At 47.9% G+C, this 60,948-nt stretch overlaps 2 protein-coding genes across 4 annotated transcripts; both read left to right on the forward strand.

Annotated features, from left to right (window-relative positions):
• Window positions 1-2,411: 2,411 nt before the first annotated feature.
• POU4F3 (POU class 4 homeobox 3) lies at window positions 2,412-3,954 on the forward strand (the record flags this gene model as incomplete). The annotated part of the gene is made up of 2 exons (XM_082006196.1): window positions 2,412-2,531; window positions 2,821-3,954. The coding sequence occupies 2 exons, from the start codon at window positions 2,412-2,414 to the stop codon at window positions 3,679-3,681; spliced, it is 981 nt and encodes a 326-aa protein (XP_081862322.1). The 3' UTR covers window positions 3,682-3,954.
• Window positions 3,955-21,929: 17,975 nt separating this feature from the next.
• TCERG1 (transcription elongation regulator 1) lies at window positions 21,930-54,524 on the forward strand. Of its 3 annotated transcripts, none has more exons than XM_082006264.1 (20): window positions 21,930-22,155; window positions 25,696-25,848; window positions 26,055-26,316; window positions 29,022-29,264; window positions 33,128-33,190; window positions 34,517-34,717; window positions 36,027-36,142; window positions 37,297-37,385; window positions 38,359-38,519; window positions 39,359-39,443; window positions 40,512-40,647; window positions 41,632-41,721; window positions 42,465-42,583; window positions 44,648-44,798; window positions 49,166-49,330; window positions 50,171-50,353; window positions 51,451-51,630; window positions 52,566-52,649; window positions 52,899-52,999; window positions 54,256-54,524. In XM_082006264.1, the coding sequence occupies exons 1-20, from the start codon at window positions 21,931-21,933 to the stop codon at window positions 54,455-54,457; spliced, it is 3,009 nt and encodes a 1,002-aa protein (XP_081862390.1). In that variant the 5' UTR covers window position 21,930; the 3' UTR covers window positions 54,458-54,524. The 3 variants fall into 3 exon arrangements, with proteins under 3 accessions (XP_081862390.1, XP_081862389.1, XP_081862391.1); XM_082006263.1 differs by having other exon boundaries at window positions 39,377-39,443; window positions 40,485-40,647; XM_082006265.1 differs by having other exon boundaries at window positions 39,377-39,443.
• The last annotated feature ends 6,424 nt before the right edge of the window (window positions 54,525-60,948 follow it).

The raw sequence follows: 60,948 nt of genomic DNA on the forward strand, positions 1-60,948 counted from the left end.
AGGAAGCTGCTTTGCCGGCTCGGTCCTCCGCGCCTCTGCCAGCGCGGCCCCCGCGCCCCTTCCCTTCCCCGGCTGCGCCCCGCGGGCGGGGAGCGCCGCTGCGGAGCAGCCGCGAGTGCGGGGCAGCCGCGCCCCCGCCCCGCGCGCCCCCGTGGCGGGCGCTGTCCGCGGTGCTGACGGCCGGCGCTGCCCGCCCCCGCTGCCCCCTGCCCGCTACCCCCTGCCCACTGCCCGTCCCGCGCTGCCCGCCCCCGCTGCCCCCTGCCCGCTACCCCCTGCCCACTGCCCGTCCCGCGCTGCCCGCCCCCGCTGCCCTCTGCCCGCTACCCCCTGCCCATTGCCCGTCCCGCGCTGCCCGCCCCCGCTGCCCTCTGCCCGCTACCCCCTGCCCACTGCCCGCCCCGAGCTTCCCGCCCCCCGCTGACCCCTACCCCCTGTCCGCTGCCCGCCCCCCGCCGCGCCCTGCCCGCTGCCCCCTGCCCGCCGCCCCCGGCGCAGCCCCCCGAGCGTTGTCCCGCCCACGCCGCGCCTCGTCCCAACTGCCCGCAGCCGCGCTCCGTTTCGGGCCAAGCCCACCCGCGGGCAGGCTGCTGGCGGGGAGCGCTCGCTCGGTGCGGGCCCGGCGGGTAAGTCCTCCCCTAAACCCCGCCACGGGCTTAGCTGGGCTGGCAGAGCCCGGGCGGAGACCCTGCTCAGTGCACAAGTGGGCACGGCGGCTCCCGTGGAGAAGCACCCCCCCGGCAGCGCTCCTCAGCGCCTCGTCCCGCCCGCTCAGCCGGCGCCCCCGCTTCGGCGGCGAGAGCATCTCTAAAGATGCGTGGCAGACGGTGAATCTTCCTTTTTGGAGCGAACTATAAAATGGGTTACTTCTAGTCACGCAGCCTGCGTTTTCACCCGCCTTGAGGTACAGAGGCAAGATATTGCACGCACCTTCGGTGTGTGCGCGTTTCCCAAGCGAAAGGCATTTCTCTACCGGAGTAGTACCTCCTCTTTCCTCTGGCCACCACAACAAAGTCAATACATTTGTCAGAGAAACAAGACAGCGACTCCCTTGGCTCTCGGTCTGTTCTTATTAAGGCTCTTAAAACGGTCGGAAACTTTAAGAGATTTTAATCTTGCTTAAGAACTTCGAACTTCACATTTGCAAAATGCTTAGGTCCCCAGACCACCAAAGTCTAGTAGTGTCTGAACGTGTGTGAAGATTGGAAGAGCCAAAATAAAACGACCACTCAGCAGTAGAATTATGCCAACTTCAGGACTCTTTTTCTCGGGGGGATCGTTGTCTCTTTTCTCGAGGAGTCAAGGATCAGCCCGTAACGCGGCTGTGAGCGTGGCACAGCTCGGATTCACCAGCCGGCTCACGGGGCTGAACTCACCCAGCCGCTCCGTGTGCTCGACTCTCCTGCGCTTGAGAACGTATTTTACAGGATTTACTGGGAGGGCGGGGGGAGCGTGTCTGTGTGTCTGTCTGCGTCTCTGCGCGCGTCCGCGGCGCGACTCCAGCCGCCGGGGGAAGGGCAGCCCTGCTGTTGCCCTCGCCCACCCCGCGGCCGAAGCTCGCCCGGGGACCCCGGCGCCTCTCTGAACTTGGAGCTGCACCGGAGGCATTCCAGGACCCCGCACTCCGCCAAACCGATTTCCCGCAACTTCCTATGAGAACAAGCTCCTCGGGGGAAGCATCTCGCCCTTCCCGCCGCGACGGCGGGCGCGGCCACCGACGGGACCCCCACGCCGGTGCCGCAGGGCCGGGCCCCGCCGCCCCCCTCTCGGCGGGAGGTTCGCCTCCGTGAGCCGCGCGGGACGGGTCCCGAGTGGCGGGGGAGACTCCTGGTGACGAGCAGCGGCTGGGCGTAGCCACGCCAGGCGCCCCGGCAGCGGATGGCGGCGGGTCCCCGCGCAGGGACGATGCCGCTGGTCCAAAGCCCAGCCCGGGGCTTCACCCACGGAGAACCGCCCCCCTCCCGGCCCGCGGGACCCGCCGCCTTGCGCCCCCGGACGCTTCTCCCGGCCCAAGGTCGCGCTCGCCGGGCACGGGAGGCTCAGCGGGACCCGAGCGGGGGGCACAGCCGAGGCTCCCCGAGCCGGCAAGCGCGTCCCCGACGGCGCGTCCCGCCGCCCCGAGCGGGGAGTTGGAAGGCGGCGCGGGGGCCGGGGGGCGCGGGGGGCCGGTGCGTCCTGCTGCCCGCGTGCTGCCCGCGCTGCCCTCGGCTCCCCGCGGCGCATCACGCGTGCGCAGGGCGCGGGGCCCGCTCCTGGCAGGCGGCGTGTAAGATGAGTGAAGAAGGGGGGCGGGGGGGAGCGGGCGCGCAGGGGCAGCTCTGCCATCGAAAATCGCTCACTTGGGCAGTGGCGAGCCAGAGAGACAACCCCGAGCCGATGTCAGGGGCTGCCTACCTGCGAGGCGCGCGGAGATGATGGCCATGAACGCCAAGCAGCCGTTCGCCATGCACGCCGCCCTCCAGGAGCCCAAGTTCGCCAGCCTGCACTCCAGCGCGGAGGCAATGCGCAGGGCTTGCCTCCCGGCCCCGCAGGTACGTAGATGAAGCATAATTACCGCTCTAAGGCATATTTTCTGACAGGCACCGGCTTAATGTTTTTTTCATGTCGCCAGAACGACCGCGCGCCTCGGAACCTCTCTTCCCCCCCCCTCCCGCTCCCGCTCCCGTCTCTGATCCACACGTCTGCGCGAGCAGGGCCACTGCCTTCGTATTAATTTTTATGACCCGAGCGCTGAGGAGGAATGGCGGTGCCGGGGCAGGCTGTTCATCCGGAGATGACGGTATTCCCCACTGACTCCGCCGCGCGCGTTCTTGCTCGCAGCTGCAGGGCAATATATTCGGGAGCTTCGACGAGAGCCTGCTGGCCCGCGCCGAGGCTCTGGCGGCCGCCGACATCGCCCCCCACGCCAAGGGCCACCCGCCCCCCTTCAAGCCGGACGGCTCCTACCACGCCATGAGCGGCCTCCCCTGCGCCGCCGCCGCCCTCCCGCACCCCGCCGCGCTCGCCGCCCACCCGCTGCCGCTCCCGCACCCGGCGCTGGACGGCGGCGACCTGCTGGAGCACCTCTCTCCCGCGCTGGCCGGCGGCGGGCTGCCCGAGCCCCCCGCGCCGCTGCCGCCGCTGCCGCTGGCCGCCGCGGGCCCCCTGGCCGTGGGCGTGGGCCCCCCGGGGGGCCCGGCGCCGCCGCCCGCCGCGCCCGAGGCGGAGTCGGACCCGCGGGAGCTGGAGGCCTTCGCCGAGCGCTTCAAGCAGCGGCGGGTGCGGCTGGGGGTGACCCAGGCCGACGTGGGGGCGGCGCTGGCGGCGCTGAAGCTGCCGGGCGTGGGCTCGCTCAGCCAGAGCACGATCTGCCGCTTCGAGTCGCTGACGCTGTCGCACAACAACATGGCGGCGCTGCGGCCGGTGCTGCAGGCCTGGCTGGAGGGCGCCGAGGCCGCGCACCGCGACCGCGCCGCCGGCCCCGCGCTGCTGGCTGGCGCCGAGCGCAAGCGCAAGCGGACCTCGATCGCCGCGCCCGAGAAGCGCTCGCTGGAGGCCTACTTCGCGCTGCAGCCGCGGCCCTCCTCCGAGAAGATCGCCGCCATCGCCGAGAAGCTGGACCTCAAGAAGAACGTGGTGCGCGTCTGGTTCTGCAACCAGCGCCAGAAGCAGAAGCGCATGAAGTACTCGGCGGTGCACTGACGCGCCCGCCCCGACGGGCCCCCGCACCGCCGGGGCGGGACGGGACGGGACGGCTCCGCCGCCCGCGGCAGCAGTCCGCCAGCACCGGAGCCGAGCGGCGCGGCGGGGCTTCCGCGGTTCGCCGGACTCCGTCTGGACGGGAGGAGCCGCTGCGGGAGCGCGGCGCGGGCAGGGCCGCCGGCCCCGCTCCCCTCTGCCGGCCCGCCGGCCCGTCGCGCCCCGCGCCGAGCGAGCGCCGCTCCCCACCCCGCTCCGGAATAAAGGTTTATTTTTCAACCCACGGGACGCGTCTTTCCTCGCCGTCCCGCGTCTGCAGCAACGAAGAAAACGCGGGCGAGCGCAAAACCAAGGAAAAGCCTCCGGCGGGGCGTCCCTCTCGGGAGCGGGACGAGGCTTCGCCCCATCGGGCTCCCGCCCGGCCCCGGCGCCGCTCCGCGCCCGCGGCCCGCCGCGGACGGTGACCCCGCGGCCGCCCCCGCCTCCCGCCCGTCGGATGGAAGCAAAAAATCCCCTCGGCAAAACCTATCGCGGGCTCATTTCTAGTGCCGTCTAAGAGGGGAAAAGGCTTTTATTTACGACTCCCAGAAGCACCTTAACGATTAAAAATTAATGATCGAAGCGCGAGCCTCCTCTGAATATTTCACTTTAGCGTTTCGATGAGTGACAGCCGTCAGACCTTCCCCCGTTAGGGAAGGACCCGGCAAATTCGGCCTTTCAGCTGCCGGTCTCCGGGAAGCCAGAGCGCTCCCCCGCTCCGCGTTTTCCCCGCCAGCCCCAACGATCTTCCCCCAGTCAGATGTCCTTTAATAGTAAATGCCCTCACGCCGTTACCTTGCGTTGTGGGTTCTGCAAATTTAAAGTAAGGGCGATGCAACATTAGTCGTCTACCGCAGCACGGAAGAGGCGGACGGCGGCTCGGGCGGCATCCCTCCCGCGCGGCCCGCGGCGGCGGCTTCCGCCGCACGGCTCCCGGCGCCGCCGTGCGCGGGTGCCTTCACGCAACCGAGCCAGGTAGGGGCCGCGTCCACCCGTTCCCTCGTCCCGTGCATGGCAGGGAGCCTCCCCCGCCGCCTCCCCCGGGGGCCGCGGAGCGCCGGGCGGGCGGGCAGGCGCAGGCTGGACGAGGCGGGAGCGGCGGCGGGAGCCGGGCTCGGGCCCGGCGGGGCGGCCGTGCCCGGCGCCGTGCCGCGCGCTCGGCCTCCCGGGAGCGCGCAGCCGCCGGGACCCGCCGCCCCGCGGGTGGCCGCCGCGGAGGGCCCGCCCGAGGGCCCCAGCGCGAGGAAGCGGCCTCGCGTGGGGAGGGGAGGTGCCGCCCGGAGCGCGGGCAGTGCACCGCAAACGCGGGCCGTGGCAGAGGCATTTTGCCTTCCAGCATGGAACAGAAATAGCTGTTACAATAGATAATAGACGGCCTAAAGATGCCCTCAGGCGGGATTATTACCCTCCCCGGTTCGCGGGAAACCCAGCTTGAGCCTCCCTTAACCCCGCCTGAGCCGCACCCAGCCCGTGGCTGTGCTCACCAGTGCTTACTAAGACAACCCCCCAGCTGTGGCGGCCTCACCTTCTTGCCTTCGCTTCTGAAGAGGGGATCGGGTCGTGCTTGTTCTTGGGATGGCAGAGCTGTCACTGCGGTGGTACGTGTTCTGGCGGTTCTGGTTTTGCCTAGATCTGCTGTGGTTTTTTGTGACAATTTTGCATTTGTCCCTTTTGGCTAGGTACAGAAAATGTCTTAAAGATGTAAAACAAGTCCTAAATGAAGTTTCCCAAACCTTCTGTTGCTGTCCCAGAAACAAGCTCCGGTGTGCTCCTTCGCTCCCTCGACTAATGCTGACCGGTGAGATCTGAAGTGCCCGGTCCTTCTTGCTCGTCCTCCTTTAGTCCTGATTCCTCTCTGCACACAGACAGTGCTGCTCAGGCTCTCTTTGCCCAGATTTCACTCTTTGCAAATTCCAGGTTTCTTTTCACTCTGCATGTGCAGGTTTGTGCCTTGCTCTGCCCTGATGTCATATACAGGACCCGATTACTTCGTTTGGGATTTTACCGCGGAGGTCAGGTACGTGCTGCTTTAATCACTGTTGGCACCTTCGTCTTTGCCTGTGTTGGCTCCCGAAGCTCTGGTGCCAAATAAATAGGCTGTGGTACAGGAAGCTGCTCTGATCTTGCTGGAGCTCGGGATTCCTTCGACTTCAGCAGGAATAGTTCAGAACCAGTATTTTTTGCTGAGGAGGCACAAAGCAGCAGCCTACATTTTCTTCTTGGTAAAACAAGTAGTGCCCTAAAGCCAGAAGGCAACGCCAAGGGGTGGAGGAAGGAAGGCAGGAGGATTCGGTGCTCAGCGGGATCCCTGCTTGGCAGCAGAGTCAGGAAGGGATTGGAAGGTGAGACTGAAGGAAGGTGTGCGGCACCTTCCTTCAGTCTCACCTTCTTCTCTCCGCTGCCACAAGTGTGATCACCTCCGGCTTCTCTGCCCTCCCTTCACCCCCCCGGCCCCACAAAGCCAAAGCACAGGCTGTTTTGGCCACCACTGGAAACTCCAAAGAGAGTTTTACTGGCTGCTGCTCCTAAACAGTAAGATCTGTGTCATGACCCTGGCACGCTGTGCCCTGGGATACACAGATGAATGCATCACGTGCACTTTTTGGTACCCGTTATACTGTTAGAAGGCTTCATGGGAAACTACGTCCTGCCAAGCTGCCCAGCAAATGCAGTGAGCCGCACCACCGGGAGGAGCCCGGCAGTGGGGCGCAGCCCCTTGCCCGCAGCCTGCCTGGCCTCCATCCACCCCCCACACCTGGGCCAGGGACTGCCTTTCCGCTCAGCCCTGGGTCCTGGCTCCCTGCTCTGCCCGGCGCCCGGGACGGAGACCAGAGACCAGCCCTGGCTCTGCTGGCTGCAGTCAGGCTTGGCAGGGGCTGTGCGGAGTCACCCTCACCCTCTCAGGGTACCAGATTTGTGGGGAGCTGCCACCAAAATACAAACCCCTCCCTTGCACCCTGCTGATCTCTCCAGGTGCCTGAGGATCAGGACTCTCAGTTTTCTTCGGGCTCCTTGTCCTGGTCTGTGGGACCTACCCTGGGACACTTAATTCCTTAACACCCCCCCTCCCACAAACCCACCTCCCACAGGTAAAAGAAGAAACGCAGGCCAAACTTGCTGAGAAACGGAATTCCCTCCAGTGACAGCCAGGGTAAAGGGGAAAGTGAAACTGGGAGATGGGCAGGGAAATGCCCGTTAAAGCCCATGTGTATGAGACAAAGGTTCAGCAGGCAAACCCCTGTCTATAGTTTCTGAACCACTAACCATTGATTTATCATTTTTTTCTCCGTTCCGTGCTTGTTCTGTAATACCCTGCGCTCTGTCTCCCGGGGACTGTGCACAAGAGATGAAAGCACAGAAAACCAAACAAGCCATTGGCGGTGCTCACTCAATTGATTTTTACACAAAATTTGCCTTCATGCACGAAGGATGGAAAAATGATCCCATTAATAATGAATAACAAAAACAAATGCAGGGAGGAAATCAATAGAAGCACATCTGATATCACGGGAGCTGCGGGGGGGGAACCCCAGACGTATAAAAGCACGTGTGGGAGGGGAGGGGGCAGAGAGGGCCTCGGGACAGGGCACGCGGGGACACCCGGCACTGGTGGGTTTGGGACTGTGGGGCGTGGGGGGGTGTGCGGGGCTGTATGGTGCGCGGGGGTGAGGCAGCAGATGTGAACAGTTCACGGCCCGGCAGGAGCGTGCGTGTGTGTGTGCGTGTCTGCCCGTCGGGCAGGGTTCCGCCGCCCACCTCCTGTGGGAGCTGCAGGGCCCCGCTGGGGGTCCCGGCGGCTCTGCAAACCGGGGTGCAGGGCAGGTGCACTCGGGGTGGCACCAGGGGCTGGTCAAAGGAGGCGGCCGCTGGCAGCGGAGCACAAGCTGGAGCTGGGGCCGTGTTTCTTTCCCAGAGAAAATGTGATTTTCAGCTGCAAAAATCCCAACTTCCAGTCCTTTTTTCCTCCACGCTCTCCTCCCACTCCAAGGTTTCACTTCTCCCGAGCTTGCAAGGAGGAGGTTCTCCCTCCCTGGGAGACACGTCCAGCTTGGGATAAAGATCGTTTCTTAGGGGCGCGGTTTCTGCTGGAACTGATCTGTGCTGAGAGCCCAGCCTTTGCTCCCGGCTGCCGTGCATGGGGCTGTGGTCCACATGGCTGGAGCAAGGATCGTCACCTGCACCCGAGAGATGTGGGACTTCGGGGCGAGGTACCACCACGGCGCTGGGGCCAGAGGACCCCGGGCTGCCCAGCCCAGCCCAGCCCGGCTCAGCCCAGCCCAGCGCAGCTCAGCGAGGGAGGAGCGGTCGGGGCAGCTCCAGGACAGTCACCCACCTTCGAGCAGGGCTTCCAGGGTGAGCAGGGGACCCTGAGAAGGGAGCTCGGTCTGTCGCCAGCAGCCCGTACCACTGCCGGCCCGTCGCCACCCGAAGGAGCCCGGCGCTCAGCACAGGACGGGACTGTCCCCTCCATCACCCGCCGGTCCAGCTGGAGCAGCCGCGGGATGCCAAGTGCACGTGGCCGTAGGCTTTAGGTGGGCATTGACAGCACAGAGACAGGAGCCCTGTGGAGACTCACAGACTCGAAAGAAAATGCCGCTTTACACCAGTGCAAAGCAGAAGGAATTAATTTCAGTCATACAGCTTCACTAGCTATTTTCAGAACAGAGAGTTTTAAAGCAATTAAGCGAATTTGTCTTTAATGACAGAAGTTGTGCTTTGCAGTTTGTCTGGAAATGTGAGATACAAATGTATTCCATCATCAAGACATGGTTTAGACTTTGTTTCTTTAAGAAAATTTGAGCTATGTGTGGAGATACATGTCACAACATTTTCAACAGAATTTTATATGGCGGAATAAAATGATACACAACAGAAAATAAAATGCTTTGACTGCTCTTAAATCCAAAGAGAATTAAAAATGCACAATAATGTTATATAAATCCAGATCAGATATTGTAAAACAGTACTGACGTATGCTAAACATCCTCAACCTGCCGGGTGAAAACGAAGCCCCTAAATGCAGACTTTAAAGGAGAGGTGGTCCCAAAACTGCTGAACTCCCGTGCTCCCCGCTCAGGCAGCAGGGTTTGTGGGGGCTGGGAGGGTGCTCGGTCCCTGACACCCGTTTTCATCGTACATGGATCGGGAAGGCCAGTGCTGGGGCCAGAGCAGGCGCTCTTGGTGTTGTGGTGTAACCCGACAGGTAGCCGAAACAACCGCCCAGCCGTTCACTCACCCTCCCCGGCCCCCGCAGTGGGATGGGGGGAGAATTGGGAAAGAAAAAGCGTGGAACTTGTGGGTTGAGATAAAGGCAGTTTAATAGGCATGGGGAAAAAAAGAACAATAATCATGAAAATGATAAAAGAAGATACAAAACAAGTGATGCGCAGCACAAGAGCTCACCACCCGCTGACCGATGCCCAGTTAGTTCCTGAGCCACGGCCCCTCCCCGGCCAACTCCCCCAGTTTATGTACTAAGCATGACGTCGTATGGTCTGGAATATCCCTTTGGCCAGTTTGCGTCCGCTGTGTCCCCCCCAGACGCCCGTGCCCCCCAGCCTCCCCGCTGGCAGGCCAGGGCGTGGGAAGCTGAACAGTCCTTGACTGCTTAGCAACAGCTAAAAACATCAGTGTGCTATCAACGTTTTTCATCCCAAATCCAAAACACAGCACTATACCAGCTACCTGGAAGAAAATTACGCCAGCCGAAAGCAGGACACGCGGCCATAGCGTGCTCTCACAATGGAACCGGCTGCACGGAAAACGACCTTTTGTCTCACCTGCAGATCTGCTGCCTTTTCTGCCCGGGGCTTGCTGAGGATTAAGGAAGTGTTTCTGGGACATAGAGGTAATGTAGTAATAAATTCAGGAAGAAGTAACTGCTACCTAGTGCCCTGTTGTGTCAGCAGGATGAGCGAGGGTCCCCACAACCCTTACGTACAGAAGGCAAATCCCCAGCCGCTGGATGCCGAGGGCTGAAGACCGGACCTGCGCTGGGGCTGCGGCTGGGACCCCTGGGCTCTGACCCCCCCGGGGCTCTTTCCTCAGTGCCTTTACTCCACGCCTGTGAGGTTTAAAGCATTCGTGTCTTCGTTCCCTCCCGGCGCGCCAGGGGAACTGGGAACTGGCCGCCTGCACAGGCCGTGCCCCCCAGCCCTTGCCGGTGGCTGCGTGGGGAGCCCACGGGGCGAGGAGGGCAGCCCTGCCAGCGCCTGGGCAGCATCCGGCGCGGCGCTGCTCCCGCGATCAGACACGCCCGGCGCTGCCTCCCACCCTGCCTGGTCCATAGTGGCAGAGCCCGATCCTAAGGTGGGTTATTATTTATACATGTTTGAGGAGTGCGATACCTCTCCATTTACTCACTGTCATAACAGAAAAGCTGGGAGGGAAACCAAGCCGTCATCCACCAAAGGAGCAAAGCATTTGGGTAGTGCGAGGGCACTAAATAATTCAGTGCCTATTTATAAGTGTAGTGTTTTGCAATTTCGGTGGAACCATCTTGGTTTGACTCCCCACATCTTTGCACTCGAAGGAGATGCTCCCACCAGGCAGGTGAGCCAAGCTTCTCCTTCCAGGAGAGAAAGCAGCAGGGAGCAGGTGGGGAGGTTAATCATGCTGTCAGCATTTACTTGCTTTTTAAACTTGCATGAGTTTGGAGATCAAAACGGTGCGGAGATGTAGGGCAGATGGATTTGCAGGGAAACCTTTGATTTTTCTCCTCCCGAGGCTGATGTGTCTAACGCGTGCCTTCTGCGAGTTTACCGGGGCCGTCGTTTACACGGGGCGAGTGCTGCTGCTGGATCTCAAAAGCACGGGGGACGTTGCTGGAGGGAGGACTGCGGCACAGGCGACAAAGCCCCCCCTCGGGTGTCCCTCTGGCAGGGGCTGCGGGGCAGCGCCCCGGGCTGCCTGGGGAGAAGCACCCTCCGGGGCTGCAGCCGCTTGGCTCAGTTAAGAGCCGCCCCGGCAGCGCCCCGGCAGCCCCAAAACGGGTAGATACAACAGCAGCGGCGGGTGTGACAGCAGGGGCGACCTCGGGGAGACCCCCGTCACCATCGCCCTCGGACCTGCCTTCGCCTGTGCAGCTGAGACTTAGCATCCCCCTAACAGACTGCTGCCGACAGCGGGCACAAAAAATAAGGTGCTTCCCAGAGCGGGCGGGGAGCACAAGCACCACAAGCAGAGCCGGTGCCCAGCCCCGCTGCGCTGATCCCTCCTGGACCGTGTGGGAAGCTGCCGCGTGAGGCTCTGCACCCGCGGGAGGGCTCGGGGGCAGCTGCGTCTGGTGCCACTGGAGGTGATGCTCCTTGGCCACCCATGGCACAGACCCCTTGGCCCCAGCACCAAAGGGGTCCCACCACCTTTGCATCTTGAAGTCGCTTCCGAGCAGCAGCCGGAGCCATTCATTTTTTGGGCTGAGGAGAAGCGGGAGAGGGCCGGCACGGCGAGCGCGGGGCCAGGGCCCGGGCCCAGCCTTCCAGCGAACACCCGCTGCCCAGGACTCCCCCGCAGCACACGGCCAGAGGCAGATGGAAACTGCGGCGGCCCTGACGCATCCGGGCTTGCCTGTGTCCCTGGTTGCAGGAAGAAGAGGCAAGCAAGGGCTGTAGCTGATCGTGCTCTTCAGACGCGCCGCGAGCAGGGCGCGCGTGGGAGCTGCAGTATTTATGGCACACGGAGAACATCCCTTTCATCACCCGTGTTTGAAACCCTCCTCCAGAGCTACCTGTGGGGCAGTGCTGCACAGAGCACACCCAAATACACTGTAGGATTCACACAACAAAAAACACATAAAAGGATGCTAAGCCTAGAAGGCAAACCCACTGAAAAATCAGGAAACGATCTAAGGAGCAGGATTAAATTTTCAAGACCTGCAGGATGCATAGCTAAGGAAGCTTCAGCCGAGCACCCCGTGGTCACCCGGCGTTTGCCAGAGCCTGAAGTACATGTGCAAGTCAGCTGGCAGGTCTCTCCTCCATGTGCAGCGTACCCACAGCTCCTCGCCGGCCAGCCGTGGCCAGCCGGGCTCTGCGGAGCAGCCCGGAGCTTGCACCAGCACACCCCCGGGCCGGCGCCCGAGCCCCGCGCCTGCCGTGGTCAGCGCTGGCTGCTCCAAGACGCGCCGGTGCCTGCCAGGAGCACGCTGCACGCCGCAGCCCAGGACGAAGGCAGCCAGCTCGTTTCCCACACGAGCCCCGTGCCGGTGGGGTGCCGCCCGTGCTGCCCCGAGCCCGGGGGCCCCCGGGCTGCCTGTCCCCTCAGCTCGCCAGCCCGCCGTGCCGCGCCGCGCCGCTCCCATGGAGCCCGGCACTTAGGTATTCCTGCAGCAGCTCTGTGAGTGGGAACAAAACATGTCAAGGATCTGAGTCAGAGATGATAGTTACAGTTTGGTATCTCGGTTGTTTCAGAATAGGTCTGTTTTTCCCCAAATGCCAAAACAAATTAGTCTACAACCGTCACCACATCATGGCCTGAGTGCAGTTTTCTGCCCATAACAAAAATAGCAGGACTCGGAGATCCTCTTTTAAGTAATACAGTGAGAACATATAAAAGCATCTGAAAAATCATCTGAACTTCTGTTTATTGCTTGCTTTTTTTTATGCTCTGCGGTCCCCCAGCTGGCTGATGGCGGTGGCTTGGGGACTGGCAAAGGGACAGGCAGCACGCGGGCGCTTTTTGTGCAGCACGTACCCAGTCTGCTCCAGCCGCGGCTGAAACGTGCCTCGCTGCCTGCAGGGACGACCTCCTCCCGTCGCCCGCACGGCAACTGCTTCTGGGCTGCTCCCGTCCCTCCAGCCTTCTTCGCGCCACGTGCTGCCCCCTCCTCCTCGGCGGCCTCCCTCCCGCAGCGCCGCGTTCCCGCGGAGCGGAGGAACGAGCGTGTGGCTTTCCTTGGGGTAGCAATGGGGCGGGAGCTTTAGGGATGGCGATTTTGGTTAGGCAACAAGGGCGGGCTCTCTTGGATGCCTTTGCTGGAGGAGGAATCTCGGAGGCAGTTGCACGGGGGACGGAGGTGGAGGGGGGAGCTGGGGCCCGGCTCTAAGGGGAGCACCAGGGAGATGCTTTGGCCGAGCACTAATGCTGCCAACAGTGTTGAAATGCCTCACAACTGACAATAGCTCTAGTCTAAAGACAGAAGGAAATATTTAGGGAAAAAAATTGATATTTCTTTAAATGCTTGACTTTTCAGAGAGAGTTTGTGCTTTATTTCCGTAGCTTTTTATTGGGATGGGGTGGGGGAGGCAGTGAAGGAACCTGAAATATTTTGGATAGAGCAAGTCTTCCCTTGTCAGAGACACTGGGGCAGGAGGAGTCATTTTCTTCCTCCTTTAATGAGGAAACGTGAAATATTGTATATTTGGGGTCAGGCCAGGCCAGAGCTGTTTGGAGGAGCAGAGCGGGGCCGATGCGCGCAGCCCTCGTCCCCCTGCAAACGGGGCACGTGAGCCAGTTGTGCAGCATTAGCGGCTCCACGTTGCAGATGGGTTGGATGCCACGTGCAGGCACGTTAACATGGAAAAGACATTAGCCCCCACCGAGGAAACCTGAGCAAATTGGCCATGAGACTCAGTGTCCTGGGATTTAACATCGATGCCATTCCCCGGGACGCCACGGCAGAGCTGAGGTGGAGCCCGAGGAGTGCGTTTGCTCCAATTCACCGCCGTCGCGGGCAGCCAAACGAGCAGTGGGTCGGGAGCACCCCTCTTGGACTGAACGGATCCCCTCGCCCGCAGCCCGGCCACAGCCCCTCCCCTGTCCCTGCGCTTCGCTCCTCGAGCAGGGGCTGCTGTGGGTGGCTGCGGGTGCCACCGCCCTGGGCCACGGCAGCTCCCACCCCGCGGCCACCGCCGGCCGCGTCCCCCCGGGAGCACCCCACGGACGCTCACGCTGCGAGCCTCCCGTACCGCCGCGTGAGCGGGAGAGCGCGACTGCCCCATCCCTCGGCAGACAGCTTCTATCCTAAACCTGCCTCATTAAATATTAACCCCAGCATAACCAGACGGAACATTTCTGGTCTCTCAGGGAAAGAGGCACATTTTCAGTGCTCCATGGAAGTTCTCCTTTCCCCGATACCCTGTCACGCGAACTCGCACAAGGCTGGCCCGTGGCCACCCCAGCCCGCACCCCCCGCCAGGAAGGGACGCAGAGCCGCTGCCGGGCCGTCCCCTTCACCGACTCGGCGGCGATTGCTGACGGCTGCCCCGAGCCGGCTCTGCTGGGGCGACGCTGGTGCGCGGCTTCTGGAGTCGGGCAGCCCCCGGTCAGTGCTCTCCGCCAAATCGTGCCTGCGCCCTGCGCCCTGCGCCCTGTGCTCTGAGGGAGGGAGCTGGGACGGCCCGGAGGAGAAGCCCCTGAGAGCGTGGGCTGGAGAAGGGACCCGGGACAAGCAGAAGTCTTGGTCAGGAGCTGGAGAAGAGCCTCACACAAGCGGCGAAGCACGCAGGGCTTCTCAGCACCTGCGTAAAGCCCCGACCCATGCCAGCCGGGAGCCCGGGTCTGCGCCCCAGCGTGAGGACAGAGCTGCTCGGTGGAAGGGGGCCATGCTCAGGCCCGCCGTGGGGACGCACTGGGGACTGAGCCCCTCCTGCCACCCCCCGGGCCATCGCCTGACGGCAGCCCATCCCCGGAACGCTGTGGGTCCGGCGCAGCCGCGGCAGCGGGAGCAGCGTCAGAGGAAACGGGAGAGCGGCAGCACCTAGGCACATCAATAATGCATAGAATGCCCGCAGCAACAAAGGGAGAGAGGGACCAGGAGCAGGAGAACAGAATATCACAGAGCTTTTTAACGGTCTTTTTCTATTAGTGTCAGCTCTGTGGCTGGGTTTCAGGCAGGGGAACTTTCCCTGGACGCCCCCGGAATTTCGGGACGTGCAGCGTCGGCTGCAGGCCCCGCAGCGGCGGCTGATGCGGTCACCGCCTCTGACGCTTCCAGAAGGCCCCGCAGGGCGGGGGCGGCACGACCCGGGCACAGTCCCTCCTGGCAAAGGAGCTGCAAGAGGTGGTCATGCTGCCAACAGCAAGCAGGAAGGCTGGGCTTGGCTTTGTTTTCCTCCCGTGTCAGGGAGGAATCTACAGAGTCTCCATGTGGAGGCAAACCTGGATTTTTTCACGTAAATTTATGTAAAGCTTTAGGCCAGCATGGCGAGCTCCGCGCGCGGGGCCTGTGTGTGCCGTGCTGGGCGGCCACTGTTGTGACGGAGGGGGACGCGCCTCGTTAAAGACGTTTAACGACACACAGACTTGTCTGCCCCCGCCATGGCACCCGGCGGGTGCCTCGCGGCGGCTGTCGGCACAGGCCGGCTCCAGCCCCGCTGCCGAGCGGGAGGACAGCACACGCACGGTGCTCATGGCCGATGGAGGGGCGCGACGAGCACGTGCTGCACATGGGGCAGGGGGTGGCCAGCCCCATGATTTCACCCCCAAAATCCACCTCCTGAACCCCATCACAGGGTTACTGAAGGGTTTAAACAGCGTTGTCCCCATTCAGGGCTGCAGAAGGAGAGGGGTGGGTGGCGAGCAGTGCGGCACGACGCAGTGCGGCACGACGCAGTGCGGCGCGTACCACCGCTGCAGCGTGCACGCCGAGGGGCTGGACTCCCCATTGCCGGCTCCCCGGGCTTCCGTCAGACTGCTCCTCCTTCTGCATTTCCAAGGTATAGTTTCCAAAACCAGTAAATATTTAAACCTCACTGAAAACAACAGCCATAAATTCTTTTTGCTGCCCTTAGCTTAATAGCCCAGCAGTAAGAAAATATGAGAGGATTGTTCTACAAATAGGTTCACTGTGAAATGCAATTAGCCAGAGTGAAGCCGATTACCATTTTAATCATTGCTACGCTGCATAAAAAAATACACCAGGAGAAAAAAAAGGGTATATCACCAAAACAGTGAGGAACTGGATCCCAATCAGAACCAGAGTCCTAGACCCTCCTGTTTATCTCACCATCCACAGCAAGTGTCTGCTGCGTGCGGCCGAGCCCCCGGGAGCCGCCGTCACCGCCCGCAGGGCTGCAGGACGGAGCCCCAGGGAACGGGCTCGCCTCCCCGCAGGCGGTGCCTAGAGGAGGAGGACTGCCGATGGCTGCTCCCTTCTCCCTGCCCCGGAGCGTGCACACCTCCCAGCCCCGCTAGTTTAGCTGATGCTGAACACAAAAAGGACGTCTCGTTTGCCAACGGTGCTGGCCAAGGGCTGCGCTGCAGCTGCCTTGCCCACGGCTTTGCAAGAGCTGCCTTTTTGGGGATAAGCATCTTCAAGGGATGCCCAGACCCAGCACACGGCATTCCCCTTTGCCAAAGCTGTGCCATGCTTTTGCTAACTGACTGCTGGCAGTCGGGTCGGGCTGGAGCCAGGCTGACCCCTGGGCCAGGTCCCCATAGGTTCCCCTTCCCTCACCAGGGACCTGCCCCGGGCCCCGCGCACCTCTGAGGGCAGCGGTGAAACGCGAGGCCAAGCAGGGAGCCGGGAAAGCGCAGGCTGCCTTCACCGGCGCCGGCGGGAGCCTCCCCCGCTCTGGCTCCCCGTGCCAGCTTGGGGCTGCCGCCCTCTGACACGGGACCTGGGGGTCCCTCTGGCAGATGCTGGCACTGCAGCAGCCGAGAGGCCCTGCAGGAAGCCCAGGGCAAAATTTTTAATTCAGCATCACACTTCAACCTGAAATCTGAAAAAAATTTAAAAAAAAATGACAAGATGTCAGCGTCTCTGAGCCTGCACAACCCAATGGCTAATCGCGGCTCCACAGACTGAGGGCAGCGCTCGGCGCCTGCCCTCGCGGGAGCCCACCGCAGCTCCAGGGCTGTGACACTCACTGCCGGAGGAAACCAAAGTGCTGAAACTCAGTTCATGTCACACAGATGCAATGAGGAAGAAAAAAGGCCCCCTGCTTTGGACCCAGGAAACTTGGGAACCTGGGCAGATTTGAGTGGGAGTATCCAAAACGTGAAATTTCAAGTGTCCTTCCTGTATGCCGGGCAGAGTAGTTGGACCATGTAAGAAACAGTGCTTTAAAAATTACAGAGATCTAAACGTTTGAAAAGGTTTACCATTTAAAAATCTCCATGGAAAACTCTTTTTCTGGAGCAGCAGCGGCGGCAGCAGCTCTGCACTGTTACGGGGCAGAGTGGAGCCAGCAGCTTCCGAGCCACCCCGCAGCAACGAGCCTCGGGCCAGGTCGGCGAGAGGGAGAGGGGAAACCAGGCTGCTGCGGGTGCCCCGCCTGGAGTCTTCTCTGAAAAACTGTCTGGATACCCAGCTGGCCTAAAAGACACTACATTTGCACTACCACATCAGCAGATCCCGGACCCCTGCAGCTGGTTGAGGTTTGGGTTTCCCCTGGAGGGATCTATGCCCAGACCCAGTGCCCACCGCAGCCCCGTTCCCCAAGGAGCACGGCCAGCGGTGCCTTCCCAGCCTGGAGAGCAGCACTGAGGCTTTCTGAGGGGACGAATGACCCAGGACTGGCGAGGTTGTGGTCTGCAGCAGCCTTGGTGTCGACCTGAGTGTGTCCAGGGGCTGTGGCTCATCGGTCCCCTCTCGTATCTGCACTCCTGGAGCCTACTCTGCTGGTTAATTAGCGAAGGTGTTCCTGCAAACAGCAAATTGCGTTACTAGAATTCAGATTTTGAACGAAATCTAGGGAAAGTACATATTAAGTGGAATAATTTGGTCAGGCATTGGAACAGGCTGCCCAGGGAGGTGGTGGAGTCGCCATCTCTGGAAGTGTTCAAAAAATGTGTGGATGTGGCGCTTCAGGACATGGTTTAGGGGACATGGTGGCGCTGGATTAATGGTTGGACTTGATGATCTTGAAGGTCCTTTCCAACCTAGTGATTCTGTGATTCTGTGAAATTGTACTATTTCCAAAAGCACATCCTGCTGAAGAAGTAGCTGCCATCAAATTTGTCAAAATTACTCCCATTTTGCCGCTCACAATTAGTTGCTCTTGAAAGAGCTGCAGTCTGAGAATTACCGGCTGAAATGTTTTGAGAAATTAAAGCTAAGCAGTAAGGGGGGCTGTGGCACAGCAGCACGGGGCTCTCCGTGGAACAGAGCCAGCTCTCCCCGAACATGGGAAAGGGCTTTGCAGATGCTCCTATCTGCCAGCCTGTAATTAATAAATTATTGAGACAATCCTGAAACAAGCAGATGAAAAGGGGGATGAAAGATGCTAGTGGAAGACAGACAGCCCCACTGTTTGGAGAGGATCTAAGCTATCATGTCCAAAACCCATTTTAATCTCCTGCCATCAGAAAGCGTTGATCACTCGCGGCGCTGGCGAGGAGGGACGCAGGGTGAGGACTCCTGGCTCCATCTCCTCTCCCCTCACAGAGCAGAGACAGGCACTTTGCATCTCGCTGTTCGGGCAGAGCCAGTGGCGGTTATACCCAGCTCCTCCCCGTGGCTGCTCAGAGGCGTGGGGGCAACGGGGAGGACCCCCGGCCCCCCAAGCTGATGCCACCTGTGTTCAGGGCCAGGACAGGCTGGGGACATGCTGGGATGGAGCGGGGCACACACGCATGCACCTGGGGAGCCCCAGCCACCCGCCAAACTGTCACAAATCCTCACAGCAGCAGCAACTTTAAGCAAAACACATGAATAAAGAAATTGAGCAGCAAAATCAAAGTACGTAACAGTCTCTTTAGCACAGCACCATCAAAAGGTCCTTTAGTAATTCTGATTATTTTTATTATTTAAGAAAAGATGTCTCTCTTTTTGACAGAAAGAGAGGAATGGGAAAAGCGGGATCACAAAATCAAAGCAGTTAGAGGTGAAAAGAGCTGATGGCTCAGCAAGGCTCCTGGCATCCTCCCTGCAGCGGAAGGGGTGGCGATGTCCCCTGGCACACAAAACACGGCCTTGCAGGGAGGAAAGATCTGCTTCCCTGTTCTCCTTTTTTTTCATTTGAAACATGTAATTCAGCTGCAGGAAGCTTTTCAACAGAATATTTTATATCTCATTACGTCTCAAAGGTAATGTCAGTGCCACAGCTGAGCTCCCCGTTTCTGCACTAGGTTACTACAGACTTTACCCATAAATTTAGAGTTTTCTCAGTCCTCACCTGACGAGTCAGGGCTGGCAAGTGTTTCACAGGAATAACTGTTCTCCCACGTGTGTTGAGTGTTTCAGTCACATGGGCCACAAAATATACAGGACTGGGTGTCTGAACTGAAAGTGGGTTTCCTTTGCTGACTGCACAATTTCTCACATACATTACTCAGACGTAACGAGTCCTTAGCTCATTACCTGCCTGCTGGGCTCCCCAGGAAGTCCTGAGGGCCACATCTCAGGGGAACCCACCGAGGGCTGTGGACCTGGCCCCACTACAGCCGCCTCCCCAGGGGTCTTCTGCCTCCACAGTGGGGCTCCCCATTTCCACAGGGCAGTGGGAACCCGCTGGCGTCTCCACAAGTCCCGTAGTAAACACAGTGCAGCATGAACTCCTTCGTTCCCAAGTCCATGGGGTGCTCTGCTACTGTGTGGCAGCAGGGACTAACCATGCACTTCATGCGTCTCCTGCTCCATCCCAGCCTGGTTGCGGGCACTGCACCGCACCGCACCATGTTCCCCCCATTTCCTCACAGTTCACTTTGCCACAAACTTCATCTCAGGCCCCTTGGCCAGCTGCTGGCAGGAGATGGCCCAGGCCAGCAGTCCCCACACAGGGGACTTGTCCCCCAGCCCCTGCAGCACACCACAGAGGTGTAGGTTTCCCGAGCAGCTCTGGGGCCAGGGCAGGGCCTGGGCATGGTCTAGCAGCCTCCTGCAGACCCCGCTGCCTGCCCCAGCCAGGGAGCCCTAGCAGCAGCTCCGCACACACTGCTAGGTGTTTTACCGCGAATGCAGCCGTAAATCAAACTCCAGCAGGAGAAAGCAGCTACCCCAGTCAAAACAATGCTTTACTGGTATAAAGGCATCTTCAAGGAGCTTCTGCCAGTGCAGCCGTGAATACATTAGGACTTTTGCCAGCAGTTATGTCAACTGGGGACTCGGGGATTGCGGAGCGGGGTGCAGCTGCAGCACCTGGTGACCCAGCTGGTGCTAATGGGAGCAGAGGGACCCAGCGACCATCCCTCACACTCTGCTTCCCGCCGCATTCCCTGTACCGGCTGGCGCTGCTGGGGTCAGCCCCGAAGAGTCCAGCAGTGCCGCAAACGCATCCATGTTGCGGGGAACGAGCTGGGCAGAGCCGGGCACCGAGAGGCCCTGACCGTGCCGGGGGCCTGCGAGGAGACCGACGCTTGGTGAACAGCGGCCACACCGCCACCGTCCCGCGCTGCTGCCTGCCGGTAAGGCCGGCACGGCGCGGGAAGCGCCCCGCCGGCCCCAGGGCCGGCGCTAGAAGCGACCCCCGGAACCCCCCGAAACCCGATTCCCCGCCCTATGCCAGGTCCGCCCAGCAGATAGCGCCCCCCAGGCGGCCGCGGGGCGCTTGGCCAGGGCCCGCGCCAGCTTCCGATTGGCTCGCGACTCCTCTCTCTGTGCCCGCTCATTGGCTGCCGCCCGGTAACTTTGTTTCCTGGGCGGTTGCCCCACCCTTGTGCCCCTCCATTGGCTACTGCTCGAACCGCGCCTCCAGGAACGTAGAGGGGCAGAACGCTTCTGATTTGGCTTTTCTGGTTGGGCACGCGCGAGATGTGATTGGTGCACGGGGTTCCGCTCGCTGATTGGATGTAGTTCTCGTCCCTTTTTTTCCCTACGGCCTGTTCCGTCTTACGTGAGGTTAGTTCCGGTCCTCTCCCCAGGTCACGCCTCACGTGACCCGCGCCGCAAGCGGCGCGGGACGCCCGCGCGCAGCCAATCCCGACGCGCCTGGCTGCCCCCATTCAAAGTCGGCGGGCGCGCTGGCCAATCGCAGAGCGCGCCCGCCCCCGCGTGCGCTGACGGGCGTGGGGAGCGGCCAATGGGGCGCGGCGGGGCCTGGCCGGGGCGGCAGCGGCAGCGGCTGGGCTCGGCGGCGCTGCGAGGCGGCGATGGCGGAGCGGGGTGGCGGCGGCGGTGCGGGGGCCGGCGGCGGCGAGGGGGAGGCGGCGGCGGAGCGGTACGGCAGCGAGCTCAGGTATCGCGCGGCGGCGAGCGCGGGGGCGGGGGCCGCGGCCTGGCCTGGCCCAGCCCGCCCGCTGCGGCCTTTCCGCAGCGCCGCCCGCGGGCCTGGCCTGTGCCCGGCGGGCGGTGGTGGCGGCGGCGGGGGAACAGGCCTGGGCCTGGGCCTGGGCCGGGGCCGGGGCCGGGTCCTGGGCGCGGCCAGCGGGGCGGGGCCGGGCCGGGGCGGGCGGCCCGGCGGGAGCTGCTCTCGCCGCCTCCATTTTCTGTCCCGGCGTGCGGCCGGCGCTGGGACGGGCCCCGCGGGAACGGCCGAGCCCTCGTCGCCGGGCCGGGGCCGCCTGCCGAGCCTCTGCGCCGGGCGTGGAGCTGGGCTGCCGGGGAGCGGCGGCGGGCGGTCGGGCGCCCCTTGCCAGCGCCTGCCCCCGCGCTCTCCGGTGCAGGGCAGCAGGAGCAGGGGCTGCCCCTACGGTCTGGTGCTGAGCGGCGCGCGCGTGTGGCCGTTCACCTTCTCATAACCTTTGTTTTTTTCAATTTTGAGTCATCATGCCAACATTGGTATTGCACTGGCACTAAATGGTGGGCAAAATTGTTTTCCTGAGAGCAGCAGAAGAGCGTTTGTTGGTTCTAAAGGTGAACGTTTTTTTCTATATATACGTTTACAAAGCTCCCTGTGTAGAGGGTTGGGTGGCACAGCGGGTTGAGTGCGATGGCCAGAGTTCAAATCCTGCTGTAGGTCACAAATGTGAATGATGTAGATAGTCCTGACAGACACTTGTACTACAGAACAATTAAAACCCTTGGAACGATTTGTCAGCTGTTGCTTGAGCAGTCTAGGATGTCTGTGCAGACAGGAATCAGAGTTGCAGGTCATGTTGAAGGAGCTTGGGTAGATCTGGATGTGGTTCCACAATGCCTGCCTACCCTGATCCTAGCTGTAGGTTATTAATTTCCATGAGTAAAAGTTAACAATTGAGGACTAATGAACTTGAATTGCAAAGGAAAAGAAACTGTTGAAGTAGTTGCACACTTAACTTTGTTTATTCAGACGGCATTTTTTCCCCACCCTTTTGATTTTTATTAGGGATTTTTCTTGTCTATTGTAAGAGTTTATTTTCCTACAGCTAAGCAGCAAACAAAAATGAACTTTATTTCACTTTGGCCTTATCCACAGAATGGCTCAGCAGCAAGCACTGAGATTTCGTGGTCCAGCTCCCCCACCAAACGCAGTTATGAGAGGCCCACCGCCTCTCATGCGACCACCTCCACCTTTTGGTATGATGCGAGGTCCTCCTCCGCCACCTCGCCCCCCTTTTGGACGTCCTCCATTTGATCCGAACATGCCTCCGATGCCACCTCCAGGAGGGATTCCTCCACCAATGGGACCTCCACATTTACAGGTAAAGAATGGGAGATTCTCTTCGTTTGTTGATTGGGATTTAGGGATTTTTCTTGTTTGTTTTCACCTGTGGCGATAATAAGAGAAGAGATATTAAAATGGATGAAAAAATAGCAGGGCATGATGAGAATGTAAGGCTCTTGCATGGTATTATAAAACTAATGCGTACTTGTGGCATGTAAACACAACTTCTGTTTAGCTCCTCGGGGCAGTTCTAAATTAATCAGTTATGCAGTTAGGGTACGCTCACCAACAGAGTCTTTACTAAAATCTGACTTCATGTTGGTGCCCTGTGGCCATGCAGAACGCAGGATTCGGCTGTGCTCAGATTTCTGAATGCCTCAAAGCAGGCATGTGAAGTACATGTCAGCCTTCTAGGGTTATCAGAATTATTCTGCCTGTATTCACTTAGTGGGGTAATGATGGACATGCACAAAGACTGACAGAAGGTGCAGCTGAATTCCATGTGAGTTCCAGCATGAGCCAGACCTGCCATCACAATGGTAGTTTATTATTACTGATCACCGAGGGCTTGGTTAGGTTAGGTGGGCAAGTAGCACTTCTGAGAAGTAGGTATATAATCAGTGATGATGTGTGTTTTGTTTCAGGATTGTGTTCAGGAGGGTGCATCATTAGTAATGTACTAGAAATTGTCAACACCCGGGCTAAGGAAAATTTAACATTTGGAAAAAAACTAAGGGTGCTCTCAGTATTTGACTGGAGCAGCTGCAGGTGGCCCTTGTGCTGACATAAATTTACTGTTGGCAGAGGGAGAGTGTTCTTTACTTTGTGTTTATTGTTGTTATGGTCTTGTGGTTGGTTTTTTTGTGTGGTTTTGTTTTTTTAGCTTACAGCATTCCTAGCACCTACAGAAATAATATGAACTTGTTGGGCTCAAGTAAGGTAGATTTCTGTCTGTATTTCATGGTGATGTATGTTTAAGTTCTTTTGCCAACTTTTCAGAGACTCAGACCGTTTGACATGTACAACATATTTGTGAATAAGAGATGTATTGTCTTATTGGGATTGCAGGAGTATAGTGCTATTAGAGCAGTGTAATTATTATGTGGGACTGCAGGCGGCCTGGCAGGAGGTAAATAGTACTACGTGGTTTATAAATAGTGGTTTAAATTCACTATTTGTAATAGAATAGTGAAAACTTTAGTGCTGTGAAATTTATTTTAATATGTAGGAATGTGGGCAAGGTGGAAAGAGAACATGCTGATATGGGTTATTTCACGGTATTTTAGGCCCCGCTTTGTATGTTTTTTGGCAGCAGGGCTATGGGAGCTTTTTTCCAAGTTACTCTTAATGCAGATTAGTTCAGTGTATAGCTCTGCAGACAGCTTTACGTGAAATAGAGCAGTATGAGAGGAAGCAAAAAGAAGCAGCGAGAACAGGAACAAGGATTTAAGCTGGACTTCAATCTGAAATAGCTAACATCAAATTGTAGTTTAATTTTCTGTGCTATCATTATCCCGAGCACAAGATTTCCAGAAGAAGCTAGTGCATGTTTTACATAGCAGTTTTCTCCCTATCTTCTGAAATATAAAGCGTGTTGTTAGGACTTGGACTGCTCAGGGAGGTGTGAAGTAATTATTCATTCCACTGAAACATTCTCAGCTGAATGAAAGTCCTGTGGAATTGAAGACTGAAACAGTATGTTTGAGGGGTGTAAACAGCCCCACTCACCTCATTGAATGTCATCTTTCTTCTTCCTTTTATTCAGTACTAAAGGCCTTGTTCTATGGTATGTTTTCATGCTCAGCTTAAGTTTATTTAAGACTATTTCCACCTACTGCACCTTTGTTGTGGTGCTTTATGATCCCATTTTCCCTCTTGGTGTTAATATTCGTGTGCCCTTTAAAGCTCTGATGCAATGCAGAGTGTTGGAGTGTGCAGTGGAACTTGGATTGAGAGGGGAGAATAGGACTGTGCTTCCTTATTAGAGTTTCAAGAATCAGAGTTAATTTGAAGCCTCAAGCCTAGTTGCTGATGTGTCTTTTTGTGTTTGATTTATATTCTGAATGTGCATCATCTCTCAGTTGTTACATCATAGCTGTTTTATCATGCCATGCAGTAAGCATGTCTGTTACAACTTATTACCATACATGGAATTCATGCATCAAGCATGTCTAAATTTTTCATGCTATGTCAGCTCTGTGCTCTGCTTTGCACCAAATGTTTTGTTTTCAGCTTGTCATCCTGCTTCTGGTGCAAGGGGAGACATGATGTTGAAAGGTCCTGTGGTAGAAACGAAGGAGAAGGGTGTGTTTAGAATGGAGCTGAAGGGCGTTCTGGATCCCCTGGCTGTGTACCTGGCATCCCCTCCTCGCTCCCAGGACTGCCCTGGAACAATCTAACCCCCTTTTCTGGGGAAAGCAGCAACAACAGGCAAAAAGTGAGCTCTACTGGATTCTTTTTACAGATTGTAGAGCTGTAAAGAGAAGGATCATCTTGTGTCCAGATGGAGGAGCTGTGGAGAAGAAAGAAGGAAGGAAGGAAAGAAAGGCTATGGTTACCTTAATGTTGTTTCTGTGATGCTGCATTTCTTGCACACATCCTAGGTTCAGCAGAGCCCTAGTCCTGTTGCATGTGTGCATTTCGGTCTCAGGGCTGTCAGTTATGAGCGCAGAGCTGGAAGGTTTTTACCAGTGAGCTGTCTTGGTATTGCCTTTGTGAAGAGGGAATCTTTTGCATCACAAGTTCAACTATAACTGGAGTGATGGAGATAATTAGGTCGGTACACAGAATAAGTTAAAGAACCTGTTAGATTTTGTCAACTGTCTTTTTTTATAGGGAAATATTCACTATACTTGTTATGCACAGGAGATTTCAGAACAGTCCAAATAAAAAAGTAGAGTGAAAGAACTTAAATGTATCTTGAATTAGAAAGCAGGTCATCAGGCTTTTGGGTAACAGTAGTGTGCAGGGCAATTCTGGATTTCTTATGGTGATGCAATAATGAAAATGTAATTTGATTTTTTTTTTTTTTTAAATTAGCACTGGTCAGAATTTTAGTTAATGGGAAATTGAGAAGCATAATGGATTGTAATGAAACCCGCTGCTCTGCTGTGCTAATAGACTGGATGCTTGCTTGCAACTTTTTATTTTATTTCTTTTCTTCACTGGGAGGGTCATTGTGTAACTGTTTAGTAGTATATTTTATTCACAGCTGGGGATGTCTGAGTGGCAGTTATTCAGGAACAGTTCTTCCATTTGTTCTTGCATTGGGATATTTTTGCCTTTTCAGGAGAGGAGTTTTCTCTCACCCCACTTCTTTTCGTGCCACTTTTTTCTGATGCTTTGCGTTGTTAGTATCTCAGAAGTGGAATGCTTACTGCAGCTGTTCTGCCGTAGGTGGTGGCTTGTCAGGAAGCACATTCTCTGAGCTGGTAGAATTAGGTTGTTAAAGAAGCTCTCAAGACTGGTAGAGTTAACCATACTATAGTTGTACTGTCTGTTGGTGCTCTAATAAAGGAGAACTCTGCATGAAAGTTGTATTATCATCATCATTATTATTGTTGTTATATGCCTTCAGAGACCACCATTTATGCCACCTCCCATGGGTAGCATGCCACCACCTCCTGGTATGATGTTCCCCCCAGGAATGCCACCTGTCACTGCCCCTGGAACACCAGCAATGCCCCCAGCTGAAGAGATATGGGTAGAAAACAAAACTCCAGATGGCAAGGTAAGATGGTTACCAGAAACAGCGAAGTAAAGTGTGTTTACTGCTGTTGTGAGCATGTTGTCATACACAGTCTTGCACTGCGGTAAAATCCTATGCTCTTGTTTATCCTCTTATTAATGATTTTGAAAACAGGAGGAACTGGACCATTTATAAATGCTCCCCCTCCAGATAAGCAGTTGTTTGATGGTGACATTCTTAAATTGTAGGTCTATTTCTATAATGCGCGTACACGTGAGTCAGCATGGAGTAAGCCAGATGGGGTCAAAGTTATTCAGCAGTCGGAGTTAACGCCGATGCTGGCTGCACAAGCCCAGGCGCAAGCCCAGGCCCAGGCACAAGCAGTAGGTGCCTCCACACCGACCACCAGTAGTCCTGCATCTGCAGCATCTCCATCCACGTCCTCGAGTACTCAGTCCTCCACAACCTCTACCACAACCACAGCCACTTCAGTTTCACAGACGATTTCCAGTGAGTAAGAGTTTCTTAACCTTTGTGATGGTGGGGAGCAGATGGTGGGGATGCTGCTTTGGGGTGTTACTGCAGCAAGAACTTGGTATCCAGGAGGAATTTGTTTCAACGTTAAGTGGAGCATGAGTTTGAAGTACAGTGTTTAATCCAGAAGAACCTTGCATGTGAACCTCTGCCCCTGCAATCTGAGAGAGTTACTTCAGGAGAGTAATACTAGATCAGTATGCAACCCTTCTTCTTTGGGTCTTTGTATATTTTTCTTCTGCTGTTATCACATCATCTTAAAGCTACTATGCATCCATTTCCTTTTGACTATAGATAAAACTAAATTGTTTTTAAAAGTTGTAGCAATTTCCTCTTTGTTTCCAAAATGTCATCTGTTGCTTTTTGAGGCTGGATCTTTGAGTGCTGCTCTTGGGCTGCGGAGAATTGGTTGATTGCAGAATAGAGCTTCTTCTGGTCTATTACTTTTATTAGCATTATTCTTCTGGCTCTGACTAAGCCTTGAAAGTTCCCATTTGCTAGAGTTGCACAAAAGAGGAAAAAGAAGGTCCTTAGAACCATTATTATTCAAAGGTCATGAGTGAACAATAGTCTGAAGATTACTGCTGTTTACATGGGCTGAGCCTTTGCTTTTTAGGGTTTTCCAACTGAGGGAACCTCAAGAGGAAAGGGGACTGAATTTATGCAGCACGCACATAATGCATGTTACTACATAGTATCTGCATATACTGTAAATAGTGTGACTTATACTATAGTTTGACATATATATGCTAACAAAGTGCCTGTAGTGCAGAACATCTATATAGAGATGTATCTTAAGTACTATTTGCACACGAGTGTGTCACCAGCAAACAATGAGTCAGATCACCTGGCATGAACAAAGCAAGGTACGCTTATTAAGGAACAGTTTGGTTAGTGTTACTGTCTACACGCAGGGCTACTGAAAGCACATCGTCTATGCTGATCAGAAATCCTATTGTTTGACGGTCTTGATCATTGTAGCTGCGCTGGCAAAAATGTGTGCACCGAGTCAGGCCAAAGAGTGTGTAGAAGATGAGCAATTGCTGAACTGTTCTAACTCCAGCTCTATTGTATAGTTGCATCCTCTGGAATTATTTCATTTTTTTTCTGTAACAGGTGAGACAAGTCAAGCTTAACTCACCATTTAACCCAAACTTTAGAGGGCTGTTGATGAAAGGGAGTCAGATTTAGGTAATCCTCAAATTATGCTTTCAGTTAATACCGGAGGGAGGACAAATCATTAGAGTAGCAAATAATTTGTATTGCTCAAAGCATTTTAGGGCTTTTATTTAATTTGGAAGGTAACTTAGTACTGCATTCAGCTGCCTTGTTGAAATATGGTCTAGTCTTAACCACTTTGCTGAGTAACAAGAATCAAGTAGGAAGTGAATGTTAGCTTCTGGCCTAATGCCAGGCTTTTGAGACCTGATCCTGCTTTTGGAATAGCACTTTATGCGCCTTCTCTGGAGCAAAATTTCATAATATTGAACGCTAAGAGTCTGTTCCACTTTTACCTGTTCTACTGCTAAACTTTGTCTTTGCTTTCAAGAACTGTTACTGTTGGTGTCTGTGCCTAAGTGATAAATTATTTTAAATGATAAAATTTTTATAACTCTCAGACTTGGCCTGTTAAAAAACCCTGGGACTTCTGGCTGAGCTTCTTTCTTATCTGGTACTGATTTGACTTAGGCCTTAAAACAGATCACATACTGACTGTCTGCTCTGTTTCCCTAAATTTTAGGCAGTGCTAAGAACTTTTACTCTTTCTGAAACACGTATCAACAGATCAAAAATCTTTATTTAAATATGTTAATACGCATATGCTATTGGGAATGCTTCTGGTAGTCATTAAATACTGAAGAAAATGCACAGGATGCCCATATATAATACGGTCATAAGTTGGTGTGGTTTCTTTTTTGTTTTTAAATTATCTCATTTTTACAACCGTTTCTCCTCCCCTCCACCAAATCTTACAGTGTAAATTTGCAAGGCTGGTCAACGAGTTTAATCAGTCATGTCTCTAGTTCCTGTTTGCCAGTGCTTTGATACGCTGCACTATTTATTTTCAGTTAAGTGCTGATTTCAGTCATGCTGCAAGGATTATGGAATTGAATGCTAGTAGTGTATTTTCCCACTGGGAGGCACTGAAGAGTAAGAAAGTTCTTGCAGCTTCTGAACAAAAGTACTTTCTTTTTCCTTGCTTATTTACACTTTTTTTTTTAATTGACATTTTTCCATTCTTGGATCACAGCTTAATAAGCACAGTTTTAGGCAGGGTGTTGTTATGCACATGCTGCTGCCATTATTGTTAAAAAGCAGAAGCTGTGTTCGTTTAGCATAAGGGCAATCTTTTTCCATTTGAAACTCTGTAACATTCCCTTTTAATTTTTCTGAAGAGGGATACACAGGCTGTATTTGTCCTTTGGTACACCGTTGCTACTGCTGTACAGACTTCTTAAGTGTAAAGAATGGGACAAAGTAAAATTTTAAATTTACTTTCTTTGTGCATATTTAGTGTTACAGAGAAGGCAAACTTTTTTTGTCCAAGAGTGTCTGCCTCCTGATTATATCTAAGCATATCTGCTTCTATAAGGTCTGTTGGGAAACAGAGAGCCAGTATGTTTGCAGCAAGTATATTGTAGTGTCTAAGATACAAGGTGTTCTTTGTTTTTTTTTATCAGCACCTACCACACAAGACCAGACCCCAAGTTCGGGTGTTTCAGTTGCCACACCATCAGTCAGTGTTTCAACCTCTGCTCCTTCTGCTACACCTGTGCAGACTGTACCCCAGCCAGTCCCACAGACATTGCCTCCTGCAGTTCCTCATGCAGTACCTCAACCAACTGCAGCAATTCCTGCTTTTCCACCAGTAATGGTACCTCCATTTCGTGTCCCCCTTCCTGGCATGCCTATTCCACTTCCAGGTAAATTGGCAAACTGTAATTGTCTTGTCTGCTACATGTCCATGTTGTCAATTTGTTTGCACTCATGTGTCCACTGTGTACGGAACTTGCCTGAATCCTCTCCACGCAGAGTATTTTTGAAAGAATTCAGGGTTAGCAGACAGACTTTTTAACTAACAAAGAACATGAAATTTTTTTGACTTCTATTTCTTTGATATACAAATCAGAAAACAGCTGCATTGAAACATGTAAACCTTTTTCATTTAGATGATAGGAAAATACAAGAATTGCACTAAACACTTCCTAATCTCATGGCACATGTCTATCTTGTCATCCTATTTAAAAAAGAAAAGTGACCTTCTGGAAAGAATCCACATGTGACTGAGAATATTGAAGCACTGTATTTTACTAATTGCTATAATTTTTTTCTACTTGCTTGATTTAGACCTTAAGTCTTGCGCATAAATAGTTATTGGGACATGGATTATAGCTGAAAGAAATTAAAAGAAAATAATATATTTATGAGCAGGAAAAACTACCGTTCAGATGCATTACCCCTGAATGACATTAGGTGTTTCCAGTTCTCTTGGTTTGCAGCTATCAAGTATGATGCTGAATGCTTACACGAAATGTTGAAGTTTAAGTTGAGGACCATAATGAAGGCATTCAAGATGCTAGGGTATTATTCATAGGCTTTAGATGTAAAAACCATTGAGAAGAAGTCTTAGATAGCAGCCCAGTGGTTCCTGGGTAAATCATATTCTCTTAAGTTTTTATAAAATATTTAGATACTTAAAGAACTAATTTTAGGCTGGCAAAATTTTGGACCAGACTGCAGTTTTGTAATTGCTGCGGAGGTCCTCTTAAGAGGTCACTAAAACCGCCCATTGCTTAAATACCATGTTTCAGTTTGCATGGATACAGTTGAGTTCATGTTCTAGTACAAAAGTAATTAGTGTTTTTTCAGTGTGTATTAGCACTAAATACATACCAAGAGCTGATGATTTTCTGTTGCAAAGGAAAGTTTGAGACTGCAGTTCTATTGGATACAAGTTAGTTTCTGATTAGGCATTGCAAAGAAGCAGCTCTAAGCAGCGTCCTCCTATTTTTGACACTCTGTACAAGCTGAGTGAGGAGACTTCTTTCCCGCTCTCCTTTTAACACATTGATCCTGTACACATAAAGGGAAGCCTTTACTTTCCATCAGATTGGTTGGATGAAAAGTAGTCCTTTGTAACACTTCTTTGATAAAGGATATAAACATCAAAGTAGTTAAAATGGGTATTAGTTCTGCTAGCTAGAAGATAGGACAATTTTTAGTTGCTTCTGCTTTTAGGATAGTCTTCTAAAATAACTGGGTGAAACTACTTTAATCTGTAATTTGCTTAAAAAGGAAATCACAGTGTAGTACCCATTTTTTTAAGACAGGGAAAAATACTATTCTGAACATGATATTCAAGGCTGAAAGAAAAATAGATAAAGGATAGAGGGTGAATTCTGATGTCTGTATATTTGTGAGGTTTGGAAGAACAATAAAAAGGGTTAAGCCTTAAAGGTGGTCAGCTGAATGTCCTTAATGGCAATTTCTGACATTGACAGCAAGGGATCAGCATAGAGTGAAGGGCCCTTACATACCTTTAAAGGATATAATCTACTCAGGTGTGAACTGCCAGGTGAAATGTGGATGGTCAAAGCAGTAGAGGAGAGTGCCAGTGAAAATGGATATACTGCCGTTTGTACTTGGGTTGTGTTTTTTCATAAACTCTCAGTCAAGAAGTTTTGTGAGTAGTGCAGTACAGAAGCAAAGAGCAAGAACATTAATCTTCTTAAACTTGTTTTTGAAAATTATTTCTTGCAGAACTTTACTGGTAGCACGTCTTAGATCTGGCCTCTTCTGTTCTCACAGTGAGATTGAGCCTTTTGGGTGGAACCCATAGTACATAGGAAGGATACCTAGCATGCTTCCACTGATGAGTCTAATTTGTCATTTTGCCTGATAACAGAATAAAATCAGTCTACTTTCAGCTAATTCTGGCTTGAGTTGGGGGTTATGGTTTATTAAACGCTGTAAAAGAAAAGGAAACCTTTAAAATATTTTACAGTAACAAGAAATTAGAGAGAAGTCAAAATGACTTTGTAGCAGTGTAAGGTGAAGTTAAAGGCTTACAAAGTTTTACTGTATAGAAGTTTGAGGCTTTCAGCATTAGATACAATATCAGCCAGATTGCTTTCAAGTTACAGAGACAGAGCTGAGCAATACTGTTATCAAGTGATTTCAAAGTTAACCTCTGTATTATACTATAGTAAGATGGAACAATGGAAGAGTTGATTAGTGATATCTCGTAATCTCAGATCTTAAAAAGTAAGTCTGCTTTCTCTTAATTCATACGTTAAAAGTTAGTTGTATGTTTGAGAATGAACTTGGCAGAGGAAACAGCTTGGGTATTTGCTAAGTCTTATCTGCGCTGCAGTATCTCTAATTTCAGTGATCCCGCAGATGGCATTATTTATACTGACCCAGTTTTAAGACATGCTGTAACTTCCTTAACAAAACGAATTTTCAGATTCATTTTCAAGTACATAACATGACACCCTCCCCCCCACCCCCAAATTTAGACAAACACTTCATTCAGTGCTGTTTGAGTCAATGGTTTTGCGTCTCAATTCATAATCTTTTTTTATAAAACTAATTTTAGATTCTTTCATTGAAATTATTAAAGAACATTGCAATTCTGTCTTCTCAGAAGTATTTTTTTAAATAAATTGGCAGTATTTTTGTATGCTTTCCATACTAGATCTCTAATGAAGAAAAACAGAAATTACTTTGGTTATAAACACAGGGGTTTAATTTCATCTTGTGCTGGAGGATTTCCAACCTCAGATGATAGAATTAAAAGCATTTAAGGGGACGTTTCTGAATTATTGCAGTTTCTGAGAGTCCAGTCTGGACCAACATAGTGAGAACTTCTACAGTTTCCTTCTGCACGCTAACGTGAAGGTTTTTGGAAACACGTTCCCCTTACCCCTGCTTAATTTCCTGCTGAATTTTGTTTCTAATTGAAGAGGATTAGATGCATCCCTCCTTTTGGACTATGTCATATCTTAATGAGCTGGAGGGCAGAACCGTGCATGATGCTACCTTTTTGAGGGCTAGTTATGCTGCCTTTAGAGCATTTTTCAGCTCATGATGTTCTTGATAATGAAGAATAAAGAAAATGTTTGCTGCCACTGACCTAGTACCTCTGTGCAGCTTCATTGCTTTTATTTCTTCCCCCCTGCTTCTTCCACCTCCAGCCTTTCTGTAATGAGCCTCATAACCTCAGCTTTCCCTCTGGGTTGAACCTGGCTCTCACCTTGCCATGCCTTGCTAGTTTGACTAGTTTAAATCTGTCCTTCTACTCTTACCACTGCTTTCTAAATGCAGCAGCAGACTGAAAATAGCAAAGACCGTTAGTTTCACTTTGTTGCTGCTCCGCTGATGGATCTGTTTGAGCAAAGGCTGTCAGTGGAAAACAGCACCATTAGTAGAATATTTTGCCATCATACTGTCCTACAAGGAGAGCTAAGCTCCCTCTTGAATGAATTTAAACCCCTGAGTCTTCATTGAAATACCTTTTTTCTAGTCAATGACATCCCAATAATTTGCCAAACAGTTGGTTTAATGTAGGCAGAAACTGTTGCTGCAGCTTAAAATTAGTTTTATATTTGATTTGGCATAAAATGTTGGAGCAAAAATAATTCACATTTTCTTGCCGGGAGGCTTTCTCTTTGCCATTTTCAGATGGCATTACAAATTGTAGCAGGAAATCTGTAGCATCCAGACTCCCAGTGGTAGCTGACATACAATGGCAGCTTTCCAACATGCTTGCTTATCCATTTTACAGGTGTAGCAATGATGCAAATAGTCAGCTGCCCGTATGTAAAGACAGTCGCTACCACCAAGACCGGTAATTTTCAAAACCATCTTAGTTCGTTTTGTCTGTAAGTTGGCATGGTAGTGAATGTTGTTGTTTATCTTTTATTTATTTATTTGCTTCCCCAATTGAATGACTATATATACTTTATTTTCAAAACCAGTATAAATGCAAATATCATATTTGGCCAGGAAATAACTTTCCCAAATAACTGTTAGTGTTAGCTTATTTTATACAAAAAATCCAGTACAGTTTTCTGTAATCATTGAGTTCTGTAATAACTGTGAATCTCTTCATGCCCATACTTCTTAGTTATTAGTTTCTTGTGTGTGGATTTTTGTTTTTCTTACTTCCACTTGTATAGTGACATGATTGTGCTCGCATGTTGGTGTGTGTGTATGTGCGTCTTAGTATAAATTTTCATTTTTCAAACTGTGGATTTAAGAAAAGTCACTTACTGAGAATTCTTTATGGCAATGTGTAATGTGTGCTTTTCCATTATTGAAAGAGATAGACTTTTTCATATAAATGTTAAAGGCTCAAAATTATCATCTTGTAGTTCTAGTAGTATCCAATTTGTCCCTCTAGAACTTGTCAGTCAAAATACATTCAGTATATCCATCTTGTTGGGATGAGTAGAAAAGTAATAGGATAATGTAGCATTCTGGCTTTCTTATCTTTGGATATTTCCTTGCCATTTTGCTTTAGTATGTGAATAAAATGGGGTTTTTTTGCAATCGGTCTGCAGTTCTAAATAAAACAGTCACAATCTGAAATTGTTTTATTTTTACCAGTTTTTGTCCAAGGCTCTGAATTAATGTTAACCTTTCAAAGTCAGGATTTAAGGTTTATTGGAGTTCTGCTCCCTATTATATGGCTCAAATTCAAGCTACTGTTGTCTTTTTTCCAAGACCAATAGGAATATGCCTTAAAATGACAGCATAATTAAACAGTGGAACAGATAAAAAAAAATTTGCTATAGAGATCTAATAAAGACTTTTTTAATAAATAGAGCACTTAATTTTCAAGTATTAAAGCAAATGTCTAAAAACTAACAAGCTTTGTGCTGTGCAGAATTACACATTAATTAAAATAAAAAGCTGTCTAATTTGCCTGGTAATATGGGAATTACTGATTGTAAAACACAGGAAGGAAATTCAGTAACAATGCATTGCTTTCCAATTTAATTTTGAAAACAATCTTTATTTATATAGGTTGATTATTTGTAAATTAAGTCAGTAAAGTGCTAGGTTTTGGTTCTGAGGTACTTCATTGTCACTTACTGTTTTCTTTCCTTTTTCCTTTTCTTTTTTTTCTTCCCCCCCCCCCCCCCCCTTTTTTTTCTCCTGCTTTTTACAGGTGTCTTGCCCGGCATGGCCCCTCCCATTGTACCTATGATCCATCCTCAGGTTGCTATTGCTGCTTCACCTGCTACGTTGGCTGGAGCAACAGCAGTCTCTGAGTGGACGGAGTACAAAACAGCAGATGGAAAGACTTACTATTATAACAATAGAACTTTGGAGTCAACATGGGAAAAACCTCAAGAACTGAAAGAAAAAGGTGCTTTGTTTTGGTTTTGTGTTTTTTTTTTTTTAATACAACTGTATACTAAGTAAAATTACTTAGACCATTAATAGTTGTGTTTGAAAATGTGGAAGAGAATATTTCTAATCTCCCTTAAGAATATTTTTAAATCCTGATACAAGTGTCCGTTTGAGTTGGTCTTGAGTCTGAAAGTTATATTTTCTTTGTTTCCCACTGTGTTGTAAAAGTATTTGGTTCTAGAGTTGCTTCCAAATCCTGTGACACATGGGTAAATGTGTGCTTCCACTCCAGTAGAAAGTAAGTACTTTACGTACTCACGTGTTTGAGAAGATCCCAATTGCAGAAAGAAAGTGAGGGGAAAATACAGTTACTCTAAAGACTGTAAAGCAGAGAAGAATGGAGATCATTGGAATGCTAAATTTCACATCTTCAAAAACTAAGTATATAAACAGATTTGGAATATGAGGAAAAAATAACTTACACCCCCTGTATGCATCCCTAAGTCATATTCTGGTCATACTCTGTGACTTATTTATTTGAATCCACATTATATCCATGGGTGGTGTTATATTGGAGGGAAATTGTTCTTGTATCATAAATAAGGAAGAAGGGGCAAAAATCTTGTGGCTTTTATTCAGTTTATAAAGTCTTTTAGGAAAAAAAAATCCAGTTGGACCCAAATAGTTCTTTCTTTTATTGTCTGCTGAATTTTTCAGTTACAAAAAAATCTTTGTTTAGACAAATTCAGAACACTTACACATTAGCTACTTTAATACTCATCTTTCTAATAATCCAGGTTTAAATAATAAGTCATCTTTTTACTGATGTGAAAACATCTAAGACAGCAAATATAATCTTTACTCAGCAAAATTGGTACATTTTGTAATTTTTTTTAAACGGGTGCAGAGCAATCCTCGGATGATTCTCCATGATTTTTCTCTGATTTTGTGGTTGGTTTTTTTTGTCAACAGCATTTCAAATCTGAAAGTGGTCTTCCATCTTGCACGGTTTGGTTGCAACTGTTGGTAGATATTTTTATTAGTGTTCCAGCTATTTCTATTGATACACTTTAGTTAGCTTTTTAATATAATAGGTTGCCTTACAATATTTTGTTTTCCAGTCCCAAGTAGATCTTGGTACAGGAGACAATCATGTCTTTAAGCAGACACTGTAAAGCCCAAGAAGGACAGAAAGTGGTGAAAATACATTAAAAATAAGTTTTGTTTTGCTGTTGTACTTGGCAAATCATACTGATAAAAATAAACTTATTGTGGTTCTATAACGGTTTCTTAAAAAAACTAAGGAAAATGCTATCTTTATTTAGAAAAAATGGAAGAGAAGATTAAAGAGCCAATTAAAGAATCTACAGAGGAGCCTTTACCAATGGAGACAGAAGAAGAAGAACCAAAAGAAGAACCTATAAAAGAACTTATAAAGGAGGTAAAAGACCTTGCAACCAAATAGTCAGTATCGCCATTTTGAATCATACATCCTACAGGTGTGGATGCATCTGTAGACCAGGCATATTGACAGGAGACATGGTTAGTAATTTGAGTTCTTAAATTCCTGGGGTGATTTTGAAAGCCTTCCTTTTTGGACTCATAGCTCTTTTTCTTTTTTTTTCCTTTTTTTAATTAATTTTTTTACATAAGAAAAAATTGTCATTTAAAAGAAAAATACAGAGTATGTGAGTTAAGAAACTAGTAAGAACATGGGAAAAAAGTTAGCGAATTACATAGACATGATGTTCTCTTGCTGATTTTAAGGTGTTCAGAAAAATGAAACTTGTCCTGAATGTTTGAGGTTTTTAATAGCTTTTCTCTATTTCTTTCCTTCTTTATTTTGAACAGTTTTGAAGCAAAGCTTACACATTCTCTATGTGCTGTAACTGATAAGTTTAGTCTGTTAGGAATGTGTTAGGAACAGTAGAAAATGTCTGTAGTGTTTACATTGCAGTAAACAAAATGAACTTTTTTTCTTGTAAGGCATTTTGTCATGCTGAGAAAGCGTAGTTCTTGAAGATGCTAAGGTGTTTGAATAAAAATTAAAGCTTTTGTACTGATTTCTGTGAACTTCAATGTAGCTTAGTAGTCAAAAGCACAGAATTCAGTGGCTGTTTTTTATTACCACTCTACCCTGTTTACTTTTGAGGTAGTTGCTAGTTTCCTTATTTCTGCTACAAAGGTTATTGCAGATTTTTGACTGTTTCATACTCCAAGTCTCATTTTCAAGTAAATCAATTTTAAGAATAAATCAAAGTTTCTTTGTAAGAAACTACACCCTTGCCCCTGTATTCAGGCCTTGATTCAAGGATTCATGCAGATATAGGAAGGCATATATATAAGGTTTCATTGAAGTCAAAAGTTAAGTAAACATTCAGAGGTTTTTCTGAAGCGAGATATTTTTTTTTTTTAGTAGCAGTTACTGTTGAAACTCCATTGCTTCTGTTGCAAGCATGGATGAAGTGCAATCGTGAGCTGTTTGTGAGCATTGTTTCAAAATACATTTCCTTGTTTAAAACAATTTAGTTACTTTGTAATAAATAATTAGCTAACTGTCATTGCCTGAATCCTGTACCCTGTTTTTCCCTTGAGGAGCCAAAAGAGGAAGAAATGACTGAAGAAGAAAAAGCAGCTCAGAAGGCCAAGCCAGTTGCAACCACTCCTATTCCAGGAACTCCATGGTAGGTAACGGTTTTCCCCCTGGCCCGCTACTGTGGGACTGAAGCATCATTTCCTGTAGCCACCGGGAAGGTTGCTGGGTAGTCAGAACAAGTAATAGTGTGTGAAGTTCTTGGTATGCTTCTGACTCAAATAACACTGGATTCCTCCAACCAACGCTGTTCACACTGTGCCTGTACTCGGGGTGTTCAGTGGTGTGTGTATAGCCTTTCTGCCACGCGCTGACTGCAGTCCTGTGAGGTACGTTAACTGCGTACCTTTCATATCCCAGATCCCTTCGTCTGCCACCGATTCCTCCTGATCTGCTGTGGAATGATGGCAAAAAAAGTATCTTGGACTTCTTTTGCTTTTATGCCTTAGGGAACAAATAGGTGTGGCTGCTGGCCAAAAGAATCCTTTTTTTTTTTTCCCTGCGTGTTTCTTTTTTTTTTTTTTTTTAACTTGGCATAGATGCTCATCAGGTGCTGGTGTGTATAATGTCATGATAAGGTTACTCTTGCTGTAATGTACGTAAATCATCTTTGTGTGTTTGACCAAGGTAAAAATCTTACTGATGGGAAAGGGATATTGTTTTAACTTTCGCAATTTAGCCATCAATGCTTTTTTAATTATGTTGGATATTTAAAACAAATTATCTCTGTGGTTCTTACAAAATTCTGGCAAGATTATTAAGTTGCTTTTTCTCATATTTTGCGGGGCATTGAAGAGATGGGGTATGTTTTATCCAAAAATCTGATTCATCTCCTGCTAAAAAGCATTTTTAAAACTGCGTTTCAAATCAAGTAGCAGAGAAAAGTGATAATTCAGTATCCCATCTGGACAGTAGGAATGTCTGGTAGTTGAGCAGTAAGTTTTAACCTGGATCTGTCTTGTGACCATTATGCTTGCTTCAGTCTTTGAATATGGTAACAGTTATACAGCATGAACGAAGACAAAGATAATACAAGACTTCCTGTCTGACACTTAAATTTCTAGGTGTGTGGTGTGGACTGGTGATGAGCGTGTTTTCTTCTATAACCCTACCACTCGTCTTTCTATGTGGGACCGACCAGATGACCTAATTGGAAGAGCTGATGTGGACAAAATTATTCAAGAACCTCCTCATAAAAAAGGAATGGAAGAAGGAAAAAAACTTCGTAAGAGCAATCTTATTGCCTTCTTAAGGAGTCTCAGTATAATTTATCACTTATTTTGTGTTGATTTCCAGAGGTAGTAGCATTTAAATAAATGAGAGAAATGCAAGAACATACCGAAAACATGTGTCTAGCTTTGGAATTTAAGGAGGCTGGTGGGAATACAGATTTATAGACTCCTTTGGAAAAGAAAAAAAAACAGACTGATCAAGAAAGTAGATACTAACAAAGTTAATTTTCTCTTCTAAATGCCAACAGGCTGAACCCCCCCCCCCAGTTTTTACTGACTAAAAAAAGGGACTGTGTTTGTTTTATGAGCAAGAGGAATTTGAGGGCCAGAAAAAGATTAATCATTATGTACAAATGGGCTCTCACAGAAGAGGATTTAACTTAGAGAACATCAACTGGAATACAGTTTTGGAAACAGCTGCCAAGAGCAGAGAACATTCAAGAGGCTGCTGAGATGAGACTTCTTTCTAGCATGAGTTCTAGTAAATGATCCTGGGATGGCATGTGGCTTGGTAGTTGGAGGAGATCAAAGTGCAAGTAGGTAATCAGGAGATCCAAATGTGCTTCATTAGACTGTTTAGCCTGAGGGTGGTTCCCCCCACCCCCCGCATCCCCCCAGAATTAAGAGATCAGTGTTTGTCATTTTAAATCCAAAGTTGGCCGCAAGTCCATTAGTCCTGCCAACAAATTCCGATAGTGTTATTCTGAAAGTGACTGAAAACCATGTCTTCCTTTCTCAGAATACATAATTGCTTCACACATTGTCCTCTGTTTTTGCACAAGCTTCGTTTGTAAATTAAAAACTTTTTTCATAAATATAAAATCTAAAGTAGTATTGAAATCTGTTACAGTTAGAGAAGAGCATGAATCTACAGAAGAAGCAAATGAAGATGAGCCTATTAAAATTAAAAAGCGCAAGTAAGTTTGCTTTTTCAATACTAAGTGGTCTGTGTAGGTTAAATAACTGAAGTTTTTCATTTGAGCAGTGTCTATACTGTTTTATTCTGCAGAGTGGAACAGAAACTAATAGGATTGGTGAACACAGTCAACTTTCTGCTATTTTACTTTAGAAGCTCAAGTACTTGATATTTCTCTGAGCTTAAATTCATGTATAGAGGAAATAGTATCTCCTTTGGAAATCATTCGAAATAGAAATAAATGGTGTAAGTTGGTGAATCCAAGGAATGTTTTGAGTGCAGTTTATCATAAATAGTTTACTTCTGTTACTTGTTTACCCAGCTTGTTAATTCCTGTGCACAAGATTTTGTTGCCAAAAAATCCAGCCATCTAGATTTTCATAGTGATTATTCTGTTTTCACTCTATTATAAAGGTTTGAGGGTTTTATTTAAGTCTTCTGATCTCTTTCGCCTATTGTAAGTGATGTATGTCACTTCACTCTGAGTTACTTATACGCACTGTTTTAAAAGTAGTTCTACCATTTTATTTGTTATTGTGTACTCTTAGGGATGATCATAATGTTGTTAGCAACTAGGGCGAAGTGCTCTGAGTAAACATAAGTCAACAAACAGCACACTTTTTTCCAGAAATGGTTTGATGATTGGTTGTATCGCATTACAGCCTTTTTCTGTTGTAATGTTCGTAAGGTATTCTCAATTCGAACTAAATCCCTTGGCCATAGTCTTTTCACAGGGCCGCATGGTCTTGAACAGGAGAGAAGAAAGCAAGGGCGCAGTTAATGTAGAATCGGTTGCACATCTGGCGAGACCATTGAATACAACCAGAGTGTGCTAATTTCCTGGAGTCAGTTGTTGGCACTGAACTTACTGAGAATACCTTGCTTCTTGAGCTCTTTCAGTGTGAGAGCATTCATATTCAAGTCTCTCAAAGAGCGGCTTTCACGATTTGTAAGCCTACGCTTCTGAAGTAATCTGTTACATCCATTCTGTCCTGGTATAGTGCAATTTCTGACCTACAGGCCTGACATAGTACTTCTCAAGTTATACTGTATGTTTAATTTTTTTCAGGAAAGATGATAATAAAGATATTGATTCGGAGAAGGAGGCTGCTATGGAAGCTGAAATTAAAGCTGCTCGAGAGAGAGCCATTGTCCCTCTGGAGGCTCGCATGAAACAATTCAAGGACATGCTTCTAGAAAGAGGGGTCAGAGAAATCTGTGTGTGTGTGTATATGTAAGAAGAGGAGAGAGGGAGGGGGAGGTTCAGGCAGAGGTCTCAATTCTTAGCGAATTCAGGACGCGTTGTGCTTTATATGAGGAAAACAATCTCATCCTTCCTCTGATTAATGAATGCGCCTGGTGCAAGACTCCATGTTTCAAAGAATGTTACAGTTGTAGCAAAATTTTGATTTCAAAGTAACTGAAATTAAACAATATCAAGACAGACTTTTTTTTAACTTTTTTCCCAAGTTAAGTAATTACCTAATTGAAAGCTGCCTTTGAAAATGAATAGGACACACAAACTGGAGACATCGTTAAGATTTCTGGAAATGTTCCTACATGAGAAAAGCAGTAATTTCCACTGTAGTCTGTACACTCTTAGGCTTGAATGGGACTTTTTGCTTTTAGTTAACTAAATTTGAAATCTGCTTGATATCTATCAGTTTTGATAGATAAATTAGGCTATTAGAATATAAATTTATACAGTAACTTTAAAAAATGGAAGTGGTTCCAGCTATCTGTGCAGCTTTCATTTAGTTTCAATAGCTGGATTTTATGGGATTGTTTTAATAAAGCTTGTTTAAGATGAGCTCGAATGTGTTTAAATCAGTTTTTTTTTTTTTAGCAGAACTGTTTACACTCATAACATTTAGAAAAGGTATAGAGCAGGCATGGAATATGAGAACGTAGAATCTCAAGGCTTTCTTCTGATGTACTTTATTTTTTTTCAGATGTCACACAATAGAAATAGTAATTAAGTGTGTGTTGTTATTTAGGAGTTTTCAGAGCCAATTAGTGTTGAAACTTGCTGTGGCAGTCTCAATCATCTATTAGTGATGAAAACTTCAGGATGAGTTTGTTTCCCTATTTTCATCAGTTGTCCTATAGTTTTCAAGCAAAACTGTGCAACTTCTGTATATTTGAGGAAACTTAACCATTAGTTAAAATTTGACTTTTTGTAATTAAAGGTCTCTGCTTTTTCAACATGGGAGAAAGAGCTACACAAGATAGTTTTTGATCCTCGTTACTTACTTCTCAACCCGAAAGAAAGAAAACAGGTAAAAGTTAAGTCAAATTCACTCTCCATCCAGACACAGCCACTACGGGCTTTATCTAAGTTCTCAGTTTGCTTTTTTTGTTCCTGCTAACCTTCTAGACTATCAGTGTTGCAAGGGATTTTTGTTATGATTAGGGTTTGTCTGGAAACAGAAGAAGCCAGCAAGAAAAGAAGTGAGTTGATAGTTTTTATTTTTCCTGTGGTTGGAAGATCTAATATTTTAACGCAGTGAAAGCTATATGCATACAGAGAGCTTCCAAAACCTGAAAGAAATGGTGAGAATCATCAGTATCTGTTCAAAATATTGGTGTAATGAATTACCTATTTATTAAGAAAAAAAAAAGGTGGTGGGAAAAACTGAAGTGCATTTTTTATTGTTAAGCAAGTTCTCACTCAAGGAGCTTTTCTTCAAATGGATGTAGGGAAATAGAAAACTTCAAGAATACAGGAAATGTCTGCTGTCTTAAACATATGACCCAGAAAAATGTTAACATAACGTGAATGGGTAAGAAACTTCTTCACAGGTTTCACAGTATGTGTTTAGATACAGTACACTACATGTTCAGCAGATTGGCGTAATTTGCATATTCAGATGCAACCCTTTCTACCTCATCTATGTTGGATCTGTGGTGAGAGGAAAGGAAATAGGAGAAAAGGAGAGAATGGGGTTTTTCCTCCCTCTTGCCTAGAGGTTCTCTGGCTTCAGGTTTGTATATTTTATGTTGGTGACTGGTGTTTCTGTAGGTGTTTGATCAGTATGTGAAAACCCGAGCAGAAGAAGAGCGTAAGGAGAAGAAAAACAAAATAATGCAGGCCAAGGAGGATTTCAAGAAAATGATGGAAGAAGCAAAGATTAATCCAAGGTAGGAGCTTCTTTCTTGCTTGTATGCATAAGCTCTATTAGAATGAAGTATGTTGGGTGGCATTAGGTAGATAAACCTCTTTCAAAATGGGCAAAGAGAAGAAAAATCATCAGATATTGTTGAAATCTTCTTTTGCCTGCTTGTATACACCTAACCCATGAAAAAGTAGAACTTGTGATTTATAATAATTTACATATTTTTAGTCATTTTGAAGAAATCCCCAGCATGTTCTTTGGATTGTGCGAAAGGCCTCATGATCCACCACAAGTTTTCTGTAATAATCTTGTTTCTTTTTAAGAATATTGGTAGTCTTTGAGAAGTGCTAGGGAGGTTTCTTCAGTTTGGAGGGGCTGAAGGGATGTTTTTCTGGTTATGAAGTATGTTAATAATATGATAGAATGTTCTGATTGCTTTAATATAGAAATTATTACGTACCCCTCACATTCAGACCTACTTGCAGTGATAATAGTGATTGTACTAACATTCAAGATTTTATTGCTAGAATTGTTTGTTTCACAGCTTTCTTACATAGAGTTCATGAAATATGTGCTTGTCTCACCAGATGAACTCTAAAGCATTCTCTTTCAGCATCTCTTGGCTTATCTGGCATTAATTCTTTTACAATGAAATAACAACTCATTTGTTTCACTTCAGCTTAGTTTTTTTCAGTGTCCCATTTTGGAAATCTGGTGGAAGCCCGTGTTATGTTAACTTTTAAATTACTTCAAATCTGATTAATAACTCTTATTTAAAACACATGTCTGCTCATTTAATAAGGGTAGCAATTTCGACAGTAGTAGGCTGGGAAGAATGGAGGCATAGAAATGTTTTAAGAAAAAGTTTATCAGTAGTAAGTTTAATACATAATTCAGAAACTAACATGGACTATTATGTTAGCTTTGGTATCCTCAGCTTCCAAGATATCTCCGATGTGTCATATTGGGACTGACTCTTGCCTGACTATGGGTTGGGGTGGGAAGGAGAGTTCCAGCTGAAATACTGTCTTGTTTAATCTTATCCTTTGTCTTCTGGTTTCAGTGTTTGTCTAAAGATATTGCTGTACTTCTGTGAGTGCCAGACTGGTTTTTTATCATCTGTCTCAGTCCAATATACTCAAGAGTTTGTGTTCCACTTCACTTAAACAGCTCTTGTTCTTCAGTATAGCTGTACATTCACTTTCTAATCTTTTTGAATAAGCTACCAAATTCTCTTCTTGTTTCAATTTACCCTACAGCAACAGTAGGCTGGATTTTCCAAGTCTAATTATTTCCATGCTGTGATGAAAACATTCCTATGATTATAAGTGTCTCACGTATTCTTGGGGCCAGATTTGCATCAGAGCTTGGAAAAAGCACAGTAGTGGGTTTTTTTGAGGTAAGTGGCAGTACTATATCTACTGCACAGATTGGAATCTGGCCCTGGAGGTGAGAGAACGGTCAGGGAAATGCTATGGGGATAATGGGTTGAAAGCCCAGTATTACTGCATCTGCCCATAGTGTTTAAAATATTTTCAACTCCGTGTGTTTTAAGATTAGGCTATGCAATGTTCACTGTAGGACAAAAAATTGATTCAGCCGGTGTTCTATTGTGACTAATACCAAAAGGTGATTTTCTTGGTGAACTCTTAGCATGGTTTGGCTGCAAGTGAATGAACATAAAATTTTCAGTTTCACAGCTGTGAAATACCTGGACAGACTGGTAGCTGAACTGCTAACCCACAAAAAAGAAGATTATTGTAGACGACTGAGTTTTCTCATTTCTTCTTCTTGGTTGCATTGTAATATCTCTTCCTACACCTGCACTTTCTGCAGGTAGCTGTATTCAAACAAACCAACCAACCCCTGTAAGTCTCTAACAATACCTTTCATGTGTGTGCCTAAACCCGACTCCTTTCTATATAGTTAATTGATCAAGCGTCTCTGTAGTGAGACCATAGGATGTTGCCTTTTTTTTTTTTTAATTATGCTCTGGCATGTATTCTAGCAGAAGAAATATTTCTCTGCTGAACCTGCTTCCCAGCAAAGACAGCTCTGCCAAATGAGTTCGCTTGCCATTTTGTTGCAGAACTACTTTTAGTGAATTTGCAGCCAAGCATGCTAAAGACTCGAGATTCAAGGCAATTGAAAAGATGAAAGATCGAGAGGCCTTGTTTAATGAGTTTATCACAGCGGCAAGAAAGAAGGAAAAAGAAGACTCGAAGACCAGAGGTGAGAAGGTAAGGTGACTTTTTTTAGTTCCAGCAGTATGAATGATGTGAGTCTGAGTGAGATGGGACAAAGCCAGTGCTTGGTTTCCAGCATGCCTTCTCTGAGACATGGTCTTTTTCTTTTGTAGAGGTTTTACAATGTAAACACTTCACAGATGTCCCCTTGGTCTTTCTGAAGTATTTTAAGTTTGCAGGTATACTGACTTTTAGAATATATATAGAATTGGACTTACATTTATTTGAGAAGCTGAATTTACTTAAATAATCACACTTTTTTTTTTTTTTTTCATTTACCTAAGCAAGTAACATTATATTCTTAACTGGAATAATGCCTGATTTTTTTTTTTTTTTTTAAAGTTATATTATTCTGAAGCATTAAAAGGAAAAGGATTCTTGTCCTGTTTGGCTGGAAACCCCAGAACTGGCCATTACCTCGCTGTTCTCTCAGTGGAGACAGTAAGAACTTGAAATTCTCTGTAGGATACGCCGTTTAAATTTCAAACAGCCTCCATATCTTCTCTTTCCATCTAAAAGCTAGCACGTTAGTGACTTTTTAATCTTTCAGTAAATATATCTTATGTATAAACTGCTGCTTATTAGAATGAAAGGTCAGCTATTAAAGATTAATGTATTCCAAATGTCACTTGACCGTGTTGTCAATAGCAGGGAGCAGGCTTTCACCACTGGGAAAGGAGGCTACCATGGAGTTCACATCAAATATTATCATCAAAATATGCAGCCATTTACTTACATGTCCCTGTGTGTTGTGCGAATGGAGAAAATAACATCTAAAACCTAATCGTTTTTGACATTTTAAAGTCTGCAATATTTATTTTGTAGTATAAAGTTATTGCAAATTTCACCTAAGAATGCTTATAGAAGAGAAAAATGCTGAATAGCAAGTTAGATTTGGGGACAATTTCATTATTGAATAAGTTTTGCATATTTTTTTTAATCTAGGTACTTTGGTCTAATTTGATTTTGTATTCGATTTTTTTCAAATGTTGACTTATTGCTGATATTTTCAATAAATGATTGTGGTTTCAGAGGAGAACTGATGCAGTTCAAAACTAGACTTTTACACACTGCATTTTGATTATGAATATGGAATTTTTAAGCATTCTTGCAGCTTAATAGTGCAATTGAAGACTTAAAAAAAAAAAGTAAATATTTGTTGTTGCATGATTGTTCTAAAGTTGAAAAGTTAAAAGAAGAGAGATTGTGTTTGTTTGCTTTTGAAATAATGTTTTTTCTCCAAAAGCCTTTTGTAACCATTTTATGTATTCTGTTTTATAACAAGTGGATAGACTTTACAGTTATGTGCTGTGCGGCCTGTCAATCAGTTCAGTCTGACAGCTGTCAATCACTGACACGCAAATATTATGGGATTCCCTAGTGAGGAAAGAATTGGTATCTCTGTGTGGTGACTTTAGCCTCCCGCAGTTCCGGTACTTTACATTTTTTTAGTTTTTTTCCTTGTGAAGTGATGAGAGTTGTACCTGCAATGTATTAACTGCCAAAACAAAAAAGACTTCTAAATACACCTGAAATATTTTCAGTCTTATTTTCCTTTGATTTTGAAAGTGTTTAAAACATAAAAGAAAATTTAAGGCATTTAACCTGAAGCTTTCTCAGTCTGTTTTAAAAGTCCAAAATCTTTATTTAAGGAGGATCAACTTTACAGAAATCTTTAACGTAAGGGTTTTAAATTATATAATGTTTTGATTTTGCTTCATTGAGTTACAGCTTACTGGATGGTGATGGAGCAGCCAGCTTTTCAGATGGTTGTTTTTACTCAAATTACTGAAATTAGCCACATGAATAAAAACAATGCTGCTATTTCCTAGATGACCGAGATGAGGAAGTACACGGTGGGTTTGAGAATATTGGGAAAGGGGCTATGAGCTGGTAACATTGACCAAGCGGCTCAGGTACTGTCCCAGGACACAGCATTGTTCCATGTCCTTGAGATGAGCCGTGCCAGCAAATGAGCCTGACGTCCCGCTTTACCTAGACTTACTGAAATGTTCAGCTGCACACATCCTGCAGCGCACTGTGCTGATGGCTGTCTCACCTGTCATCTGTCCTGTATGAAGATCTCCTAACGGTTTTCTAAAATAGTCTAGGCAATCTAGTTACTGTGTATGCATATACTAAATTTGCAACATCAGAGAGCTATAATCGTAAAAGATTATTTCTTAGTGAGATGGTTTTGGCTCAATTTTTTGAGAAGCTTTTGCCTTTTTTTTAAATTGAAAACCAAATTGCAATACCTGCGCTACATATGTTGCGGATGACTAAAGTTAAACCCATGCTTTAAAAGCATTGAAGGTCTGGAAATGTCATTCGTTTTTCTCGGGAAGGAGTTGGCAGTACCCTCCTGGTTTTCGGCTAAGTTGGTGGCTGGTGAAGCAGCAGATGGCCCAGCTGGCATCTGTACAGTAGTGCTGGAGCTCGGTACTGAGCAAGCGCATGGCTTCTCAGGGAGCGAAGCGGGTGCTGCTGGCGGCTCCTGCAGAAGCATCTTCCTCCAGATTGAGGAGGTGTTCTTAGGTCTGGTTTTGTATTGCCGCTGGTGCCACGGTGCTTCCAGCAGTGTTGCAGGTATGCAGTTTTTATCCTGTGGAATGTGTGTGTGTGTATATATATATATATATATATATATATATATATATGCGCATATGTGATTTGTGCAGAAACTCTGAAATACCCTTACTTTATAGACTTCTGTAGTAATGTCTGGGAATTGTTTGATTTTTAACAAATATTTCTAATGACATGGCTTAGAAAGCTTCATATTTTTGGTACTGCATGCATGTTTTAAGGTGTTCTGAAACAACATTCTTAATTTTACAATGAATAAACGGTTTGCTTAGCATTTTGTTCAGCTACTTTAAGAAAAAGTGATAGTGCTGTAGATATAAAGCAACTTCCCACTGGCACTAACCAATTGTTGTCTAATCTCTGCTTACTATCTTAATCTCTCTGTTGAGATAGTAAAGAAAAAAGCCTATAAAGCCTTTTATGTTTATATGTTAATACTGTGAAGAACTAAAATTATCAGTGGGCAAGGGTGCAGAATGTTGGTTCTGATCTTCATTTCAGTCTTGCATTCTGTAACAAAACCGGGATGTGACAGTTCTCTGGAAAGCCAGAGTTTGTTCGCCTGTCCATCTGCTTGCTTCCTGTACGAACCTCACTGTTTTGTAGCTAAACTGCTTTTCGTGGTTTTCTTTTTTTTTAAAGGGATGAGGAGGGGAGATAAATAGCAAAAAATGAATGCCCAGCCCTTCTTCTAGGTTTTGGGGGTTTTTTAGTTCACGTCCAAAGAGACAGATTTTGTTTGTGGGCCAGCAGGGTTTGGGATGCTGTGAAGGCAGCATGATTTGCCTTGCGTGTGGAGTCCCTAGGGTCACTCCTTGGCACTCAGCGAGTAAGGCAAACAAGGCCCTCGCCTCTCTGCTTCGGAGAGATGGAGGCTTAAATGCCAAGCCAGACTTCTAAGGCAAAAAGTGGTAGAAATAAAAAGGAGGAAATACCTATGACCCGAAGAGCAGCAGGAACAGGAAGATCATCTACCCCAGAAACAAAAGAGATGTAATAAAGGCACAGCAGTTGATCTTGCAGCTGCTGGTTCTGGGAGTGTGGATGGAAATGTGTTGCTAGTTGTCTTGAGATTAAAAAAAAAAAAATATTATTGATTCTCATCCCTTTGTGATGGCTGTTGTTATGGACAGAGTACTGATGTGCCATTTCCAATTGAAAAAGTAGACTAAAACATTTCCTTAAACTTTTATATGTATGTCCATATCCATCTTAAATGTAATTTACATAATTACCATATGTGGGTAATTCTTTATTAGTTAGATCCATCTTAAGACATTGCTGTTTATCAGTATTTATCTCTGTTCATTGTACACTTGGAGGATGAATCCCTAAATACTTGGATTTGTCTAGAACCCTGTTTAAAACTGCGTAGCTGCCGTAGTATTAATATGCGAAACACCCTAATGTAGAATCAGTAACTTGTTACTTTGAGATATATATATGAAAGCTCAAAAAAGAAGCTTAAATTGGAGTAAAATAATAAAAACTGTATTGCTGAATCATTCTTCAAAGAATTTAGTTCATCTTAAATGTCGCAGATCTTCTTCATGTATCTGCTTTAGCAAAATTGTCCTAAGGGGAGGTGAATTGTAGATGCAGTTATGTCTAAATTCAGAGTTTTAGTGATTTCTCTAAATTGTAATGGTATGTAGTATTAATATGCTTCCCTCTGTTGGAGGTAAGTTGACTCCTTTTTTCATAAGAGCAAACTGTTGGGTATCAAAGTATCTTTCTCAAGTATTGTCTTTCTGTTGCCATCTGTAAAACAGATCAAAATGGACTTCTTTGAACTACTAGCTAATCACCACCTGGACAGTCAGTCTCGCTGGAGCAAAGTGAAGGACAAAGTAGAGACTGACCCCCGTTACAAAGCAGTGGATAGCTCTTCACAGCGGGAAGACCTTTTCAAACAGTACATCGAAAAAATAGCTAAGGTATGCATGTGACATTTGGAAGTATAACTTTGAATGTTCTGCTGGTCACATCTCTGTTAATGTGTGAAGTAACTAACTAGAAGATAAACTAATGTGCTTTAGTTCCACACTAAAGAGAATTCTATAATATGGTTATTTGTAGAAGTACCCCAGAATAACAGTTTGAAACTTAGTATTATCCCTGATGGCAGTGTTGCTGCAGACGTTCATGGTACGCGTATGCATGCGTGCATACACACACATGGTATTCGGGAGAATTTATCCAGCAGAGCAAGAAAGGCAGACTCCTGTAAAGCCATTGGTTGTAAAAATGTCTGTAAAACTTAAAAAAATACAGACACCACATTGATTGCTTCCTACCAGGATGGGCAGTTTCCTTTGCTGTGACTTTTTGTATCAGCTAAGCTTCTTTCGGGAATGTAGATGGTTCATACACAGTTCCTTCATTGGTTCTTCTCTCTTAATCCAATATTCCTACCTTTCTCTGCCAGGCAAATAATGGTTGAGAATATAAAACTGGGCTAACAAATAGTGATACCACTCTCCCCCGTCACCCCATTATTCAGAGTTTGTCACCGTACACAAACAACATGTTCCTGAGAGTAGTCATTCTGTGATCAGCATTATGACCAAACTTCTCTTCGCCCCGTGTAAACTCTGTAGTGCTTCAACATAGCTGTTGAGGCAAAATGTTGTAATCAATAGATCTCAGATAACTTTGAACTATTTTGTTCTAAGGTGCCTTTAGTTTGACAACCCTTTAATTTACTTACCTGTCTAATGAAAATATGAAAGATGTTCTGTTGTTTTTACTGAGAAAAGTTTGTTCCTATGTTTCAGAATTTAGATTCTGAAAAAGAAAAGGAGCTGGAAAGACAAGCTCGCATTGAGGCAAGTTTGCGTGAACGAGAAAGGGAAGTCCAGAAAGCTCGTTCGGAGCAAACCAAGGAAATTGATAGAGAACGTGAGCAGCACAAACGGGAAGAAGCTATACAAAACTTCAAAGCGCTTCTGTCTGACATGGTGAGATATGGATAGGCTTTCTCAGCTTGTCAGTGCATTCTTCTTCTAATTGTTGCACCATGTAAAAGCTTTTTGGCATTTGTAGTTAAGTTTTTATAGAAATAGAATCCTGTCATCTTCCCCCCACTGCCCTCCATTCCCTGTTGGGAGTTTTGCCTTGTTTGGAAGAGAATGCTTTGCATTTAGGCTTTATGTTCTGGCATCTTGCCCAGGAAGTTAGTGGGTAGCATTATTCCTGCTGTGTTTCTCTGGAGTCTCATGGGTGATGGCAGGTTTTCAGTCATGCTACTGTAAACTTCTGTATGTCTGTTGGAAAATGAGGTATTGTTGAGCATCAGGAATAGTCCCCTTATTTTTGCGTTGTCTCTCTTCATGCTCCAGACACAGTGCCCTTAACTGTTTCTCTGCTATGTTGTATGTTTACTTTGTTCTTCTGGTCAAGCTAATCTGTGAGAGAGCAGTTCCTGTAAGGCAAATAACCTACTAAAAGGACAGGATTAGCAAAATGAGTTTTCACCAGTATGCATACTATGCCTTTGCTTCCTGGCGTAAAATACAAAATCCAAACATGTTACTAGTGCTTGGTTCCACATTTCATCACTGAAATCTTTGTAAGGGGCAGGGTATAAACAGCTCATCACTCTGGTCTTGTGGTATAGCTAGTAACATAAAGCAACAGCTCCTCGAAGGTGCTCTCTGGGCTAGAACAAAGGCACTGCAAAGCTCCTAGTGGCTCTTTGGAAATAATTATCTCTGAGACTGCCTTTCCATACCACTTACAGTTAATATAGGATATTATGCACAGAGGAGGAGGTTGTTGGTTTCTTTCTTTTTTTTGAGAGAATACTCAGCCAGGTCAGTGGGGTATCTCCATCTGCATTTGAACTGATGCAAAGTAATTCCTTCTGCCCCTGCCTGTTTAGTATTTGTGGGGAAGCTACTACAGTCTGTTGCTTAAAGGCTGTTTTGTTTTTTTCATCTTTTAATTTGAACCTTAATTTAGAACAAGAGAAATAAAAAAACTAAGCAGTATATAAGAAATATCAGTGAACTGCAGAAAAAGATGGTTTAAAAAAACCAATCATCTTTTGTCTCAGGTGCGTTCTTCAGATGTGTCGTGGTCTGATACCAGAAGGACTCTCCGCAAAGATCATCGATGGGAATCTGGCTCCTTGCTAGAAAGAGAAGAAAAAGAGAAGCTCTTTAATGAACACATTGAAGCACTTACCAAAAAGAAGAGGGAACACTTCAGGCAACTTCTGGATGAAACTTCAGCAGTAAGAGCGTTATATATTCAAACTTCAAATCTTTGCCAGCCCGTTGTGATTTATCTTTTTCTGGTTTTCTGTCACACAGGCTGATTTGTTTGCTTTTATTTCCAGGGCACCTTTGCTTCACTACTATGTTTCTTCTTCATAACAAAATTTGTGCATTGTTTCCTTACCTGTTAATCTTGAGTGTTATTTTGTTTTAACACACAGTTCATTTACATTTAAACTTCTAATCAGTGATCTTTTTATTTCCTGCAGGGTGTTACATTTCTTCAACACGGAGTTATTTGATACTCTTTACTATATAGCATCTTGCTCTTTCAGATATACAGTGTTTGTCTTAATGAATATCAGTATATAATCATACCAAGTTTATCTGTTTTGATGTTCTCCTGCTTTATCTTGTGCTACTGAATCTGAACTTCTGTTCTGTGTAATGCTATGGAAATCTATCACCTATTGTGTGTACTGTGGGGCTTTAATGAGTCTTGCTCTTCTTTAGTTATGTGCCAACTTCAGTCAGCTTTCTTTTAACCCGAAGATGTTTACCTCATTTTTTAATGCATTAGTTAAAAGTACTTAGCACATTAGGCAGATTTTTAGTGTGATAGAATAAAATGACAGACATGCAACTCTGAAGCAAGTTTTCTGTAGGTAATTTTTAACAACACATTCATATACATAAATACATACTGGAAAAAGACTTTGGGATGTAAATGATGTTTGTGAGGCCTTTGATCTGAAAATCCCATCTCAAAATACTAAAGAAAAGTAAATATATAAAATCAACTAATTAAAAATACAAATGTACGACACTTAAAAATACAGCAACAACTTTGTCAGTGGTCTTGAGATATTTAAAATCTTCAGATGTAGTAATATTTACATTCTCTATTCTTAAAATCTTATTTTCTTTTAACTATTTTTGCTTCTTTTGAAAGATAACTTTAACATCAACATGGAAAGAAGTGAAAAAAATCATTAAAGAAGATCCAAGGTGCATTAAATTTTCTTCAAGTGACAGGGTAAGTACTTTGCATCACTGTTGCTAAGTTTCAGTATAATGCAGGATAGAGAGTAAGTTAATGGGTGCTGAAGTGGTTTCTGCTTTATGTGAACAGAAGGATTATTGTTTAAGATTTTTTGTAAATTAAAAATGTAAAAGATAACGAAAAATATAATTTACATGTAATTATTGCTTATGTTCAGTATGTTAAGTAGCATGGAGAACTTAATCTGCATTCAGTGTTTTGAACTTACCTTTTTTCTTTCAGAAAAAACAAAGGGAGTTTGAGGAGTACATTAGAGACAAATACATTACTGCCAAAGCTGACTTCCGAACACTGTTGAAAGAGACCAAATTTATAACATACAGGTGTGTAGCATATGTCAACAAAGGACTAGTCTTTTTGTTATGCTTTTCCATATAAATGGCAACAAACTGATGTCTGTTTCTTCTCCTAGCGTAAGTTGATGTCTAAGTTACATTTTCACAACCTTTCATAACTTGTCAGAAAAAAAGTTTACAGCAGCTAGAGACCTCTTTTTGCTTTATTTTGACATTTCTGCTGCTGACTAACAAGTAATGAAAATCAAACCAACACAGGTGTGAGGTTCTCTTTCGCTTCGGCATAGTGTTCTGTGAGTAGTACTCTGAGCTGTCAGGCCTGAAAATCATTTTGTGCTGAAGGGCCTTCTTTCATGTTTGTATTAGTCCTTGGTTTAGACTCAGGAGGGATCAACACTGAAGTGAGGACTCTGTTTCAGGACTTTGGAGTAGACAGCAAAGAAATATTGGCTCCACTGAAATTTTATTTAAAAAAACAAAAATAATTTGCCTGATTTCTGCTGGAGAATTTCATTGAAAGGGTGTGTCTTACAGGTGGGTAGATTTACAAAGCAGTTGACTTTTTCACTCAGTTTCAGGGGTTGGTAAGGCAGATACAGAAACTTAGGTATGGCTCAAAAGAAGTTTCCTATCAGAAACATGAGTTCACTTAAAAAGCAGAAGATGAAATTAAGTTCTTTGGATCCTAACGAATTGCATAGTTCCTTTGCAGTCAGCACTGTAGTGTTTTGGAGTTCTGGTTTCAGGTGGTGCTGCTGTCAGTGAGCTGAATGACAGTGCTCTAAGATGGTGTGTGGACACAGTTAATCAGTCAAGCTGGACCGTAGCTGAGAATTACACATCCAAATTCTAAATTGCCTCATTTAGGAGCTGAATTTAAAACTATATGATTTTTTTTTTTTTTTTTTTGTTCCCTCTGGGTTTTAGCATTTGTATAGTTCACATAGTGCTATACAAGGTCATTGCAGCCAGACATGAGTCTTCCATGGTCCTTAATTAATGTACCACAAATGTAGCAACAAGACTTTATTTCCTGTGTGTAAAGTACTGTTGGTGTGCCTAGTCCTAACATAAAGCAGAATCTTTTTAGCTAAGATACCTAGGTCTCTGCACCCTTTCCCTGCTTTGCCTTTCCATTGACTCTGCCTGTGCTTTCTTATGGAGAGGGCAACTTCTACGAGCTCAGAGCTTGTAGCAGCCACCACTGGGAGCAGGGTGGGTTCCCGGCGTGTTCTGTGCGTCCTGGGACACTCTCAAGTGGTGATTCTTATGCTTGCTCTCAGATCCAAAAAGTTGATCCAGGAGTCAGATCAACATCTGAAAGATGTAGAGAAGATACTACAAAACGACAAGCGATATCTGGTACTTGACTGCGTACCGGAAGAGAGACGCAAACTCATTGTGTCCTACGTAGATGACCTGGACCGTCGAGGCCCGCCTCCACCACCCACAGCTTCAGAGCCTACAAGACGAACAACGAAATAGTTATGAAATACTCTTAAGCCAAGGGTATCTCTTAAATCAAAAAGCTTGCATGAGCCATCTGTCAGGTTTATACATATACATTACCGTGAATATATTGCAAAACCATCTGAGGAGCAGAGGAAGAAGCAGCATTTGTGAACATAAAATGGTCTCTGAGAGGGGGAAACCACCAACAAAACCCCCACGTTAAAGATATTTATGAGTTTCTTTGGGGTATGACTGACAAAAATCCGAACATGTGGGCTGTGTTCGGTAACTTCAGATCTCAGAGCAATGCAGTATCTGTATATGAGGTGTGGATGTCTGATATTTGGAGGCGTTCTGCTCAGCAGTGTCATACATGTGAGTCTTAAGGATGATCACGCTTGTGGTTTGAACTTGTACTACGTGTGTGCCACCAGCTTCCTAATGGTTACCCACGGTCCCTGGCTGAGGAGGTGAAATGCTGTCTGATAGCTTAAATTATTGATTACTGAAGACCGCGTTCTGGAAACGCAAGTCCCAATTCTCTGCTTGCTTTCACCCTTGTAAATGGAACTAAATCTATTAAAGCCAGAGTTAGAGAGGAGAATTAGGACTAAGAGACCAAATTAAATTTGTTCACAGGTCTGCTTTGTTCCTTACCCTATCCATGAATTAGAAGCAAAATCAGGTTGCTCTGCCCAAGTGAAGATTTGTCGAATAATTTTTACTCGAAGTTGGAAACACTTGGTAAATAACAGTGGTTACTGGAGCAGAACAGGACGGTTGTATAAACACATTTTTATTTACGATAAAGTGATCTTTACATACTTCTGGATTAGACTGTGGATTTCCCCTCTGGGCAATTCTTGTAAACTATACTCCTGTTTTGAATGTTAAACTTGTGTTTCTAAAGTTTAATTTTGAAACGTTGGGATTGTTCAGTTTATGTATTTGAACTACAATAAACCAACCCTTTTTATATATGGATTGTACAGGCCTAATACCAGTTTTTGTTGGATTTTGTTGGACTTGTGAATTTACGAGTAAAAGCAAACAACTGAAGTCATATTGCCTTAATTCTTGGCTGTGTTTGGCAAAACAGTACCTGTGGCACTGTGCAACATCAGATTAAACTTCAGCAGCAGCATTCAGGTCTGCATACATGCAATGGGGTGCCGAGCAAAATTATTTTCTAGTTTAGTTCTTTAGTCTTTTTGCTTAAATATGAGATGGTAAGGATGGCAGTGTCAAAGTACTTCCTTCTGTTTCTACTGTATCTGACATGGATCTCTTCCTCTGAGCTGAGGGGTGGGGAAGGATTGATTCTTCCCTGAGAAATTGATTTTTTTTCATTTTTTTTTTTCTTTAGCAATTACTGTTTTGTTGGCCAGCCATTGGGACTTGCAGTCCAAGCACCAAGACGGAAGGTTGTTCACAAAGATTTAGACAGCTTGGGAGGGTTTTGTACTGCTGACATCTGAAACATGGCACTTGTAATAAGAATGTATTCCCTTGCAAACAGAACAGCAAGAGTGATTTTAATTTTAAATTTCTTTAAAAAAATCTTCATTTTTATGAACAAACTAAGAGTCTACTAAGCCACAGCATGGGAAGGTTCGAAGTCGAAGGATGACTCCAGCAGGCAGCGGCGATGTGAACAGACAGGTCAGCTCATTTTGGTGCTCAGCTGCCAATGGCACAAGAGCCCTCTGAACCCCTGGGTGTGGGGTGGGCACCCGGGGACCCTGCAGCCGTCCCTGCACGTGGCGCGGCCTGTCTGTGCCCGCCAGCCCAGGCTGTGCCCTCGTGTCTCCTCAGGTGCCCTCTGGGCCAGGACACCGTGTCCATGGCTGCGTCTGGCACGTGGAAGGTGTCCAGTGTAGGACATGGGTGGTGGGAATTGCGGCAACGCACTGGCTCACTGTGAGTGCACAACGTAGCCGCACTCTGCCATAAATGAATTTCTTTTCACTCAGCTTAACACGTCCCTGCAGGAAGCCATGCATTTTTTATGCCTGTTTCAAAATATGGTTAACTTGTTCATTAAATGAATAAGATTTCTATTAATTTTAATTTATCTTGTTTATGGAGACCAGATGTTCATTAACATTTATTTATCCGCTTATTCTGCGGATAAAGCAATTATGCCTAACGTATCGAGCCCGTGGGGGGCGGGTACTGCCGCTGCAGCCGCAGCGATGCTGGAGGATGTGCTGGTGATGCACGACATCGTGGAGCTGGTCCCCCGCCCCTGCAGCACCTTGGGCATGGTCCCCTGTGTCCCCCAGGGGCAGGGGCAGTCCGTGGGGTCCTCAGCCAGAGAGAAGGTTGTGTATAAGGGATGCTGACCGCTTTTCCAGCACCTTTGCCATTGCAGCCGGGCAGCTCCCCTGGCCTGGCCCTGCTGTCCGGCTGCTGCTGTGCCTGAGTGCTCACAACAGCCCGGCAGGGCAGGAGTTAAATCTAAGCAAGCTTAAGAAAGGGAAAGAAACTTGAATTTTGAAAAGCCAGACACATTCCTGGAGTAAGGAGCTGCAGTCTGTCACCAGCGAGAGCGGCAGTCCCAGTTTCTTCTGGGGCCGTGTCACCGTTTCCGGCCGCTGAGCAGAGGCCTGGTGCCGCTCAGTGGCTGCTGCTTCAGTCTCCTGCTTCGGGAGCCGGTGCCGAACCCAAGGCTTCCCGCGGATCTCAGCCGGATTTGCAAACAGCACTGAGTGGTGCCCCGTCGCCCTGCTCCTTCCCCAGACCCAGGGCTGGCAGCACCGGGGGGCCCTCGACGGCTGCCGCAGCTCCAGGGCTGTGCCACCTGCGCAGCCGACACAACCCGTGCCTCATGGCTCCTGGGGACGTTCCCGGCCCTTGGGGACATCGCCAGCCGGTGCCTACCATGCCCTGGGACGCGGTGCCCGACGGCCCTGAGGGTGGCCAGGCCACCAGCTCTGTATCCCTGCTCTCCGCCCACACCGCGTCCCGCTGCCCCCGGGGCCGCGGTAGTCGTGGCAGGGCACCCAAATGCTGCCGCTGTTTGCAACAGTAAGCGGGTCTCATCAGCAGCGCGATTCCTTCTCGCTTTCTTCACGCTCATTCCACGAGCTTCAGAAAGGAGTTATTTTCCCGTGTGCGACGGGATGCTGCCGGCCTGCGGCGGGTGCAGCCGTGCACGCCGGGTGAGCGAGTGCCTTCGCGGCGGCGTTTCGCGCTCATTCCCTGCTGAACGAGCTGTGCTCAGGCACCCGGCCCAGCACGAGCCGAGGCGTGCGGGAGCAAGCCAGGGATTCACAGTGAAGAAAGCGATGGTGAAATAGGCCTTTCCAGAAAGGTGGGAAGAAAAGACTATTTACTACGAGCTTTGTGATTCCGCTTTGATGCCACGGCGCACCGTGCTGCGGGAGGGTGGCTGTCGCTGAGCAATGACTGTGGTCGGTGGCCAATGACAGTCACAGGAGACTGATGTTACCACATCTCATCTTCACTTGCGGGAGCGAATAAGAGCTTCCAGTCCCAAATATTCTGTTTAAAATTTAATTTTGAGCTGATATGCACTGTGTTTTCTAATAATATTTCACTGATGCCATTGCTTCCTTGGTGCAGGCGTGCCAGCAGCAGCCGGGGGTGCTGGGCAGCACAGAGGGGTGAGCGTGGCCGGCGGGGACGGGACCCAGTTCGGACGCGGCCCCGAGCCCGCAGCAATGCAGGCGAGCGCTGTGACGGGGAAGGGAGGGCGCGTTCAGTGGGGCTCTGACACAGGACCTTTTGAGAGCCGTGCCGAAGGACTTCAGGCGCTTGAAGGACTTGGGGGACTCCAGCTATTGCGAACAGAAGCATCAGGGATGTGGTGCAGGACCCGCCATGCCCCTCATGGGAGCCCGGCACCTTCGTGCCTTGCAGAGCAGCCAGTCTGAGCTTTGATCGCAGCCCTTGAAGGGGCCAAAGCCAGGCTTACCCCGCCCCACCAGTGCCTTCGGCCCAAACCACAAACTGGCGCAGTGGGTTTGGCACAACCTTTTAACATGCTCAGAACCGTTTTGGGTGTCCCCTCCCACCCCTCGTAACCCCATGGGTGGCAGCACGGCCTCAGCCGTGGCTGGTCCTTCCATGACATGAACCTACAGCACCGCACACCTAACTCATTTTTTACAGAAGGAAAGAGAAATGCGGCCATTTTAAATGTCAAAAGCCTTGCTGGAAATTCAGAAGAGCTCTCTGAGCGTCCGGGACTTACCCAGGGGCTCTTTGGGAGCAGACGCCCGGGGTGCCGCCCCAGCTGCCCCGCTTGGACGTGTGCTGCACACCGGGGAGTAAACCCGGGGCTTGAGTCTGTGCACGTTCTAGTAGATTAAGGTCACGCAGTTAATGTGAAGGTAAATGAGTGCCTGTTTGAATAACGTTTCCTTGACAGTGTAATCCATGCCCTGCAGCTTCTAATTAGGTGCCACTGTTTAAATTCATCACCGAGAACAGCAGAGAATTAGCACATGGACTGCCGAGGAACTGACAGTTTGTTTTAGTGCTTTATCAGATAACGAGATTTGTCCTGCTGAAGAGGGTGAGCTGTTGGACACTCCCAGGGATTTACCATCAACAACAGCCCTCCCGTCTTGGCCTCGTGTGCCCCTTCCCACCCGGCGCGGCACGCAGGGCTGGTGCTGCACGGCACGGCCCAGGCAGAACGGGGCTCACCGTCGCCGTGCCCGTGCTCGCTCCGTGCCATGCACGGTGCATCAGACCTTTGCACGGGTCAGGGCAGAGCATGGTGATAACCGCTGACCTGCGGCTCACCTGGGCAAGCTGCTGCTGCATCAGGTCCTGCTCTAGGTCTGTTGTAAAGCCAACTCAGCTTCCAGGAGCGATTTCAAATGGGCAATAAAACCAGGTCCTTCCTGAACGTACCGCAGGACCCACTCTTCCCCGCGCCAGGCGGCGGCGGGTGAGACCCGGCCTCGGTCTCCGTGGCGGGTGGGAGCCGTCGGCGCGGGGGCCGGGTGCTGCTCTTCAGCCACCGCGATGCCGGCAGCGATCCGCAGCGTCTCACCCGCACCCTGGCCGGGCAGGGAGGAAGGCCCAGCCCCACCTTGTACCGCTGACCTGTCGGCTTCAGCTGAAACGCTGCTCAAGGCCAGGAGGATGCTAGGATCAGTAAATATATATTTTTAATGAGCTATTTTTATACACATGACCCTTTTTATATATATAAATATAGATTTTATATATCTTATATACAATGTTTGTATAAATAAATAACTATATAAATATTTGTATATATTTATTTATTGCCAAGCCCGTGTGTGGAGCTAAAGCTGTGTTTCATTTCCATGAGATACCGTGTTTGATCAGACTGCTGAGGGTGAGGGCTCAACCATCCACCCAGAGCAGCTCCTTTATGGGCACAAACCCACGCAGCCACTCGCGATCCGTTCCTGCAAACGTCGTGCAGAGGGGAGTCCAGCTCCCGCCAGCCAGCGGGCTCTGGCTTGTGGCAGAGAGACCCTGGATAAATGGAAGTGCTCATCCCCGCCTGGCTCTGCCAGCCCCTGATACCAGGTGGAGTTTTGACGGGGTCCGACTCGCTCCCCAGGCGCGGTCACTGCACAGAAGGGTCCGGGAGCTCCGTTTTCCAGAAGCCAGACTGCAGGGCACGAGTAATAGCCCTTGTCACTGCACATAGCCCTGTTACTGGAGGTATTTAGTGCTGAGGCTGGCCTGTGGGGCTAATATCTGGGATGTGATAATGTTGCTCCCTGCATGAATGAGCAGGACATCGATTGCGGGCCGCCAGCCTGCCCTCAGACACCGCGTGCACCGGGCAGCATCCTGCAGGCAGCATCAACCAACGCAGCTCGTGCGGCACGCACGCTGCCCCTTGATACAGCACCCCTGAGTACTCTAACAGCCCCTCTACGGCTGCAGAAAGCATTCGGGATTGCAGCTGGACGGCTTTCTGCCGGCGAACATCAAGGGCCGGCTGAAGTGCCACGCTGGGTGACTGCTTCCCCGCCCGACGCAGGGCTCACGGGGGCTGAATATAACCAGGTCCCTGGTTAACGGGCGTCTCCCCTCCTCAGTGCCCCTCAAGGTCGCTGTCGCTTTTGCCTTGCTGCCACAGGCTGCAAATCACCAGCAGGGACTGTTTTAAAAGAAAGCAACACCCCAAGCCTATCCACCCCACTGCACTTAGCTAAGCTGTGAAGAGGGAATTAATTAATGCCTCCCCGGCACCCTGAGCGCGCGGTGGGGGTTGTGCCGATGGCAGCTGCCACACCAGGAGGTCCTCCGGGACGAAGCGCAGGCGCGGCCAGCCATGGTGGCTCCTCCCCAGCACCGGCACCAGCCGGGGCACGCACCCTGCTCCCTCGCTTCTCCCCGGCATCTTTGGGAGCTGCCGTGCTCCGCTGCAGGGTAACGCGGCGCGTGTGCAGCAATGAGGCAACGGTACCTTCTCCTCGTGGGAAAGGCCACCGACCGGGCTGTGAGCAGGGCTCTGCGTGTGCGGCTGCAGCGGGGGGAACAAACCACCCACAACAGATGGA

The sequence above is a fragment of the Phaethon aethereus genome (assembly GCF_964289735.1).
Source record: "Phaethon aethereus genome assembly, chromosome: 14".
NCBI classification, from domain to species: domain Eukaryota; kingdom Metazoa; phylum Chordata; class Aves; order Phaethontiformes; family Phaethontidae; genus Phaethon; species Phaethon aethereus.

Bases quoted from the DNA above. Each gene is read 5' to 3' on its own strand.
- TCERG1 (XM_082006263.1), top strand. From the start codon at position 21,931: ATGGCTCAGCAGCAAGCACTGAGATTTCGTGGTCCAGCTCCCCCACCA. The intron at 37,386-38,358 runs GTAGGTAACGGT...TTAAATTTCTAG, and splicing joins CCTATTCCAGGAACTCCATG to GTGTGTGGTGTGGACTGGTG. The intron at 49,331-50,170 runs GTATGCATGTGA...CCTATGTTTCAG, and splicing joins ACATCGAAAAAATAGCTAAG to AATTTAGATTCTGAAAAAGA.